At 31.8% G+C, this 72,089-nt stretch overlaps 3 protein-coding genes, 1 non-coding gene and 1 pseudogene across 16 annotated transcripts in view; 3 read left to right on the top strand and 2 right to left on the bottom strand.

Moving 5' to 3' along the window:
- LOC123194335 (cytochrome P450 81C13-like) overlaps positions 1-1,702 on the top strand; it is a 2,950-nt gene extending 1,248 nt beyond the window's left edge. The window contains exon 2 of the mRNA XM_044607515.1: positions 998-1,702. Coding sequence (XP_044463450.1) covers positions 998-1,588 — 591 coding nt within the window. The 3' untranslated portion in view covers positions 1,589-1,702. The remainder of the gene's footprint in view (positions 1-997) is intronic.
- Positions 1,703-27,421: 25,719 nt separating this feature from the next.
- LOC123195359 lies at positions 27,422-27,528 on the bottom strand. The gene has a single exon (XR_006497429.1). It is a non-coding gene; the product is annotated as a small nucleolar RNA R71 (small nucleolar RNA).
- Positions 27,529-31,940: 4,412 nt separating this feature from the next.
- LOC123194151 lies at positions 31,941-33,536 on the top strand (annotated as a pseudogene).
- A 3,325-nt stretch (positions 33,537-36,861) lies between these two features.
- Positions 36,862-49,608, top strand: LOC123194996 (uncharacterized CRM domain-containing protein At3g25440, chloroplastic). 13 transcript variants are annotated; one of them, XM_044608531.1, is made up of 7 exons: positions 36,862-37,106; positions 37,959-38,158; positions 38,237-38,323; positions 45,454-45,570; positions 45,826-46,162; positions 48,314-48,715; positions 49,112-49,608. In XM_044608531.1, the coding sequence occupies exons 4-7, from the start codon at positions 45,488-45,490 to the stop codon at positions 49,499-49,501; spliced, it is 1,212 nt and encodes a 403-aa protein (XP_044464466.1). In that variant the 5' UTR covers positions 36,862-37,106; positions 37,959-38,158; positions 38,237-38,323; positions 45,454-45,487; the 3' UTR covers positions 49,502-49,608. The 13 variants fall into 13 exon arrangements, with proteins under 13 accessions (XP_044464466.1, XP_044464465.1, XP_044464470.1 ...); XM_044608530.1 differs by lacking the exon at positions 37,959-38,158 and adding an exon at positions 37,437-37,500; XM_044608535.1 differs by lacking the exons at positions 37,959-38,158; positions 38,237-38,323 and adding exons at positions 37,243-37,307; positions 37,437-37,500.
- A 9,490-nt stretch (positions 49,609-59,098) lies between these two features.
- LOC123194367 (uncharacterized protein At4g08330, chloroplastic-like) lies at positions 59,099-61,583 on the bottom strand. The gene is made up of 2 exons (XM_044607553.1): positions 61,362-61,583; positions 59,099-60,725 (listed from the first exon to the last, which is right to left on the bottom strand). Exons 1-2 carry the CDS (start codon positions 61,385-61,387, stop codon positions 60,380-60,382), a joined length of 372 nt encoding a protein of 123 aa, XP_044463488.1. The 5' UTR covers positions 61,388-61,583; the 3' UTR covers positions 59,099-60,379.
- Positions 61,584-72,089: the final 10,506 nt, after the last annotated feature.

Raw genomic sequence — 72,089 nt, 5'->3', positions numbered from 1 at the left:
ACTTTTTAGCCTACCACAACGAACCTTTCATGTCCTAATTAATAGTTGGCCAAACGGCTATTTCCTACCCAAGGTTTGATGTTTTCTTAAATATCCTCCCTTTAATTATGAAAACATCAAACACCAACTCATGATCGATTAAATTTAACAGAACCCTAATGTATAAAAATTTTATCTCTTTTTGCTCTCTTAAACTTTAAAAACTAAAATTTTCCCTCAGTCTAAGTTTTAAAAAATGGCAGTTTCACTCTAGGGTTTCGTTTTGAAATCTCCGATGATATCTCTTGGTCCATTGCTGACGGTCTCTCCCTCCCGAAGTATCCTCTCCTTCCGGCGATCTCTTTTCTCCCATTTGGAGGCCCGATCAGCGTCAGAGACGTCTTAGGAGACGAAGAACTTCGTTGAGATAAAGACGACGACTGGCTTCGTCTTCCCCGATGAAGTTCTTTGTCTCCCAAGGTTTCTCCGACGTCGATCTAGCCTCCAAATGAGAGGAAAGAGATCGTCAGAAGGAGAGGGATCGCTGGAAGGAGAGTCGGCAATGGAGCCGGAGATGTCGTCAGAGATTTCAAAACGAATTCCTAGGGTAAAACTGTCATTTTTTAAAACTTAGGCTGGGGGAAAATTTTAGTTTTCAAAGTTTAAGGGGGCAAAATAGATTATATTTTAGTTTATTTTTTAATATTATAGAGAAAATGATGATTTTACCCTTATCACCGTTAATTTTAACTGTTCATGGTGGGTGTTTAGTGTTTCCATAGTTAAAGGAGTATATTTGAGAAAACATCAAACCTTAGTTGGGAAATAGTTGTTTGGCCTTAATAGTTTTCAATTACTTCCGAAGAAAGTGGGGTATGTAGAAAAGTACGCTAAAGTTCAAGTTACATGACATTAAAGAAGATCGGGAAATATCACTTCAAATTTAATTTAATTTTTAGGAATATGCATGAGAAAGATCTTCAACCATTCAATTAACTAATAAGCTACTTGTTTTTAGGCCATGCTAGTGGCAGGAACACACACCACGGTGATGACAATGACATCGGCCATTTCAGAGCTGATATCACATCCAGAGGTGCTAAAAAAAGCGAGGGAAGAGATAGATAACGTTGTGGGACAATCCAGGATTCTAAATGATGCTGATCTTCCTAAACTGGCATACCTTCATTGTATTCTGAATGAGACACTTCGACTGGGTTTTGTATCGGTTTTACCTCCTCGAGAATCGTCAGAGGATTGTAACATAGCAGGTTACCACATCCGACAAGGCACACAGCTACTAGTAAACATATCGGCAGTGCATATGGACCCGGATGTATATAGCGAGCCAAAAATGTTCAAACCTGAACGTTTCCAAGATATAACAGAAGAAAAGGGAGGCTGTAAATTCATGTCTTTTGGTGTAGGAAGAAGGATGTGTCCTGGGGCTAGCTTGGCCATGAGAGTGATGGAATTATCACTAGGGACTTTGATAGAATGCTTTGAATGGGAAAACGCTGAGGATGTTAGCGTTGGTGCTACGGAGAGGCCTGTGAAAATAATCTTTCGACCTCGTGAAGAACTTGTTAAAGTTCTTGATCAACTTTGAACTGTCACCAAACAGTTGGGAAACGTATGCAAAGTTTACGGTTTTTAGTTGGACAATGAGATGATGGGTAGATGGACATGTTTATATGAATGTCATAAAACCGATGTTAAACAATTACATGTGGTTGACTGTTATATATATACCTGTATATATAGTGCTATGTGGGTTTATAATTTGTGACGGTAAAACTTTAGTGAAGTAGGTAAAATTAAGAAGGTATAATTCTATGCAAGAAACATAGTTAAAGTTTTAAAGTGGTTTTCAATGAATTTTGCAGAGTAACAATATAATAATACAAATTGTCAATCTCCTTACCTTTTTACAATTATACTATTAATAGGACTAGAGAGTGATTAGTGAGTAACTACTTAAGTTGATACATCTAGTTTTTAGTACATTGAATTTAGATATTTAAGAAAACTTGTTAATTCTCTTATCCCGTAACAATTGCAAATAATTTTTAGCTCATAAAAGTAAGAGATAAAGAGGAAATGTTGTTAAGCAAATTGTATAATAGTTACTTATTCTTCTCTCAATTTTTTGATAAAAGGATTCCTATCTGTATTTAGCTACATTTTGAGTTGACTTAGGTGTAGGTAACATGTTTGCTTACAATATATTGCCCGCATGACTAATCACTATGTAACACTTAGACGCTTTGTTGGTGCAGTATTTGTGCTTTTTTTTCAAAGAAAAGTCTAACTGCACAACAAATTTCCCCATTTTGTGAAGTTCAAGTAGGGATTAAAAACTCTTTACTTTTCTACATAAATGATTGACAAATGGATGATCAAGATCTATGCTTAAACACTCACCTGAAAATGAAGTTCTAATTTTGTATTTAGTGCACTGCAATGTCTTAGAATGATTCAAAGTGTTTTATCGATTTACATAAAGCAACAACTCAAGTACCTGATTAGAAAGTTGCCACATATCATTGACTTAACTTAAATGGATAAGATCATTTCGAGTTCAGTCTTTACACATCTATAAATACTCCTCTTGAAATCATTTACCAGGTCACCAACTTCAGTTTTTCTTAACTCTCAAGATTTCAAAGGACTCTTAATCATGGTTAGTATCTTATGATACAATATAATACATATGAAAAACAATACGTATTCTAAGGTATATTAAATTAATATGATACAATGAATATATCTTATAACACGATATGATTTTAAGTTATGATATATATTATCAATATTTGTGATTTTTTTTAAATGATAACATGTCAAATATAATTTATATTATTTTATTAATATTTTGTTATATTGTTTTTTTAAAGGTATATCATATGATACCACATGAGACATGATATATAATATGAAAAATTTGGTTTTCAATATACGACACAATACATGATTTAATTACCATGCTCTTAGCTTCCAAACAAACACAATCAACATTTATATTTTTGTTTCTGTGTAATTTTTTATGTACTATTCATTTGATGAAATACAATCAAACTTCTAGGGTTTTGCATTGAGTTTTTGGTTAGGTTAAATGCTAGCAAAATCCGTAGGTACAACTAGCGCAACTTGAACTTATAGTTAATTGCTTGTTGAACTTTTAAGGTTGAAGGCAAGTAACAAGTAAACACTTTAATAAGCACACAATTGTAAGGAAAATTTTAACATAGTGTGTTTATTAATACTTAATGTTTTCTCTAAATGTTGTCTAAGAGTAGATTTGAATCAATTAATGATGAAATCCAACTCTAACCAATAGGCTTCAGAGGCCTCCTTAATGAGCTTGAAGGCCTCATCTTCAAGTAGCTAGATCCTCCTAGTTGGGAATGTAGATAGGCAAGATCAACTTACCAAAGTACTGGCTGGCCCTCAACCTAGCAAGAAGCAGTTTGAAAGAACCAAGTCTTTACAAAGAGTCGACTCCTCATCGTTTAGTTTATATGATAAGGATGAAAATGAGTGTCAAAGATGGTAGAGAATGATCCTCAATCAAGAATGTAGACTTGGAGTGTATAAAGACCTATTATTGCATCCATATCAATTTAAGGGAACTAAGAGATTACCTAAATTATACACCTCTTCCTAGATGATGAGAGTTGGAACAATGATAAAACTTCTTGTAGTCTCACTTGGTGCGATCTCTCTTTGTAGTTCCAAGCTATGAGAATATATCCGTATCTTCTAACATATCAATATGAGTGATTAGAGTGGTGTAGTCATTATAATAAGTAAACAGAGTATAATTATCTTCTTGGTTCTTTTGTTTATCATTTCTTGAAGTCTCTTTGTACCACCCTTTATTGTCCTTTTTTTTCCCCTTAAATTGTTCTCATTTATTCACAGAGGTGTTAGTCAAAGCTTTCAAGGTAGCATTCTTTAGTCTTGTTTTAGAGCTTTCTATTTGCAGGTGTTTTTCAAACATCTAATGCAAATGAGCCAAATACATGCATTCTTTAACCTATAATTATTCTTTGAAATTTTGTACATGGTTGGATTCCACTTACAATCAAAGCTCAAACTAATTTCCCTAAAACATAGGTCACTTTAATTGATGTACTTTGTATAGTACTTTAAGGTTTCTTCTTTCTCTTGATGCATATTTCCTAGATAGCTTAATTGGAATAGAAAAACCTTCTAATCACCTAAAATTGTCTAAAGAATTCTGTAAACAATTGCATCCAAGAGGTGATCAAACAATTAGATTGCTTATTGAACTACTTATTTGCACCTCCAGTGAGTGTAACAACTAAAAATTGACATCTAGCCATGTCAAAGAGTAAAGCATTATTGTGTCATTAAATAAGTCCAAGTGATCCTGTAAGTCAGCCATTCCATTGAATGCAACTATTGAAGGTGTCTTAAAACCAATAAATAAAGGAGTATGACACATCATTGGGGGGAAAAGAGATTTTCAATTTTAATATTTGTCGCACCCTCTTGGGTTGCTAAAATATCAATGACGTGTTTAAGGTCATTGTTGAATATGTCTCAAATAGTTAATGGGGTAGAAAGATCTTTTTAAAGTCTGTGGTTGTTTAAAATTTTGTGAATTAAGCAAAGATAGTATGGTCATTACACTAGAGGTTTAACCTAATTATAAAGTCTTGTTATTCTCTTTTGGATTAAGTTGGTGAAAAACCTAAAAGAGAGAAAACCTCTATTATTTTCCCTTGAGTCTAGTGTTATTCTCTTTCACAGTGGTGTTTGGGTTATCATTAGTGAAGTTCGGTCAGTCGAGTTTGGTTGTCCAATGAGAATATTCTAATTGCTTTTGTTAAGTGTATTCTCAAGCTAGGTTAATATTGCATTAATCTTATAATGTTAGATGATCTATTGTACACTAATTGTATTTGGACTTTAATATAGTGGATTAACTAGAGGAATACCTCTACTTGGATGTAAGATTTCATTTACTAAATTTGAACCAAGTAAAACTCATGTATTTTGTTCCTTTTGTTATGTATCTTGCTATTGTTTACAAAATCGGTAATCTTCTTGGGCGAAAATCATAACAAGTGGTATCAGAGCCACTTAACTTTATCGATCTACTTTGTTCTTGATGTTTTTTGTTGCTATTGTATTCCCCTATTTCTTTTGTTCACTATTGCTTCATTTATAAAAGAAAAGGGAAATAAAATCTTTAGTTTTTTACTATTGTTTTGTGTTAGTTTATACTATACTCAGTACTATTGCTAATTTTCTGGTTTTATTTTTTGTAGGAAAGAACATTTTAAATACCATAGGACAAACAAGAATCGATATAGAATAGTTTGATGGCAAGATTGACTTCAACATGTGGAGGAAAAAAATGAGAGTTGTTTTAGTTCATCAAAAATATGCAAAGGCTCTTAGTGGTCTAGAAGTTTTACCCTCTGAAATGTCTGATACTGATAAAGCTGAGGTATTAGAAACTGCTCACAATATTTTAATACTACATTTGTTTGATAATGCTCTTAGGCAAATTGATCAAGAAAACATTCCTGCAAAACTGTGGTTAAAACTTGAGTCTCTTTATATGACTAAATCCTTAACCAATAAAATTTACTTAAAAGAACAACTTTTTGGTTTTAAAATGGATCCTAGTGAGGGACTTGAGGAAAACTTGGATAAGTTTAATAAAATTGTTTTAAATTTGGCTAATATTGATGAAAAGATTTTAGATGAAAATTAAACTATAATCATATTAAACTCACTTCCTAAGATCTTTAAAGATGCAAAAGCTGCTATTAAGTATGGTAGGGATTCTTTGTCCTTGAGATGATATGTTAGGAGTCCTAAGATCAAAGGAATTAGAAATCAAGTTTGAAAAGGAAACCATAGGTGAGAGGTTAAAAGTTAGAGGAATAACTGAAAAAAGATTAAATCATAAAGATAAAAAAGAATGCCAAGTCTAAATCCAAAACAAAAAGAGTTTGTTGGCATTGCCTTAAGAAAAGGCACATGAAAAAACACTATGCTGATAGGAAGAAAATGAATTCTAACACTAACTTTAATAATCTAGACACTGTAAATTTATCTGATTGTTATGATAATACTGAAATGTTAGTGTTGACTAAGGGAATGTCTAGAGATGAGTGGGTAATGGACTGAAGATGTACCTTTCATATGACGCCTAAGAGAAACTGATTTTTAGAGCTGAAACAAGTAAATAGGGGAAAGGATTTAATGGCAATGATAAGTCATGTGATGTGATAGGTATATGATCTATAAAATTCATAATGTCTGATGGTACTGTTAAAATTTTAGGAGATGTTAGATAAGGGCCAAAACTTAGGAGAAATTTAATATTCCTAGGTTTATTAGATACCAGTGGTTATTCATACAAGTCTGAAAAGGGAACTTTGAAAATTTTGAAAGATGCTCTAGTAGTTATGAAAGCTAGGTTAGTTAATGGGCTGTATATTTTAGAAAAGCCTGTTATGGGGAATAATCTGGCTTCAAAATCTGAAAATCTTGATGAAACACTTCTATGGACTAGAAGATTGGGCCACATAAGTCAAATAGAATTGTTTCATCCTTGTGAACAAAATCTAATTAATTTTAAAAGAACTGACACGTTAAAGTTTTGTGAGAATTGTGTGTTTGGTATGTCAGAAAGGTTAAAGTTTGTTGTTGCCTCTCATAAATCAAAGCAAATCCTAGAATATATACATTTAGATTTATAGGGCTTTTCTCAAGTACCAAATTTCCTTTCTAATGCTCATTATTTTCTGACATTTGTTGATGATTTTTCTAGAAGGGTTTGGGTTTACATTTTGAAACAAAAAGATTATGCTTTTGAATCTTTTAAAGAATAGAAAACTGTAGTTAAAAATCAAACAAATTAAAAGATTAAAGTTTTAAGAATTGATAATGGACTTGAGTTCTGTAATAAAACATTTGTTGATTTTTGTAAACAAGCTGGTATTTTGAGGCATAAAACATGTACTAAACATAATGACCTTACTGAAAGAATGAATAGAACAATTTTGAATAAAGTTAGATGCATGTTAGTTGATTCTAGCCTTAATAAAAAAAATTTAGGCAGAAGTTGTCTCTACAGCTTATTATCTGATTAATATATCCCCTCTTCTGCTTTAAATTTTAAGACTCCCATGGAAATATGGTCAAAAAAGCCACCTAAGTTAAATCATTTGAGACCTCTTGGTTGTTTGGCATATATGCATATGAATCAAGATAAATTGAATCCCAGGGCTTTAGAAGCAGTATTGTTAGGCTATCTTATAGTTACAAAAGTGTATAAACTTTGGTTAATTGATGAGTTTAAGTGTGTAATAAGTAGAGATATGGTGTTTAATGAGTCTATTTTTTATAAAGTCCTGTTTAATACTAGTTCACAATCTAAATATGTCTATATTAAGATAGAGAATTTTGATTTGAGTGATAACAATATGTCTCAATCTGGTGATGAACCTAGTTTGGGCTTGAATCCAATTCATACTTCAAAGTATGAAGATGAGGTTTTGAACCAGCAATCATCACAAGGTCAGTCCTCTTTAGACAATGATAATGATAATGATCTCTTTAATTATCAGTTAGCAAGAGACAAGGCAAAGAGAGCTACTAAATTTCTTTCAAGATATACTCAAGTAGACCTGATTTCTTATGTTTTTCCAATTGGAGATTCTATTGAATTGAATAACCTATTAATTACAGACAAGCTTATATAAGTAGGCATAAAACTGAATGACTTAAGGCTATGGAAACTAAAATGAGTTTTCTACAAAAAAATAACATTTGGGTCCTTGTTAAGAGGTCTGTTCATCAAAAAGTGATAGAATGCAAGTGGGTTTTTAAAAGAAAGCTCAGTATTCTCAAGGTTGAAATTGGCAGATTCAAGGTTAGGGTTGTAGCTAAAGGTTTTTCACAAGTTAAGGGTGTAGACTATCATGAAATATTTTTCTCCTATGGTTAAACACTCTTCAATTAGACTAATATTAACAGATGTGGTTTTGTTTAATATGGAACTGGAGCAATTTGATGTAACCACTGCTTTTTTATATGGAAATCTAGAAGAATAGATCTATATGGAACAATTTGAGGGATTTATTGCACTAGGTAAAGAAGACATGGATTGTTTATTGAAAAAGTCCCTTTATGGTTTGAAACAGTCACCAATGGAATGGTATAAAAGGTTTGTTGATATGTGTTCTCTATTGGTTTCTCTAGATGCAGTTTTGACCATTGTGTTTACTATTATAAGAATGATAAAAACTGTTATGTCTGTTTGCTCATTTATGTTGATGATATATTGATTGCTTCAAAAGATATGAATAAGTTAACTAAATTGAAACAGTTGTTGAGAAATAAGTTTGAATAAAGGACTTAGGTCTTACCAAGAGAATTCTTGGTATGGATATAAAAAGGGATAAAGTTAAAGGGTTTTTGACTCTTTCCTAATCTTAATATATTAAGAAAATCTTGGACTTGTATGGTATGACTACTACCAAACCTGTTAACACCCCTATAGGTGCTTATTTCAAACTTAAATCTGTTATGCATGAGTTACTTGCTGATGAATTTGAATATATGAGATGTGTGCCTTATTCAAATGTTATAGGTAGTATCATGTATGCCATAACCAGATATTGCTTATGCTATTAGTCTTGTGAGTAGGTTTATGAGTAATCCTACCAAAGATCATTGGAATGTTGCCAAATAAGTAATGAAATACTTAAAAGAGTTTTGTAATGTAGGTTTGAATTAATGTTTTAATAAGAGTAACATGTTTCTTGTACAAGGTTACTGTGATTATAATTATGTTACAGGTTTGGATAAGAGAAGGTCATTGACCAGTTACATTTTCACTTTTAGTAGGAATGTAATAAGTTGGAAGAGTAGTCTGCAACACATTGTTGCTTTATCTATTGTAAAAATAAAGTATGTGACTTTAACTAAGGCTGTCAAAGAGGCTTTGTGGCCAAAAGGCATAACAAAGGAGCTTAGCTTTGTGGATTCTATACCTGTTATGTATTGTGATTCTCAAAGTGCCATTTATTTGTTTAAAATATTGCTTTTCATGAAAGAACAAAGCACATAGATGTTAGGTTGCACTTTATGAGAGAGATTATTGGTACAGATCAAGTTAATCTTGAAAAGATTGCATCTGAAATTAATCTTGCAGATGTTTTAACAAAGCTTGTACCAATTAACAAGTTTAAGTCAGCCTTAAACTTGTTAAATATTAGTGAAGTCTAGTGTAGTAGAATGCAGTAAGGTATTTCTTTGGTCTCAATGTTTATCTGTTTTTCGACAAAGTAGAGCTTTTCAACAAGGTGGAGTCTGTTGAATGTGTCTCAAACAAAAGGGTAGAAAGGTCTTTTTAGCATTTATGGTTGTTTAGGAATTCTATGAATTAAGCAGGGTTTGTATGGTCATTGTACTTGAGGTTTAACCTAATTATAAAGCCTTGTTGTTCTCTTTTGGCGTAAGTCAGTGAAAAACCTAAAAGAGAAAAAACCTCTCTTGTTTTCTCTTGAATCCAGCGTTATTCTTTTTCATAGTGGTACTTAAGTTTTCGTCGGCGAAGTTCAGTCAGTCAAGTTTGGTTATCCAGTGAGAATATTTTGATTGTTTTTGTTAAGTGTATTCTTGGGTTAGGTTAATTTGGATTAATCTTGTAATCTTGGATGATCTGTTGTATATTGATTGTATTTGGACTTTGATATAGTGGATTGACTGGAGGAATACCTTTGCCTTAGATGTAGGATTTCATTTACGAAATCCAAACCAAGTAAAACTCGTGTATTTTGTTCCTTTTGTTTTATATCTTGTTATTGTTTGCAAAATCGGTAATATTCTTGGATGGAAATCATAACACTTGTGTAATGGAATATCATTAGGCTATTCTTGGTCAGTTTCTCTAGAGATGCTAATTGAACATTAGAGTGGTCACATAAACTAGTCTTTGAGTTTGGAAACCATTGCATGTTAACACTGTGTTAATGATACATTGTTTTATGTGAGTTATCTTGTACATTATGAGAGTTTTCTAATCAATGTGACTTTTTCTCTATAGATCAAGAGTTGTCTAGTAGATGTTTTGAGTTCTCATCTAAATGTTAAGAGTTGTCTACATGAGTTATTATCCACACGTGGAGGATTTTTGTTCGATATGAGTTATTATCTAAATGTCAAGATTTTTTTTGCTTTAGGTGAATTATTTTCTACATATCTTAAGTTATTTGTTCGATGTGAGTTATTGTTTATACATTAAGAGTTTTTTGCTTAATATGAGTTATTATTTGCATTTTGAGAGTTGTCTACTCTACATGAGTTATCATATATACATTGAAGGCTGATACCTTTATGACGAGTTGTCATGTCCACAAGAACAAATAAATTTTCAAGAATTCAAGCATCAACACTAGGATTTCTTGTAAAACAAACCTGTGTTTTCTTTGTAACCAAAATGTTTATTATTAAATAAGATAGTTGTATCAAGACAAAGAGAATCCTTGTTGTGTTGCCAACACAAACTAGAAAACCACAATTGTATTACCTACTAAAAAAGTTGATCACTTGCTGAAAAAAACAAAACTACACTTCGTACTTATTTAACTAAACAAATGGCTAACTAATTGATAGCTTAAACATTGAAACATTGAAAAATGACCAAAACTCAAAATCATAGCCTCCCCTGAACTTTCCTTAAGAACATCATAACATCTTCATTACAACAAAAAATATCAACCTTTGAAGTCAAGCTACTGACTACAAATTCCTTCTTGAAATCATAAACTCACTGGACTCTTCTCTAGAAAATCTTAACATCTTGAACACAACAAAGAGTCTCAACATTTAAAGTCAAGCCATTGACTACAAATTACTCCATGAAAACATAAACTTCCATAAACACTTTTCAAGAACATTTCAATAGATCGATAGTTTTAGTATTATGCATTCTCAACCAAATAAAGCATCAATCAAGAATCAACTTAAAACAATATTATAATTACTTCACTCAGTACATTCTAGTATCACCATTTCCTCATATTATTGTACAAAACAAACTCACTACATTATTACTACAAGATTCATCAATTGCCTCAGTGTTCAATTCAACAATTGCATTTCTCTTACCATAGTATTAACTTTATTTCCACTTTCATCAACTCTATAATAGTTCAACTCTTGTATCAACTCTCTTTTTATGTGTAAGTAAGAACCATAAATGTTATTTTTATTAGTATCTTATATAAAAATATTACATCGAATATAAAAGACTAAAAAAAGGGAAAAATATATCCAACTATACGTACTCATTTTCCTAAAAATAAAAAAGTTAATTAGGTTATATTTAGAAACTTAATAAAGAAAAATTGACCAGCTAGTGATTCATTATCATTGATAATTGAATCTTTCTAATTTTCCTAAATCTTCTTGATTTACCACACTTTTTCTCAAGCTAGTTCGAAAATATCTTCCATGGCTAGCTCTTATATCGGCTTGTCAAATTGCCTTTTATGCAATCCCTTTGTGAGCATATCAACAATTTGATCGCTAGTCGGTATGTAAAACATATATATCAACTTTTTGTGAAGTTTTTATTTGATGAAGTGTTTGTCAACTTCCACATGTTTTGTTATATTGTGAAGCATTGGGTTGTGGGCGATGGATATAACAACTTTATTGTGACAATACACTTTCATAAAGTAATCACATACCCTTAATTCTTTCAATAACCTTTTGATTTATATCCCCTTAGATATTCCATGGGCAGTGGATCTAAACTTAGCTTCAACACTACTTCTTGCTCCACACTCTATTTTTTGCTTTGCCAAGTAACAAGGTTTCCTTCAATAAAAGCACAATAACCTAAAGTTGATCTTTTGTCTGTAATGTTGCCTATCCAATCATCATCTATATAGACTTCAATTTGTATGTAGATGTCCATGTTTTTTAAATAGCAACCCTCTTCTAGGAGTCCTTTTCAAGTACCTCAATATCTTATACATGGCTCCAAAGTATTCAAGACTTGGTGAATGCATGAACTAGCTCACCATACTCACAATGAAGGCAATGTCGAGATGCGTCTGTGATAAGTAAATTAGTCTTTCAACAAGATATTGACATTTTTCCTTATTAACTATTTATTCAGCTTTGGTTGGTTATAACTTGAGATTAGCTTCAATTGTTGTTTTAGCTTATTTACATCCTAGTAAACTTGTCTCACCAAGTAAATCAAGGATGTATTTTTGCTTACATACAAAAATAACTTCCTTAAATCTAGCAAACTCCATCCTAGGGAAATACTTTCACTTGCCCAAGTCCTTGATTTCAAAATCACTAGTAAGAATTTTCTTTAGTTTTTCCAATTCAACCTCATCACAACTAGTTAGGATTATATCATCCACATAAATAATCAAAGTAGTAATTTTTCCTTTGCTTGAATGTTTGTAGAACATTGTATGGTCTATTTGACTTTGTCAATAACAGTGACTTTTTACCCTTTTTTCAAAAAGTTTGAACCATGCTTTCGGAGATTACTTGAGACCATATAAAGACTTAATTAATCTACAAACCTTACCATCTTAAAATATAGGAGGTAAACCGAAAAAACTTCCTACTTTAAGTCTCATTCAGGAATGCATTTTTAATGTCTAACTAAGGTAGACGCCAATTGAAATTTGTTGCTAAGGATAGTAGGATTTGGGTTCAATTTAACTTCATAATGGGGCAAAAGTCTTGATAGTGCAAATGGCAAATTTCAAGATCCTTCACATCAAAGTTGTAACACCCATAGTTATTCCCAAGGGTATTTATATTTTTTTTATTATTTTGACTAGTATTTGTGATTGTCTGGTTGTAGCTAAAATTGTTGTTTATCTACATTTTTAAAAAATCCAACAACCTTCTATTACAAATTGTTTGTAGAGACCTTATCTGATTTTGTACCATTATGGAGTAATGACGTAAAGGAAAAATAAAGGACTATCCAATTTTTAAGGTGAGAATTAAATTAGTAGGTATTTTCAATAGGGGTCACTCTTTAAGTAACTTCCCTAATGAGATGGTTAAGAAAATGACCATAAAAAAACTCATGAATATATTAAAAGAGTTATTTTGCAGCTTATAATAGCAAGTAAAAAGCTATCAAATTAGGAGCAGATGAAAATGTCATTATAGATTTATCTTCACAGTGTAGAATGTTTTTATTCATAAAAAAATATTGACTGTTTTTGTTCTAGTTATATTTGTAATGTTCAATGCAATCATATTTAGAAAATCTGTATTGACGGAGCTACTTTGTTGCCTTAAATGTTGCCATTTTGAATGGCTATATATGCAACAAAATTTGTTATGTCAATATCTTGTCCTCTGTAAGAGTTTCAATGGTTATGTAAAGATTTATAAATAGGTTCAATTATGTATATTGACATGCTTAAGCATGCAACCTAAATACAAAATTTTTTTAACTTCAAAGGTTGAAACTACTGTTATAACTTGTACAATAACTTGTCCAATCAAATTTTTTGAACTTTTTCTGTATGGTAAAATTGTGTAGAATGTTTTTGATCATATGTTTTTATGGTCGGCAGCGTACATGAATCGACATAATAGAAGTCAATCTTACCATAAGTTAGATAACTAAAAACCTTTTTTCCTGTTTCTAACTCTAATACATGGTGTGATTATTTTAAATTTTAACAATTTTTCATATGGATAGATACAATCAGATCTATAGCCTTGTGTTATCTTTCATCAAACAATACAATAACGGAATACAAAAAGCACAACTACTATATTAATAGAACAAAACTAAAAACTCAATACTATTGAAAATAAAATTACAAATCAACAAATAGGGTGTTTTATCCAACTTTGATGTTCAAAATCTAACGAATTCGGAGAAATTGTTCTTTCTTCATGACAATAAGCTTACCTTTAAGAGATTTTTGCATCTTGTGTCTTATCCACTAGTTTGAAAGTTTTTGATCAAAGGCAATGGTTTTATATATCTTGAGGACCCAATCCACATAATTAGGAGTTGTGCTTTGAAAATATAACTCCTCAAGCCAATATGAACAAAAAATTATCAATAATTCCTCCCCCCAAAAAAATTACAAATCAAATCCATATAATATGACTTTAAATATCATCATATAATAAAATTCACCACATCATTAACTAAAAAATCAACAAATTGATATATATTGGCCATAAATAATGTTAACAAAGTCAAAATATGCAAAAATCCTTTAAATGATATATTTTTATTTTTGCAACATAATCCACATATTGTCCCTATTTTCCTTATCAAGTCTACAAAAGTTTTTTAGCTGATGTTACACCTATCATAAAGTTATCTTCCTTTATTTACATGTCTATATGAAATTAAATTATTCACACTTAAGTACATATGCACTTGGCATATGATACTTCGAAAGAGCTCTGCTGCAATTTAATGAAATACAAATAATTTGTTATTTATAAAGGAATAAATTAAAAAAAAAAACTCAGTTATATTAAAATGTTCCATATGCAATTTGTTCTCTTTCATTTTACAAACAATTTGCTATGAACAGTTCGTAGAGTAAGAATTTTGTTGTCACCTTCATTGGAAGTACCATCAACAATTTCACAATTCATCATACTATTATTTGACATGTTTGTATTTTTATAAATCTTGTCAACATGTTGACTGTTATTCATAACATTTATCATTTCTAACACCATATTATAATCATCATCATTGTTTGATCCCAAATCTACAATAGTGTTGAATAAATTAGACAATTTATAAAACCTTTACCCTTCAAGATTAGTGCTCTAACTATTATAACTTTTTTTGACCTTGGTATGACACATGTTTATGTTTTTCCTCTGTTGCCTTACAATAAATGTTTCTAGTTCATGAGAAATTTGCTTATGAATAAACACTGTAATTGCATATCATCACAAAATTACTTTAAACTCAAACATTCAATAATTGTAATAAATATCATAGCTTCATCAAAACAAAGTACAAAATGAACATGATGACAAGTCTCTCCAACCACAACATCATTTTGTATTATAAATTCCGTATAAGAATCAACCTTTTTTGAAGAAGACAATCCACAATAGACCTTAGTAGTAAGCTCTTGTTGAAATTATTCGAATTTCACAATGGTATATGCATCTTGAAATTATTTCTCAATTGGATAAGTACTTTTGCAAGGGGTCCATGATTTGAAAAATCTAAAATTAGTCTCCCTTTCTTTTTCCACTTTATCATGTAATAAATTTTCATATTGTTTAACAAATTGTTTTAAAGAGATTTTTGAATTGATATAACCATTGAAAAATGAATATGTAATTTCACTATGTTGTGTAGAGAAACCTTCCTAGAAAGTATCATTTATAAATGTTGACACCTAACATTGTCTTCCATTATATAATCCAAGTAGCCATGCACTGTTATGAAGGTTTTATTTGTTAATAAACTTGCTCCAACATTCTTTAAATTCATCACATGTTAAAGAATCGTACACAACATTTTGCAAAGAAAACTTAATATATTCATAAATATTCAGAATATCCCCTAAATTTTTTAGGCAATTTCTTCATTATATGCCACAAACACCATTTAAGTCATGTATTAGGGAACATAATCTTGATTGCATTTTGCATTGTCTTATCTTAATCAGTAATTATTGCTTTAGGAGTAAAATTTTGCATACATGTAAGCAAAGATTGAAAAAGTCATACAAATGTCTTTGTGTCTTCATTAGAGATTAACCCACAACCTTAAAGTGTTGAATGACTATGATGATTAACACCAACAAAAGCACCAGATGACATATCATATTTGTTATTAGCAACTCCTAGCAATGTCAACTTCTACTTTGCTCAAAAGCACCAAACAACATAAAATACCTAATATTCTTGTCAAGGAGTTTTAGATGAGTAATAATGTAAATTAAGAATATTTTGATGGTAGTGAAAAACCTTTGGGGTAAAATGAGAATGAGCAAATGTATGGGGTTAAGGGTAATTTTCCATAGAAGCATTAAAAAAACAAGCCTTTTAGGCTTACTTTCGTCCATGAAAAGGAAAAAAAAAAAAAACAAAAGCAGACGTGAGAAAGAGAGAAAGAGAAGGAGAGAAAGGGAGAGGAGAAGAGCGAAGAAAAAAACTTGAGAAGAAGAAAGAATGAGAATGAAAAGTTGATAAGAAAAAGAATATGATGCCTATCTTCTTGCAATTTAACTTTTGGGTTTAGTTTTCATTATTCAATTTGAAGATTTTCAAAATTCTAACTATATTGCTTCGAATTGGTGTAAATAGGTGAGGAAAGGGGAATATTCATAGGGAATTTTAGCGTCGACTTTCGGTATATTCAAATCTATGAATGGGAAACAACTTATGAACTATAATTTATTTTATGCAAATTTTATATTGTATTTTAAATCCCTAGCAAATGATATTATGAATTTTATGAGATCTCTTATGAATCAATAAAAATTCTATAGATGTTGTTGATTTTGGTTGTGGGTAATTGTAGAGTTGAATACCATTTAAATTCAACATTGCATATTATCATAGATTTTGAATATTAATTAATTGATGCATGCGCAGCTGGGAAGCTGAAGTTGTTTAATTTAGTTATGGTTTAACTAAAATTTCTAAGTATATAAGTTATTGATGTTTTGTATAGCTATAAAACTGAAGGATATTTAATTCAGTCCTACAATTACCAAAAATTGTTACAAGTTAATTGATTTGATGTTGTGTGTAACTGTAGAACTTAAAGATATTTAGTTCAGTTCTATGAGGAAACTAAAATGATTGAATGTTATTTGAATTAATGTTTTGCAAGGCTATAAAGTTGAAGGTGATTCACATTTAGTTTTTATGGATGACTGAAATGGTTGAATAATTTATTTATTGATGTGTGTATAGCTATAGAGCTGAAGAAAGTTTAATTCAATGATGAGTATGATCATATTGTAGGCTATTGGTGACTATAGAGTTAAATGTTGTTAATTTAATATGGTGTGGCTGTAGTGGTTGTCGATAATGATTATTCTAAATTCTATTATTGAATTATTGTATTATGAATATGGTATTAAGAGATGGTATCATTCAGATATTTTTGTTTAATGCATATCATATGATAAGTGTTCTACTTATATAGTGTTTTATGTCAAGTATGGTAGATTTAAGATGTTTTACCTATGCAATATTTTATGTCAAATATGATAGATTTCAATTACTCTGTCTGCATAATGTTTTCTATTAGGCAAAATAGATTTTAGTTGCTCTACCAATGCAATTTTGTATACTAGATATGTTAAATTTCAATTACTCTATCCAAGCAAGATTATAACATACCGAGTATGAAAGTTCTTCCTTGCTCTATTTGTGTAAGGACCTTACCAGGTGGATAGATTTCTCTTTAAGAATAGTGGTGTACAACTCAAGTTATTGTTTTGGTGAAAGGTTTAGAATAAATAAGAAAATAAATGCATAAGTCATTGATAATCAAATTCTTTATTTAAATATGATTATTCCCAAACATATTTTATCACTTGTGTGACGCTTGCTTCCTTTAAATTCTAATTATGGATATTGAATATGTATAGAACTGTTGATAATTTTGTGTTGTGAGTATGTTACCAAAATTAAAAATCTAGAAGTGGTTATAACTTGGTTCAATTGAAATTGCAACTTCAAAAATTTTATTTAGGAATGTTATGGCCATTTTTTCAATAAGTATTTCAGTGTAGTTCAAGTATAATGTTTCCTAATAAAACTTAATTATTAACAATAAATTATTAATTTTAGTGGTGAAGATTCAAATTTTTATTAGAAAATTGTTATATATTTCCTTTATATATGCATTTAGTTATTCTAGAATTCTTTTATAACTACCCACTCATTGAGCTTTTAGCTCACCCTTATAGATTTTTTCCCTTCCAGGGCATCTCTAGAATTATGTCGAGCAGTGGCTCTGCTTAAGTTTATGCTATAATATAGCCTTTTCAACAGGTGTCTCATCTTGCTTATATTATGTAGATATCTTTAAAAACTTATGTAAATATTGAAAGGTCAGAGGCCTAACTAAAAACTTACTCTCATGTTTTGAAATGAAAATCAAGATGTTTTGTGTGTAATTATAGTAAGGCTAAGATATATATGTGTGTATAAGTGTGTGTGTGTGTGTGTGTGTGTGTGTGTGTGTGTGTGTGTATGTTTATTGTTGTTGTTGTTATCGTTGTTGTTATTGTTGTTATTATTATTGTTGTTGTTGTAAAATATTTTAAATAGTTTTACAGGATGTGTCTCGGTCTTCTAAGTCCCATAAAAGTGTTAGAATATTATAGGTTTAGCTTGTTAGGATGAGTCCTCTCAACTTGGTACTAGAGCCTAGGGTTTAGATTTTATAGGCATTTTTTAAGCATACACATAAGTTGTTTTAAAGTAATTTAATTGCATTTTATAGACATCATCATAAGATGTCATGGCCAACCTCACATTAGAGCTATTAGAGATTTGTCAACTCCTCAAGTAGTAAAAAAAAGGTGATAAACCTAGAGATAAAGTAATAAGAGAATCGATTGCCTATACATTAGATTGTCAAATACCACATGTAGACTCAGTTATAGATGGTCCTTATGTAGAGGTTAAACCAATAATTTAGCCTAATATGGATCCTCAAACCAATGGGATTAATGTGAAGCAATCTATTGAAAGATTGGCTCAGTTAGTCACTAGAGTGGCCTAAAATTAGGTTACAATACGTCAAAAGAGCGTCAACACCACTAAACAGGTAAGAAAATTTAGGGCAAAAACTTTTGATGGGACTAGATATCTTATAGTTGCAAAGTTATGAATGATTAGAACTAAGCATATATTTAAGGTAATAGAGTGCTTGGACACTCAAAAATTATGGTTTGTTATTTTTCTCTTGTAAGGTAAAGTGTATCACTAGTGAAAGATGGTACAACAAAAATATAGGGATCTTACAACAATAGTTTAGGCAAATTTTTGCTAAAAGTTCTCAAATCATCAATATTCAACGTTATACCAAGATGCTAAAAGAAGTGAACTTATTAGATTGACCCAAGGAAGTATGTCTTTAGAGGAATCTATAAATAAATTCATTAAACTCTCTTGGTTTGCATTACTGATTGCAAGTGATAACACAAACAAATGTAGAAAATTTGAAGAAGGCCTTCGAGATCAAATTAGAATGACAGTGACTACAAGTTCCTAGTCAAAGTTTGGGAAATTGGTAGAGACAACTATGAGAGTTGAAAGAAGTCTTGTAAAGGTAAAAAGAAAAGAATCCCAAAGGTAAAATGCAAAGAAAAGAAAACAAATTGTTTAGGCACTCAAGTGAATATGTTCAAAGTATGAGATCCAAAACTCAAAAGGGTCAAAGATAATTTCAAGGACAACAATCAATAGATAGTAACACTTGAAGTCCAGGGTTCTCAAGAAGCACACTATAAGATTGAAAAGCTCAACACTCATAATGTAATAGTTATGGTAGATTCCATTCAAGACAATACTACAGAGGGATATCAAGTTGTTATCATTATGAATAGTTTGGCCATTTTAAAAAAGATTGCTCTTTGTTAGCTCAAGGTGGAAGTGTCACTCAAAGATCATTTAAACAAAATTTTCAAGAGAATAGTAGTCAGTATCAGAAACAATAAGGGTCTTAAATTAGAGAGAGGTCTAGTATGGGTACTCAACAGCAAGCTAGTGGTGCTCAAAATAACAGTAGTTGACATAAGAGAATAAGATGACCTCAAGCTCAAGCATGTGTTTTTTCTCTAACACAACAAGAAGCAAATGCCTCTTCATATGCAGTTATAGCTATCTTGTTTATTTTTTACCAAGAAACTTACATCTTAATTGATCCTTGTTCTACTCATTCTTTTGTTTCATAAGCATTTGTTAAGCATGCCAACGGAGAGTTAGAACCCTTAGATTGTGAATTAGAGCTACCTACTCCTATAGGAGAATCAATTTTAGTGCAAGATGTTTTCAAGGGTTATAAAGTAAAAATGAATACCTATGAGTTAGATGTAGATATGATTCCTATGAACATCTAGGATTTTGAAATGATTAGTTAACTTGTGACCATGCTATAGTAGATTGTTTTCACAGATAACCTTTAGAAAGTCAAAGAGACCAAAAATTGTTTTTTATAGAAAGCATCACATCATTCCTCTTTATGTTATTTATGTTGTTGTCAATAGACAATTTCTTCAAAAGGGATATTAAGCTTATCTAGCACATATTATGGACACTAGAGTTGGTGAATCAAGGATAGAAAATATTCCAATGGTCAGAGATTTCCCAAATGTATTTCCTAATGATCTACCTGAATTGCTGCTTGATAGAAAAATTGAGTTCATAATAGATTTGATTCTTGGTACACCTCTTTTATCATTGGTCCCTTATAGAATGGCTCCTCTCAAGCTAAGAGAATTAAAGGTACAATTGCAGGAGTGGTGGAGAAAGGATTTACCAAGTCTAGTGTATCTCCATAAGGAATGATAGTATTATTTATTAAGAATAATGATAGGACTTGCAGATTATGCATTAATTATAGCAATTGAACAAAATGATAGTGTGTAACAAGTATCCACTATGTCAAATTTTGGATTTGTTCGATCAATTAAAAGGTGCTAAAGTTTTCTCTAAGATAAACTTACACTTAGGGTATGATCAACTAAAGATTAAAGAGTCAGATGTTCTAAAGACTGTTTTCAAAACTCGTTATGAACATTGTGAGTTCTTAGTGATACCTTTTGGATTAACTAATGCACTAGCAACATTCATGGATTTGATTAACAAGGTGTTTTACTTTTTCTTGGGGCCAAACGACTATTTCCCACCCAAGGTTTAGCGTTTTCTCAAAAGTCCCCCCTTTAACTATGGAAACACCAAACACCCACCCATGGCCGGTTAGATTTAACCAAACCCTAACGGTGGTAGGGGTAAAATCGTCATTTTTGCTATAATATTAAAAATAAACTAAAATAGAATCTAATTTTCCCCCCCTAAACTTTAAAAACTGAAATTTTCCCCCCGCCTAAGTTTTAAAAAATTGCAGTTTCACCCTAGGGTTTGGTTTTGAAATCTCCGGCGACCTCTCCGACTCCGTTGCCGACGGTCGCTCCCTCCCGAAGCAACCTCTCCTTCCGGCGATCTCTTTCCTCCCATTTGGAGGTCCGATCGACGCCCGGAGACGCCTTGAGAGATGAAGAACTTCGTCGGGAAGATGAAGTTCTTCGTCTTCCCAGAACGACCGTTTTCCCATACGAAGACGACAGCGTCGTCTTCGTCTGGGAAGACGAAGAACTTCGTCTTCCTGACGATCTTCGTCTTCCCGACGAAGTTCTTCATCTCCCACGACTTCTCCAGGCACCGATCGGACCTCCAAATGGGAGGAAAGAGATCGTCGGAAGGAGAGGTTGCTTCGGGAGGGAGCGGTCGTCGACAACGGAGCCGGAGAGGTCGTCGGAGATTTCAAAACCAAACCCTAGGGTGAAACTGTAATTTTTTAAAATTTAGGCGATGGGAAATTTTCAGTTTTTAAAGTTTAGGGGGGCAAAAAGAGATAAAATTTTCAGGCGTTAGGGTTTAGTTAAATCTAACCGGCCATGGGTAGGTATTTGGTGTTTCCATAGTTAAAGGGGGGACTTTTGAGAATACATCAAACCTTGGGTGGGAAATAGTCGTTTGGCCTTTTCTTGGACTGATTAATAGTGGCATTTAGTAATGACATTTTGGTTTATTCCAAAGTAAGATAGAGCAGGAAGATTATCTTAGAATGGTCCTACAAACTTTATGAGACAAACAACTCTATGCTAAATTCAATAAGTGTCAATTTTGGCAAAACAAAGTTACATTTCTGGGATATGTCATTTCAATGGGTGGTGTAGATGTTGACCCACTTAAAGTAGAAATAGCTTCAAAATGGGAGAGACTTGTTAATGTCATAGATATTAGAAGTTTTTTCTGCCTTGTTAGGTACTATCAAAGATTTGTTAAAAGATTTTTAAAATAACAACACTAACATAGTTAACTCAATATAATGGAAAGCTTGAATAAGATGATAAATGTGAGCAAAGTTTTCAAGAGTTAAAATAAGATTAACTTTAGCCCTTGTACTTACCTTACCCTTGGGTACAGATGGGTTTGTGGTATTTAATAATGCATCCAAACAAGGTTTGGAGTTGTGTACTAATGCAACACAGGAAAATGATAGCTTATGCCTTTAGACAATTCAAGAAGCATAAGATGAACTAACCAACTCATGATTTAGAACTTGTAGTGGTTGTCATGACATTAAAAATCTGGAGACATTATTTATATAGGACAACTTGTCAAATCTATAAAGATCATAAGAGTTTGAAATATATTCACACAGAAGGAGTTGAACCTTTGATAGAAGAGATAGATTGAGTTTATTAAAGATTATGATTGTTTGATCGATAGGTAAGGCCAATGCTATCTCTGATGCATATAGTAGGAAATCTCAAGGTGTTTTAGCACATATGAAAGTGAAACCCTGTTCCTTATTGGTTGAATTGAAAATCTTAAGGACTGAGCTGAGTATGAGTGATTTAGGAGTATTGTTAGCTAACCTTCAAATTTAACCTTTCTTAATTGATCGAATTCACAAAATGTAACATTTAGACCTTCGTTTGATGAAGCTAAAGAATGAGGTAATGGATTTCGAATTGATTTCATAGTAAAGGATGATGGGATGCTAATGATAGGAAACATAATTTGTGTACTAGATCATAAGGAATTAAAAAGAGAAATTTTTAAGAAGGTCTATGCTTCAACGTATGTCTTACATCCAGGCAGTATTAAGATGTATCGTACCTTGAGGGAATAATACTAGTGGTAAGAAATGAAAAGATAGATTGCAAAATTTGTTTCTACATGTCTAGTGTGCTAACAAGTCAAAGTTGAACATCAAAGACCAATTGGACTCTTACAATCACTTCCTATTTCTTAATGGTAATTGGAGCATATTACCATAGATTTTGTGTCAAGCCTCCTTTGTACCAAGAATGACCATGATAACATTTAGGTCATTGTGGATCGTCTAACAAAGTTAGCTCACTTTTTGTTAATCAAAGCCATACACTCACTTGATAACTTAGCAAGTATTTACATTGCAAAAATTGTTCATCTCCATGGTGCTCCAGTATCCATAGTATCAAACAAAGATCATAGATTCACTTCTTAATTTTAGTCAAGTTTACAAAATGATTTCGGTATGAAGTGGAAATTTAGCACAACTTTTTACCTTCAAACGAATAAGCAATAAGAAAGAACCATTCAAACATTAGAAGATATGTTTTTGGCTTGTGTGATGGAGTTCAAGGGAAGTTGGGATAATTACTTGGCCTTAGAAGAATTTGCCTACAACAATAGTTATCAAGCTAGTACTGGAATGCCTCCATATAAAGCCTTGTATGGTTGAAAATGTAGAACTCTAATTTGTTGGAATAAGGTAAGTGAGAAGGTATTGCTAAGCCCTGAGATTAATCTTATCAGAGAAAGGCTAAGAATAGCTCAAGATAGATATAAAAGTTATGTTGATAAGCGTAGGAGAGAATTGGAGTTCTTAGTGAGAAGGTCTTTCTGTGAGTTTCACCAAGGAAAGGTATATTAAGATTTGGAAAATAAGATAAATTAAGCCCAAGATATATTGGCTCATATAAGATTCTTAAAAAGGGTAAGTGTCGCATATTGATTAGCTTGGCCACCTGAATTATCTAAGATCCCTATAATGTTTTTCATTTTTCCATGCTTCACAAGTATGTGTTTAATTGAAACAACTTATTCAATTAAAAGAGGATCTAAGTTGCCAAGAAAAACCGATAAAGATTATTGAAGAGAAATCGCAAGTGTTTCGCACTAGAACCATTCCTTGGGTTAAGGTACAATGGGAACATCACACAGTAAAGAAAACAACTTGGGAACATGAAAAGGACATATGAACTTAATATCCAGAGTTGTTTCGAATAGGTATATAATTTCGAGGACGAATTTTTTTTTAAATGGGGAAGATTGAGATACCCAATATTCTTGCTAAGGAGTTTTAAATAAGTAATAATGTAAATTAAGAATATTTTGATGATAGTGAAAAACCTTCAAGGTAAAATGAGAATCAACGAATTTATGGGGTTTAAGAGTAATTTGTCATGGGATCATTAAAAAACCAAAAAAAGCCTTTTAGGCTTTTGTCCACTAGAAAGAAAGAAAACAAAAGTAGAAGAGAGAAAGAAAGAAAGAGAAAGAGAGAAAGGGAGAGAAGGGAAGAAAGGAGAAAGAAAAAATAAGAGAAGAAAAAGGAAAAAGAATAAAGAATTGATAGGAAAGAGAACACAATACCCATTTTCCTCCAATTTAACTTTAGGGTTTAGTTTTCATTGTTCAATTTGGGGATTTCCAAAATTTTAACTATGTTATTTCAAATTGGGGTGAATAGGTAAGGATGGAGGAAGATTCATAAGGAATTTCGATGCTGGATTTTGGTCTACTTAAATTTGTGAGTAAGAAAAAACTTATAAACTATAATTTATTTTATGCAAATTTTATATTTTATTTTAAATCCCTCACATATGGTATTATAGATTTATGGGATCTCTTCTAAATCAATAAAAATTTTATGCATGTTGTTAATTTTGGTTGTAGGTAACTGTGGAGTTGAATGACACTTAAATTCAATATTACTTGTTATTGTAGAATTTGAATGTTAATTAATTGATATTGTATATATGGCTAGAAAGCCGAAATTGTTTAATTTAGCTATCGTCTAATTGAAATTTATGAATATTTAAGTTATTAATGTTTTGCGTAGTTGTAAAGCTAAAGGATATTAAATTCAATCCTAAGGGTAACTGAAATTGTTACAAGTTAATTAATTTGATGTTGTGTGTAACTATAAAGCTAAAAGATATTTAGTTAAGTTCTATGAGGAAACTAAAATAACTTAATATTATATGAATTAATGTTTTGCGAGACTATAAGGTTGAAGGTGATTCACATTTAGTTTTTATGGATGACCGAAATGGTTGAATAATTTATTTATTGTTGTGTGTGTAGTTGTAGAGCTAAAGGAAAGCCTAATTCAGTGATGAGTATGACCATATTGTTTACTATCACCTAGTTGGGTGTTGTAGGTAACTGTAAAGTTGAATGTTATTAATTTATGTGGTATAGTTGTGGTGGTTACCAATAATTATTATTCTAAATTCTATTATTAAATTATTGTATTATACATATGGTATTAAGAGATGATGTCATTCGAATATTCTTCACAAATATATATCATATGATAAGTTGCTCTACCTATACAATGTTTTATGTCGAATATGACAGATTTCAATTGCTTAACTTATGCAGTATTTTATGTCAGGTATGATAGATTTTAATTGTTTTACCTGCACAAAGTTGTATGTCCAGTATGATGGATTTTAGTTGCTCTATCTAACAAGATTACGACATGACAAGAATAACAGTTCTTCCTCGTTCTACTTGTGTAGGGTGATGTAATCAATTTTTATGTATAATTTTAATATTTTTTTACTAAAATTATGACTTTGTTTTTAATAAATTACTTTGTTTGACTTAATTTTATTGCAATTATATTAAGTGAATCAAGGAAAGCAAATAATTTACAAATAATGTGAAACTTGGGAAATTATAGTTGTGAAGAGGAGAAATATAAGGATTGAACGATAAAGTTTATCTCCAATTAACTGGTAGTCAACTATAATAGTTTGGTGAAGAGAAAAATTAGGATTAAATTGCTACATTTAAGCATTGTGTTATGCACTTGAATGGGAGAAATTTCATCATTTCACATGAATATCATAATTGCCTCTCATTTTAAGGCCAACTCTTGCCAAGTATACATAGAGGAATATTGATGAGAGAGTGAGCCAAGAAAATTTGAACATAACTTTTGGGAGAAGGGACAAGGCTACAGTGAAGATTTATTCAAGAGTTTTTCTTCTTTCCTCTTTTTACTTATGAACTTTTCTATTTATCATTCAATTATTTTTAAATTTGGTATGAACTAAATTTATTTTTCTACAGTTATTTTGATGTAGTTTGATACTTTGAATATTTGAAATTATTTCAATTGGTTTTCTTTATTCATATTAAGAGTTTGATATTGATGTTAGTGCTTTGAATACTTAATCACTATTTAATTGATTTGTGACTATAAAAAAGTACTAGAAGAAAAACTTTTATAATTAGATGTAGATATTAAACTTCATAAGAAAATAGTTTGAAGTGAAAGTCATATAACTTTTGTATGGATCGAATTGAACAACTATAAAATTTAATGAATTAATCAAAGTTCAATATTTTTATTGGAAAATAAAATAATATATTTTAATTAATATATTTGATATGACTTGGAAAATAATATTAATGAAATTAGAAATGTTCAACCATAATATGAATAATTAAAATGAGATTGTCAATGAAATAATCTGAATAGCAAAATTGAATAATTTTGCTAATATCCACACTAATTAACTCTATTGTTAATGTAAACATTATTTTTGTTGCCACAGTTTTCTATTATTCTTCTTATTTTTATCCTATGTTATTTTTTTGAAATTTTTTCTTATGTTCTCAATTTGTGTTTAGTGGATATTTTATTTTATTTGTTTTGCATTTTTCAATTATTATAGTATTTTATTTAGTTCAAATATAAAAGAAAAATACAATATTTCATTTTGTCTTTTAACTTCACTTTTTCTTACCTATACACACATTATTTCGCTCGGTGATTTTATTATCACTATTTTTTTTCACATTAAGATATGTTCTATATATCTATATAAAAACTTGGAGCCATTGTCTTTTAATTCATAAATTGAGCATACTTATAGGAGATTGAATAAAGAAAGAAGGGAAAGAATAGAAGCTGAAAGAAGGATTAGACAAGCAAATATGGATGAATATGAACAAAGACAATAGTATGAAAGGGTAGAGGAAAAAAGAGTTAAGAGCTGAAAATGCTAGAGTTGCTAATGCCAATGCTATGGGGCCACCTCGAGCATCATACAACTAGTAATTGAAGCAAACAATTTTAAAATAAAGCCACAAATTATCCAAATGATTCAAATCACAATTCATTCTGATGGTTTACCGAATAAGGATCCGAATGTTCGCATTGCCAATTTTCTAAAAATTTGTGACACTTAAACACAATGCGGTGTCAAATGATGCAATCGGGTTAAGATTATTTCATTTTTCACTTAGAGATAAAAGTAAGAGTTGGTTACATTCTCTCACTATAGGTACCATAACAACTTGAGATGATTTAGCTGAAAAATTCTTAGCTAAATATTTTCCATATGCAAAAACAACGAAATTAAGGAATGACATCAACACTTTTAAACAATATGAGATGGAAACATTGTATGAGGCATGAAAGCACTTCAAGGACCTTTTAAGGAAGTGCCCTCATCATGGAATTTCTCAATGGTTGGTGGTGCAGATATTTTATAATGGGCTAAATCATTCTACATGGATTACTATTGGTGTAGTTACTAGTGCGAATTGTATGCACAAGTCAGTAGAGTAGATGTTGGCAAAAAAAAAAAAAAAAAATACAGAGAAGAAAGAAAAGAATTTTCCTGTATCTTTATTCATCAACTAAAAGCCTTTAAATAAGTTGTACAATAATAAGCACTAAAATGTGGACAAGAATTTAAAAACCATTAACCCATTACCTTAAATAACTTTAAATAGCTACTAACCCACTACTTTAAATATAGAGAGGTGGTTACCAAAAATTTTGGAACTATTAAAACACATAAAAATAACTTCTTAAAAGCTAGGACATACTACCCACTTTATTAGCACCTGCTACACACCTATTAAATATTAAATTATTATCCAACAATCCCTCTCTTAAACTAATTTTTATAATATCAGTTTAATTCAATATAACAAACCCTCCCTTTTCAATATAACTAAAAATGTCAAGTTGTAGCTTCTTACTTTTCAATATAGTTTCTACAATCTATTTGTAGGAATGACAAATTTTTCAACACCACTTACCTCAACTATTAAGACATTGAAATTTTTATTTGGTCTAATCTCAGCCTTGTCATTCACTTCAAGCTTCCTTTTCACCGATAGATGTATTATTTGATTTCTCTTAAAGTGTCTAGTATTGGTAGGAGTACTGAGTTTATGGTTATGATCTAATACAACTGAATATATTGTTCATTTACCATCAAAATGTATACTTGGACGAATTCAAATCTTACAATCAGTTTTTGTCACTAGATGCATTTTAAAAGAATTTTTGCAGGTACTTCTAGGCTTTTCGAGACAAAAACAAGCCAAAGTAACTTATTTCAAATCTTCATCATCTCCTTTTATTGTAGATTGTATAATAGCTTCAAAATCTTTCTTATTCACATAGCTTTTGTAGTATTGGACAAGATTATCTATTGAATCAAAACCATTATGGACTTAGGTTCCATTCTTCCTACAAACTTCTTGTATCATTTATTTCTTCAAAACGATTAACCTACGTCATTGACTTAGAATTTGAATAAAATAAAACTATAAAAAGAATAAAGACAAACCTTGAAAAAAAATTAAAATCATATTGATAAATAAAAAGATAATTATAAAGAAATAAAAATACCTCTACAACATTGAAATGAGAAGAAACGTCCTCAAAATGTGTTTGATTGCACTCTTCCATCTTTGAAACTCTAATGCAACACCAACACCAATTCAAAGTTAATGAATGATGAGACATATCCAAACAATTACACAACATGCTACATAATCCTTCAATCAATACAATGTATATATGTAAATGACAAAGAAATCAGAACTTTTGTTATTTTAAAACAAATGCAAACAACCATACAAACTTGTACTAATGTTGAATATTGATTTTTTTTTTTTCAAATTTGATATTATGTAAATTATTGTATGAAGAATAATTAAACAAAACTTAAAGACAAAATATACAAGCTTAAAGATAATAGGAATTGTCATTACTCTTGGCAATTTTTTCATTTCACGAATTTAGCTCATAACAGGAAAATTTGCTAGATGCTAGATCTAAAATATTCGTATATGATTTTGACATCATCTTAACCACTTCTTGTTATTAATCTCAACACCAACAACATACCACAGGTTCTTCAAATTTTAAACCAAACCCAAGATTGGTTTCTTCGTAAAATAACTATAATTTCACAAGATCATTAAAGCGCTTAGAAAATAAAAATCACATCATTAAATACTCACCAATCACATATAAATACTATTTATAGCAAAATTGAAACATTAACAATCATATATTCCACTAAAAAAGTCTTGATTACAATAGAATACATAGTCTTTAACAAAAATACTAATCGATGTACAATCAACAAACCTTATAGAAGTTTTTAAAAAAAAATAGAAAAGAAAAATTGACCTTGACCCATCATTGAAGAACAAAACTGAATATTTATTCGGTACAAGATTTGATCAAAAATCAAAACAAAATATACCCAAAAAATATTTTCCTTAGTAGCAAGAGAAGAAAATTTGAGGATGGGTTTTGAGTTCAAGAAAGTTTATAATATCGAAAAAAAAATTAATTATTAGTGCAAATACAAGGGAGATCATAATTCACATATAACTAATTAAAATACCCACTGAAAATGGTGCAACCAAAACCAGGCATAACTACTCTGACAAAAGGTCTGGCGAAATTTTATTTTATAACAAATCCAACTTTGGAGAATAAGTTAATAAGTCCTATAACATCTCTAGCAAATGAAGCTTCGATAGAGGTTTCAGAAAACAATGACCAACGGTAGTTCTGGCAAATGACGGTCAATGGTGGTGGAGGTAGAGAATGCATTGATGGTGGTGGAGATAAATGTTTGGTTTTTGTTTTAGAAAGTTTGAGTACTTTACATTTTCTAAACCTAAGATTATGCGTATTAAAAGGGGGTGTTTATTAAAAAAAATTAATTTTTTTTGTCTTAGATGTCAATAAGATGATCTGGCTGAGGAGGTGGCATATGCCACATTGGTTGCTATGGTAGTGGGTATATGTTTGTGTATTGAGACTTAGTACATCTAGCATTTCTCTAAATTAAAACAGCTAATGTAGACTTATAATACCAGCGTTACCTGATATAAGAAAAAATTGGAGATAATCGGTATAGGAAAAAGGGTAGTGGACGGTTTCAAGTTACAAGACATAAGCTAATTTGAAATAATTAAAACTGAATGCCCCTTGGAGTACTACAATGCCAACTAGCAGAAGGCAATTAGTATGAGAAAGATGCTAGGCACTCGTGTCCTAGGTATGCTAAAATTTGAACTTTAAAGTGAATATGTCTATATTTTTATTAATAATATTGTGTATATAATTTTTGTGTATAACTTAATATATAAACAATTATGTGTTATTTTATTATTAATTTTTAACTGTCTAATCATATAATAATACAATTATTTTTACGTATAACACTATTTTATTTTTATTTTTATTGTGGTTATATATAACCAAAAGAGAACAAAAATATGATTAATTAATTTAATGCTACTGATGGCAACATAATCAACAATGATCATAAGAAAGAACCAAATTATGTATGAATTCTTATAAACTATCACAATATGTTACATCGTTAAAATGTGATAATGCTAGCCCAAATTGTCACTTCAATCAATAATTCAGAAATACATTTAAACTAAAGGTTTTGCACATGTCATGCATACAAATTAATTAAGCCATTTGGTCCATCATCAATGTATGATCAATAATCATAAACTTTTCTGATGTCACAATATTCTCTGTGAGAACAAATCCACGAACACAATGACACCAAGTTTGGTCCCAATTATCATCTTAAAACCAACTTCCTATTGAACAAATTAAGAAAGGATTCTAACCTAATTTTTATTATGCAAACCCATGTATTATTTGCCTGCAATCAGTATAATTGAACACATACTATGACAACAGTCGTAAGGGATGATGATCAATGAAAGAAAAAGTTAGAATATGAAACCAAACTAATTATTTTAAATAGAATAAAATTATATGTATAAATAAATTATACAAATTGAGATAACAACTTATGATTAAGTAATACAATTACTTATTTTTTTTCTTACTTTAAAAATGATTTAATAAGATGTTGCCATTTCATTTTATACTAAAAAGTTTGTACAATTGTTTTTTTACTCTTTTAAATGTCATGTATGACGTTGATTCAAACACTGTATGAAAAGAACTTTATATAAACCCTATTAATGAAGCAAAGAAAATAAGCAAGAAAGAGTAAAATATCACCATGGATATTGATCTTCTCTACCATGTTCTGTTAGTGTCTCTTCTTCTCATTTTCTTCAAACTCACCGCGGAGAAGAAAAAATTTAAAGACAAAAATCAAATACCGAGCCCTGCTAGTCTTCCTATAATCGGCCATTTTCACCTTTTAAAGCAGCCCTTAGCCCCACCATTGACCAATCTCTCAACCAAGTATGGTCCTATTTTCTTTCTGCGTTTAGGTTCACGCCCAACACTTGTACTGACTGAACATTCAGTCATTGAAGAATGCTTCTCAAAGAATGATATCATCTTCTCCAACCGTCCACTCTTGCCTTCTAGGAAGATTCAAACTTACAATTATTCTACAATTATAGCTCCTTATGGCAACCATTGGCGCAACCTTCGCCGTTTCTTTGCTCTTGGGATATTCTCAGCAAAGCGTCTACAGAAGTCTGCAAACATACGACATGAAGAACTCAGAATCATGATCAAACACTTGTATAAAAGCTCACTCATAGGAGCTAAGAAAGTGAATGTAAAAACGTTTCTTTATACTTTGGATTTTAATATAATGATGAGAATGGTTGCAGGCAACAGGTGCATTGAAGAAGCGGAACTTGACACTGATGAAGCTAGAGGTAAAATGGATGAGCTTGCGCAGACGTTTAGACCTGACTTGACAATGGCTCTGGGAGATTATTTTCCATTTCTGCGATGGTTGACTTACTTTGGATTGGAAAAGCAGATTGTAAATTTACATATAAAGAAGGATGCTATCACGCAGGCTCTTCTCGATGCACATCGTAATTCTAAAAAATTTGCTGATGCTGAGACTAATGAAACAATTGTAGATATGATGCTGAAACTGCAGGAATCTGAACCTGAATTCTACACAGATAATGTCATCAAAGGAATTATGCAGGTAATTCCCACAAGTAATTTTGCGTGCTTATCAATCTAATCTACACAGGAAAATATAATATTCTCAGTCTTGTTAAAACGACAAGAATTCTAATTTGTCAACACAATAGATTGATCCCCAAGAATATACATTGTATACTTGTCAAAAATCAATAAAAATATGTATACAAATGATAAGAAAAGTTAAAAGTTTGATTGTACGTATTGTCAAATGAGATTTGTACCTGTATTATCTTATACATAAAATCTCATATTTTACTATTAAAGTTACCTTTGGGGGTGTGTATATATAAGATTGCTTGTAAAAAATTGAGCAATACTATATGTATCTATTTTTAATACATAAATTAATATATATTTATATGTATCATCATTTAATTATGTTATTTTATCATTAATTTAAAATATTATAATCATATAATAACATCCAGTTATATAAATTGAGTAAACATAGTTTTATTGAAAAAAAATCATCTAAATTTTTAATTTATGCCTTAGCTTGGTAAAGATCCTAGCTAGTTTCTAACTTGTAAGAAATATATAATTTCTTTAATTATCTTACTAATAAGCTTTTGGTTTATTAGACAATGCTAACAGCAGGAACACACTCCACGGTGATGACAATGGCATTAGTTATTTCACATCTGTTATCGTATCCAGAGGTGGTAAAAAAAGCAAGGGAAGAGATCGATAACCACGTTGGAAAATCCAGGCTACTAAATGATGCTGATCTTCCTAAACTTTCATACCTTCGTGGTATTATAACTGAAACACTTAGAGTAACTACAAAAGCAGTTTTACCTCCTCGAGAGTCGTCAGAGGGATGTAAAATAGCAGGTTACAACATCCCACAAGGCACACAGTTATTTGTAAATGTATCAGCAGTGCATAGAGACCCCAATTTGTGGAGAGACCCAGATGTGTTCAAACCTGAACGATTCCAAGATACTGCAGAAAAAAAAGAAGGGTGAAAGTTCTTGTCTTTTGGTGTAGGAAGAAGGATTTGTCCTGGGGCTAGTTTGGCCATGAGAGTGATGGAATTATCACTAGGAACTTTGATACAATGCTTTGAATGGGAAAATGGTGAGGATGAGAGCGATAGTGGTGTCAAAACTAAATGGAACATGCCAATGGAAAGGCCAGTTAAAATAATTTTTCGACCTCGTGAAGCACTTGTTGAAGTTCTTGCTCAACTTTGAACAGTGAACACGGGGCTTCAAAATAGATGCCAAGTTATGGTTTCTGTTTGAACTGTAAGCTGAATAAGTAGATATTGCTGTTGGGGACTTTAATGGCTTCAAAACTGCAGAGTTGAGAAGGCTTTCAGCGTAAATTAATGAAAATGTTTGCTCTCAATTTCTTCTCTTAAAGATTTAAATGATTGATAGCTTTTTCCTTAAGCAGGTACTGGTACTTTTGTGAATGGTAATCTGATGGGTAGGCATTATATTTTACTGTTAAAATATGTTTTATAAATAATAAATCTATGCATATTTATTTTAAATACATAAATAAATATAATATAACACTTAATTATATAATTATATACATAAATATATATTTATTTAAATTTTTAAAATAAATATATATAATATTGTGCTGTTTGAAAACTGATATCATTAAGTTGGCTATTAGCACTTAAAAGCCATGAGCAGGATAATTCTTCGCTGGAGAGAGCCTGCCAGCTGAAGCTGTCAAATAAAAATATTTTCAGAAATGTCAATTTGGAATGTGGAGGTTGCGAATGAGATGGCACAAGAAGCTTCGAGTTATGCCGCCGGTCTTTATAAGTTAGCAAACCGATTCGACCTGTTAGGTTCACTAAGTACGGCCCAACTCACCATCAAGACAGGCTGTGCCAAAGCCGATACAGAACAGCCTTATACGGCCGGTTAACACGTGAAGTCTTCCCAGTATAGCGTTAGCTAATTGATAAAAATAAGAATTTTATTCAATATTAATCATAAATATTAGGCCAAAGGACCTGTTTCCACTCAAGGTGGTATTGTGAAAATTCAAACTCTTATTATTTATCTTTTAAAAACTTAAATATTTAGTTATAAACAAATTTTTATTAAAATTTCAGTGAGAATTATTTATTAAAAATTTAAAAAATTAAAATTTATTATATTTTCTTTATTAGATTTAAAAATTTTATAATTTTCTCCTAATTCAACGTTTTAAAAGTAACAAATACATTTAAGGTTTGTTTTTCTTCTTTTCGGTAATGATTCACCATCTCCAAGTAACAATTCACCCTCTTTGTGCGATGATTCATCGTCTTTAGCCATCGACCATCCTCTCTCTCAATCTCGCCCTTCCCTTTCTAGTCATCTTTGATCGAATCATCTCATCTCTCAAATGAAGATCATTCGTCTTCATTTGAGTGTCTTCGTCTAGATTGAAGACAATGAGAAAAGGGTGAGAGAGATAAGACGAAAAAGAGGACGACCAACTATCAGAAACAACGAATTGACACTGGAGAGAAGAGAAAAAAAAATCTTAGAGTATATTTATTACTTTTCAAACTTTGTGTTAAAGGAAATTGTAAAATTTTTAAACTTATAAAGTAAAATGTGATAAAACTTTAATTTTTTAAATTTTTTAATAAATAACAATTTTACCTTAACTAAAATTTTTAACAAAAATTTACTTATAAATAGATGTTTAGATTTTTAAAAATTAGAACATAAAAATTTGGATTTTCACTACACTTTAGGGGGGGAGTATGTCTTCTGGCCAAAATATTATCCCAAAGTGCTGAAACCAAAACCAAACGGCTAGTGGTTCACCTCCTCCCACTGTAACTCTCCAAACATATTGGTATATCTAGGATGAATTGCAGGATTCAAATTACATTATTTTTTACTAAAATTTTATGAGACTTCATTTGTAAGAGTTAAGTCGTGAAGGGGTTAGTTTGATAATTTTGAAAAATGTAACGGCAACCGTAAATTATAACAGTCACCGCTACTCCCTATTGCATATAAAAGAAGTCAAACATGTTAGTCGTTACTCATAATTTATGGAAAACCACCATTATATAACACATTTTATCTTTATACAATATATATTCTTTCTTTCTAATTCATATTTAATTAATTTTGAAAAACGTAAATCTCTAACAATAAGGTTGTTCTAAAACTTTTAAATAAATCTTAACCTTTTTTATTAACTATTAATATAAGTGTTGCATAATTTTTTAATCAATTTAAAAATAAAGGTGAACGGATTTAAGTATTAAGTAAAAATTTGAAAAAACAGAACTAGAATCGATCGATTCTTAAAAATAAGAATCAGAACTTAAAACCTATTCTAACAGGTTTTGAAGAGGTTTCGATTCTTATTTGAAAACTATTTTTTAAAATAAAATCATTTTTATGTTAAAATGTAAGATGTGTCTAAATAAAATTTGTTGAAACTATGTTTCAACATTAGGGGATCTAAAAGAGTAAATTTTAGTTTTAATTAAACTTGTAGCATATAAATAAAAGATTAAACTTGAACTTTGAGACTTCTTTTACCTTATTATCAAAGTAGTTTTAAACCAAATTATTAGAGCTCTTCTAATGTACTATTTTTAAGCCCAATTTTTTTTTTTTTTTAAAAAGGTTTCTTAGTCAATAAAGTTGTAGGGAAAAAAGACCATCAAAGTATCATGTTATAAAGTATAAATATTATAGCGTTAGTTAATCGATGAAAGAGTAATATTATATGTATCTATTTTATATATATAATTATATATATTTATATGTATTATCATATAATTGAATATGTATATATATATGTATCCAAAATAAGTACATAATTTTATTGTTGATGAAAAGACCAACAATATCCATTAATAAGTATAAGAGTAAATAACATTTTTCAACCTATGGTTTGATTTAAAAATACATTTTCGCCCGCATAATATTTTTTCACAAAAAAATAAAACTTTGTTTAAAGAAACTAATGGTGTAAAGATAAAATAATAATTTATTACGGTTAATTTTGAAAAGAAAAAGGAAATAATTTAATACTTTAAAGTTTTAAAAATTCATAAATTAATTTTTTAAATCTTTTCAAACTTTTATATTTTTTAAAACTATTATATAACCCTAATAATTAAAATATAATATTTACACTTATAATTTGTTATATTATATTCAATTTCAGGGTGTAATTATCCTGTTTGAAACCATTGAAGGACATATTGATATTTCAAAATTTTCAAAAGACTCCCAAACTTTCTTTATGATCCCTTGAAATTAAAAAAAAAAGACGTTGAATATTTTCAAATATTATTGTTTATTTCCTATAATATATGATTTTATAACAAAAATACTTTCATCTATAAGAAAATAGGAAGAATAAGTGAGAGTAAGAGAAAAGAGAAATAAAAGACTTTTCATATAAATTGTATATTTACAATATTATTTTTAATTTTTATTAATTTTAGTTATATGATATTTAAAAAAATAAAAAAATAGAAATAAAATGATAATTCCACATTCTAATAGTTTTTTTTTTTGGTTGTGAGAGTGTTATTTATGTTTGATTTTGGATACAAATTTATTTACATAAACTGGCGGGGGAAATGTTTCGGTTAAACCTTTAGGGATACCGTGTGATTTACTCAAGAATTAGGGTTCAGATAAAAGAGAGGAGGCTGGGTCAACTCTACCACCAAAAACCCACTCGTCAAGTTTGGAAAATTCATATATTTACCCATCATCTGAGAGTGCCGTGAGCAAGTTCATCTCTTTCATTGTAGAATGCGAAGAGCTTGCCCGCAAAGTCGTCTCTCACTCTAACAAAATAACCTTCAGTCCATCAACTGGAGGTGCCAATACTAGCTATGTCTCTCTTTTCGCAACGTTGTATTATTTTTTATGTTGCTTCACTTCCATGAATATGAGGTTTTTTAATTTTTCTTTGTTTTAATGTTTTGTTCGTGCGTTTACTTGAATGGTGAAAAGAACCCAGGGAAGGAAAAAGGCATTTTGAATTGTGCTGACTTTGAGGAAGTGAATATGATTATGAGGTGCCAGTATGTATAAAATGTGTAATTCAAAAGAAAATATACGTGTCCTTGTAGAAAAGTTTAAAATATGCTTTCTCCAACTTATGGGATGGAGGTTTATTATGCGGTGGCTAACTGTATTTTTTGCAGCTTGTCTTCTTCCAATTTTGGTGGGCTGAAAGACACCTGCATTCGCTAATTTTTAGTTCTATGGGTATAAAATTTTTTGAAACTTTAGTTATTGGTATCTTGCCTTAATTTTTAGTGCACATTCCATTGATTTGTGCCCTTTTTTTTTTATTTTCGTTTGGTGTAGCTTTCTGAATATTGTTTTTGGAAAGTTTACGTTTTGAACAGAAGGTGATTGATAAAATGTTTCTGTGTCGTAGTGGGTGGGTTGGTTTTACAGATTTGGCATCATTATGTTTAGAGGTTTAATGTTTTATATTAGTTATGGCTGCACTTCTCAATCATTCAAGATTATAGATATGTTATTTTTAAATCTAATGGACAACTATTCATGAAAATAGCTTGACCTTTCAGCATATTTATCTGAAATCTGGTATTCGATGGGCTTATTTGTTGTCTGAGTCGTTGAGAAATAGAACAGATTGGCTAAATTTTGATGTGGCGTGGACTACATTTAATTATTTTATTTCCATTTATTGATAGGAACGTTTTAAACTTAGAAATGGGATTGCTTGGACGGAGATGGGTAGCCGTAGGAAAAAAATAAAACCCTAGCGAGGGGGTCCAAACTGTAGTTTACCAACACAACTCTCCACTCTCTGCTCTCAACTCTTCATACTCTCTTGCCTTTCCCACTTTCTTTGATCTATTAATTTCACCCAATTTCCTCTCCCAAACACTAGGTCGTGCTGTCCCAATCTTTCAATTTTAAGATTTTCCTCTCAATTCTTTTTTTATTTCTGTTTCTGTTTCCTGGACAGAATTTTCGACCACCGAACGAGAGAGGAGCGCAAATTTTACTGTTTTGGGATTGCGATCAGAAGAGGAATCTCGGTTGTTTGTGTCAGGTTAGCTTTTATTTTGACGGAATTTGTGAAAATTTGTTAATATGAGTTTGGAGTATGGAGTATTGTGTAATTTATGGGGTAAAGTTCAGTTTTTATGAATGAGAATGAGTGATTGGAGGTTAGTAAATCTGTGAGTTTTATTTTGATTTTTTTCATATATCTTGTGGTGGGCATTTTTAGGGGAATGCGTTGAATTTTGTTAATTTGGCTGGTGTCACTGATTTTGAATTTGAATTGATTTTGAGTTTGGTTTATGCATGAAATGAGGTTTATTGTTTGTTTTAGTAAATGAAGTGATTAAACAAGTTAGTTGTGTCAAGAACTTCAGTGTGATTCTATGCTTGACACTTCCACCCTCTACCCCGTTAGTGTGCCTGCTAGGTGTTGTTGAATTTGCAAATGAAGGGAATAATTGATGTGAACTTTTTGCAAGATGAAATGGGCATGAGAATGATTGGAGATGGTTAGTCCTGAGGGTAGGGTTGGGTGATCTTACTAGTTTCTTGACCAGTAAGGTTTGTGGTCATTTCTTTCACTTTGTAGACCTGGGTATTAAAAATCAGATTTTGTAGACCATAGTCCTTTATGTGGTGCTGAGTTTTTTTGTTGATTTTATATTTAAAATACTTATTTACACTGAATATACTGGCCCTTCTTGTGGTGCTAGTACTAAATGCTTATGTATACCCTTCTTTTAAAATAGTAGTGGAAAATCAAATTTTGTACCCCTGACAAAATGAGGGGAAAAAAATAATAATAAAGACAAGGAAGAAGTAGTAGATTTGATTGAAATGAATCATCTTTGGTAGCAATGTAGTGACACCAATGATGCTCATGTCTGCGTTTAGAGAATCCTAAATATCTGGACTGAGAGAGTCTAATAAAACTTGAGGTGATTAGTGATTAGATGAACATACATATTTCATGGGTCCTCGTTTGTTCAGCTTGGCTCCTTTTTTTTTTAAATTTTTTGTGTTTGCTCAACTTATGTTGTTACTTTGAGACTTTCTTTATGGTTCAAATGATTGATATACTTTCTATTGATTAGTTGTTTATTCATCTTTGAGGGTATTTTGGATCTGTTTGTTGCATTTGTAATGAGTGATCGATCTGCAAAGCATTGAGCTAATAACATTAAAAGCATGAGAGAGTATGCACAAGATTAGAAAAAAAGATTGCTAAAATAGAATAGAGAGAGCCACAAGCCACTAAATTTATTATAGGATGAACCTTTTGAGAGATAACCATGAACTATATCTCATTGATTAACAAGGTTTAGCCCTGCTATGAGCCATTTTTAGAACCAATTGATAAACAATTCACTGAAAATAACTCAATGCATTCTGCTGATATAAAGAACATAATTTTATAGTGCAATTAGGGGTGGATTCAAGGTTAGCTAACTTAAGCTTGAATGCTAGCTCAACTTGTTCGAGCTCAAAACGAGCAACCTTGGGGTGAGCTTGAGCCATGGTTATAGAAAGCTATCAAGCTTCAGCATGAGCCATAGGGGCCTTAGCTCAATAGGCTAGTGAGCGGTTTGTGAACGTAGAAAACGATTTCAGTTTAGCCAATTATGAGGGACTACTAAAGCGATATATATGTTTTAGACTTATAAATTAGATTTTTTTTTTTTTAAATTTTTGTTCTCTAATAAAAAAAATATGGAGGGAGGTTGAATTATAATGAGAAAGGAAGAAAGTTATCTATAATGGGTGAAGTGATTTGTTTAAGTGTCTTTCCAATGTGGGATTTTTGTAATCGGGTTAAGTTTATTTATGATGAGTAAAGTTAAAGTATCTCTTTCCAATGTGGGTTTACCAAAATAACACATTGGAAGAAGACATTTTAAGAACTCACACCACCCATTATAAATAAACTCGTTATTTCCATTTCTCAATACAATTCAACTTTCCTCATAGGTTTCTTTTTTTTAAATTAGAGAACATATATTTTTAAAAACTATAATTTATAAATTCAAAACATATACGATGTTGTTTTGGAGTCTAAATGACATCTTTTCTAATGTATTGAATTGAGTTCAAGCATCACCCACCATCTCACCATCTCAATCTTGATCTCATGGTTTTTAAAACTCATCAAACTTAAGCCTAGGCTCAAAGTCAACTCCCTTATGTTGAGTTAATCTTAAGCTTTAACTTGACTTGTCTTGTCTCATCTCAAAACCACCCTTAAGTGCAATTGGTCAAAAGGGAAAATTCAACATAATTCTGTGAAAGTAACATAGTGTTAAATTATGTTACAGACCTGCCTAGTACTTCTCTGATTGCTGTTGTTTGGAAGTGCTTAGGAGTGAAGAAAGAGCACACAAGTATATTGTTTTCTGAATTTGTGATGAATGAACAGAACTCAGTGTAACCGTAAATAACTTGTTTGTATAAATGAGCAATTTTTTCAGAATAACAAAGGAAATGTTTATTGGAAATAGTTTTCTCACAATCAACACAACTTAACAAAATAAACAACTAAAAGATCATTTCAAACTCTAACATTCGAGAGGTTGGTCTGTCCTCCTTCATTCCATGACTGAATTCTTTTCTTTCTTCTTCTGCTTTTCCTCTTCTCCTTTATCTCCCGTTCCATAACTGAATCCTTTGTCTTCTGTTGCCACCTCAACTAATGGAATTTCTGTGGTCCCCTCCATTGATGGTCGGGGCATTACCTCCTCATGGTTGTCTATTGCATGCTTCATGTTCAAATGCTTACCACTTGTCCCCTCTAGATGCTTGCCATTTGTTGGTTCATTTGCTTTGCTATTTGCTCGTTCAGCTCTAGCATTCTTCTTCCCTTTTCTTCTTGTATAAACCTTCTCCCTAACATTTTGGAAAGGGTGTCTACCATCTTGTTTTCACAGCCTGTTTTATAAGCAATCTCAAAATCAAAACCTAATATTTTTACTAACCATTTTTGTTGTTCATGCCCTATTATTCATTGTTCATTGAAAATCTTAAGTTTTTCTGATCTATTTGCACTTTGAAGTGTCTTCCTAGGAGATAATGTCTCCATTTCTAAAATGCTAAGACTATGGCCATCAACTCCTTTTTGTAAACAGATTTTCCTTGGTTTCGAAGCAACAATGCTTTACTCATAAATGCAATTGGCCTCCCCTCTTGCATCAACATAGCACCCACCTCCGCTCTGGAGGCATCAGTTTTTACTCTGAACTCTTTGGTTATATCGGGCATTGTCAGCATTGGAATGGTCATCATTGCTGACTTCAAATTCTCAAAAGCTCTCTACACGCCTTCATCCCATTTAAATGAATTCTTCTTTAATAGGATAGTGAGTGGCTTCGCTATTCTCCTGTGCCCCTTGACAAATCTATGATAATATCCTATCAATCTTAAAAACCCTTAAGTTCCCGAAGATCCCTTGGTACAAGCCAATCTTTCATATCTTTAATTTTCTTTATATCAGCTTCCACCCCATTCTTGACACCACATGTCCCAAATACTCAATATGATCTATATCGAAAGAGCACTTCTTTCTATTCACCACTAACCCATGCATGCGCAGGAGATTCATCACTTCTCGTAATTGCCACAAATGCTCTCATAGTTACCTACTCTAAACAAGTATGTCATCAAGGAATACTAACACAAATTTGCGTAGGTATGGCCCGAATATTTCCTTCATTACCCTCTGAAAGGTGACTGAGGGGTTTGAAGGCCCGAAGGGCATAACAAAGAATTCAGAATGCCCTTCGTACGTTTGAAAAGCTATCTTCTCGACGTCCTCTTGTCTAACTCGAATTTGGTGATATCCTGATTTCAGGTCCAATTTACTAGAGATGTCAGCCCCCACAAGTTCATCCAAAAGTTCGTTGATTACCAAAGTAGAAAATTTGTTGGGAATAGTGACTTTATTCAAAGCTCTGTAGTCGACATAGAAGCATCATCTACCATCCTTCTTCCTCAGTAGAATCACCGGGTTCGAAAACGAACTTACGCTAGGCCTTATGACTCCTGCCATTAGCATTTCTTGGACGATCTTCTTTATCTCATTTTCCTGATAATGCAGATACCTATACGAGCGCACATTAGGTGGTTAGGCTCCTTCCACTAAACGAATGACATGGTCTCATGATCTTCTCGGAGGGAGGCCATATGGCTTAGAAAATAATTATTCAAATTCTTTCAATAGCTTAGTTATCTCTAGTGCCATAAGAGTATCATCAGTTAGGTCGCTTTTTATCTCCTTCCCCAGCTTAATCCAATAGCCATCACCTCCTTCACATATTGATTTCAACAGTATTTTGAGAGAAGTTTCTAATCGTGTTATTGACATATCCTCTTTTACCTCTACCTTCTTGCCTTCCCACAAGAATTTCATCATTTCATTACCCCAATTAATCCTCACCTCTCCGAGTTGGCTTAGCCAATCCACCCCAAGGATGATGTCTACCCCACCCAATTTCAATGGAAGAAAGTTTTGGACAATGGTGATGCCTTGGAAAGTCACCACTACAGCCTTACACTTACCTAATCCCTTGACCTTTCTATTATCCCCCAAGACAACAAAGAAATTTGCTAGTCATATTGGAATCCCTAACTCTCAAACCAGTTTCTTAGAAATGAAATTATGAGTTGTCCCACTGTCTGTCGAGCAGAACTATTGCTTTTTTGCCTTTCACCATCCTTAACACCTTCATTGTCTTAGGCGTATTAATTCCCACCACAAAGCTTGTATTCAAAATTGCTTCCATCTCTCTTTCCTCTACTAGTATCTTTTTTTCGCTCCTAATCATCTCTTCCTCCACCTCATCTTCACTGGTGATTAAGATCCTCAACTGTTGAAATTTGCAACTGTGGCTGACACATTCTTCTCATCACAGCGAAAGCATAATCCCTTTTTTGCCTTTGCTCTATATTCCTCGTCAAAAAGTCTTTGTGAATTGCGATCTCTCCAAAAGGTAACTGATGATGCGCCAGGGCTAACTGGTGCCCTAATTGAAGTAGATGTGTTTGGGTGAATGAACTGCTAAGTTGGGTGAACAAAGAAGGTTTGTTGTGTTTCATTAAGTTGTCAGGTTGGGCTAGGTTAGGCAATGTGTGTTGGGTTGGTGGTTCTAGCTGGGTTTGGATGGCTTGCTAGGCTAGAGGCCTTTTGGCTATGGGTGCGGTTTGGGTTTTGGTTACCTGGGTTACTAAGAATCATAGGATTGGTGTACCAGATTGATCTAGTTGTGCTTCTCGGGTTGGTCTTGGCAGGTCATGGCCCAAATTTCCCATCGATGATGTTATTCTTCTCTCCCACTTCTCTCACTCTCTACGTTGCCTCTTCCAGATTTTGTGGGTGAAAAAGTTTGGTCTCTACTCAAATCTCATTGATTGGGTTGTTCATGAATACATTGGTCAGTGTCGCTTCTGACATATCATCTATCTCTGAAGACAACAGTTCAGACCAATACTAAAATTCATGAATTGAGTCTATTTGTCAGAGAGCCAAGAGCTCCTCTTGTTGTGTCAAGTCTTGCATCGATCGAAACCGCTTTAGGACTACATTACAAAACTCCTCGCAGCTAGTGAACGCCCTCCGTTTCTCCCCCCATTTCAACCACCCATGACCAATTCCTTCCATACAAACGCTTGCCGTTGTTAGTCATTCTTTCTCGCTCAGTTCGTCAACGTTAAAGTACCTTTTGCATCTAAATATCCATTTGAGGGTGTCGTCGTCGTTAAACACCAAAAGTTCTAACCGACAATATGGTGTATCTCGACGTCCCCTTATAACTTTTGCTTCATGCCTTTCCCCAAAGTTCACCTTCTCTCCCCCCACATCTCCAATTGGCAGAAGGTCGACCTTCTCTTGTGGCGGAGGGGAATACGAGGGCAACAACTTGGGGGCCATCGGCGCCTTTCCCTTATCCCCACTTTCTTTTGCTATGATGGCATCCTGGAGTTCTCAGAAATAGCCATTAAGTGATTTTATCGTATTCTCCATCTTCCCCATCCGATTATTCATTTCCTGGCTCATCTCTACCATTTGCTTACTCATTTCTTCCATTTTGTCCTTCACTTCTCCTACCTTTTCTTCAATTCCATCCACCCTCAACTCCATTCTCGTCATGTTTTGATACTACTAGGTTACAAACCTGATGTGGTGCCAAAGCTCCTGCCTACTACCTCTCTGATTGCTGCTGTTCGGAAGTGTTTAGGAGTGAAGAAAGAGCACACAAGTATATTGTTTTCTAAATTTGTGATGAATGAACAGAACTCAATGTAACTGTAAATAACTTGTTTGTATTAATGAGTAATTTTTTCAGAATAACAAGGGAAACGTTTATTGATATAGTTTTCTCACAATCAACACAACTTGACAAAATAAACAACTAAAAGATCATTTCAAACTCCAACATTCGAGAGGTTGGTCTGTCCGCCTTCATTCCATGAATGAATTCTTCTCTGTCTTCTTCTGCTCTCTCCTTTCTCCTTTATCTCCCATTCCATAACTGGATCCTTTGTGTTCTGCTGCCACCTCAACTGATGGAATTTCTGTGGTCCCCTCCACTGATGGCCTGGGCACTGCCTCCTTATGGTTGTCTATTGCATGCTTCACATTCAGATGCTTGCCACTTGTCCCGTTTAGATGCTTGCCATTTGTTGGTTAATTTGCTTTGCTATTTGCACCTTCAGCTCCAGGATTCTTCTTCCCTTTCTTTGTGTATAAACCTTCTCCCTGACAAATTAGTTTGTAGTTCCAAAATAAATGTCCAAAAATTATGGTGACCACTATGCCTTACTCAAATAACTTGGGGTTATAGTTTTTAATTTATGATAGAAACTTGAGATGGTGGTTAGAAGAAGGAAAATGGAACAAAGTTCACATGATTTTAAAACAATGAGTTTGCCTATATAGGATACAGAGAAAAACAAATCCAAATCACAAGAAAGCTAAAACACAATGGATATATACAATAAAATTAAGAAATTCTTTTGTTTATAATCTTCATTTTCTTTTGAGTTGGTAGCAAATTTTTCTGAAACTATTGTAATAACAAAATTTTTTTTATGATTTTATATTAAGATATATAATAATGAAATTATTTTATCAATATTTATTTAAAAAGTGATATAAATTCTAACATATTAATATCACACCATTTTCAGGCTACATTTAAATTCTCTATTATTATCTTTTGCTATGATGGCAAAAACATTATTTCTCAACTTTCGAAGAGCTTCTTCACTCCTCAGACCCTTGTTATCGGACCCTTTCTCCCTTAGGTACGCACTCATGCACTCTTATCTCCACAAATTTGTGTGAAATTTGTTTCTATGCTTATACATATTACTTTTTTACCTTTTTTGTTAGCTTCAGCTCAGTTTCTGAAAGTTAGATTTCCTTTAGTTTCATCACTCATCTTCCTTTCAATTGCACCGCATTTTATCAAAACATTTGTGGGTTTTAATTATTATATAACTTTTTTTTTTCAAATATTGGTTTTTAATTCTAATAATGTAATTTTATGCATTTGCCAGGTCTGTTTTTTCAGCTAAAGAGTCAATTTTGTGTTCAAATGCTCACTTAATTCCACTAAAACAAACAAACCCCTCATGGGTTATGAGAAATTTGAGTCATGGAACAGTGAGTCTTGTGATTTCAGAAGGGAAACCTCGATTTGATACTCATGAAATTGACCCTCCTAAGAAGGAGAAGTGGATGACTAAAAAGAGATTGAAGTTGAAGAGAAAGAGAGAGAAAGAGAAGCGAAAAGCAGCCAACAAGAAGGATCCACGTCGGCTTACTATTAAAGGGAAGAAGCAGAAGCAGAAGTTTGCAAATGCTGAGGAGAGAATCAAGTACAAGCTTGAGAAGGTCAGTCTTGTTGTTAATGTTCCTGTTAGTATACTCAGTACAAAGTATTGTTTAGTGTTTCAAATTAACTCTTTTTTCGATCATTCACACTGTTACTAAGGCCATTTGTTGAAAGGTAATGCAACTTCACTTCCAAGTTTTGATACAGAAAATAAATGTGAAACTGGTAAATTGGACTTTATAACTTGTAATTTGTAATGTCAAAGTTGTAATGAGTTGAATCCTAATATTGAAAGAAAACATTCATATGAGAATCTGAGAATTGTAAAATGCAATCACTTCAATATTTGCTTTAAATATCTATTGGTATTTTAGAGAGCATTTACTCAAATTAAAAGCGTGATATGACATATTTCACTCTAGATGGCTATGTTGTGGAATGTTAAGAATTATCTGGAATTTGAAATACTAGAACCTTTTAGTTCCTCAGTAGAAAGTCAAATTATTCTATTCAACTTCAAATGTTGCTTGGTATTGAACATTGTAGATTTCCTGAAGTAGAATTAAATTTTCTTTAACTAGACTATAAAAAGCCTGTCATGCATCAGAGGATGGTGTCTTGCCTGTATTGGCTTTGAACTATTAGCTAAGAAAAGGAGTGGCTGCATTAATTCAAAAAGGTCCACAATCCCTTAAGGATATTCATCCATACGTTTTGGAGCAAAGAGTTTCCATGCATAACTTGATATTCTTTTGAAGATCATAATTTTGGTGGTTATCTACATCTTCTACTTGTATCTCATAGTTGCTTTTTCTTTATTCTTATTTTGCATGTATTTTGAATAGCTTTACTTCAAGGAGTATTTCCAACACAGTAGGATTCCTATTTTCTTTCCTCCCTTTGCTCTCCAAACAAATTTTGTGCTACTTAAGGCTAAAGTTAAAAGTCAAATAGGACTTTAATAATAAATGAATAGCTTGGTAAGAGTTAATCTGGTGGCCACTTTATCATTTGTGATTCAATCTTAGAGAAGTATATAAGGTAATCTCACAAAACCTTTTTCTCTTGGTTCAATGAACTTGATTGTGGTTTTGTTAACATAGTGGTTACCATAATTTTAGGGCATTTAAAACTCTGGAAATATAAATTGATCCAACACTATGCTACTTTCACAAAATCAGGTTGCATTTTCCCTTTTGGCCAATTGCACTATAAGGTTATGTTCTCTATATCAACGAAAAATATTAAGTTGTTTTCAGTGAATTGTTTATCAATTAGTTCTAAAGATGACTCATGGCAGGGTTGAACCTTGCTAATCAGTGAGCTCTAGTTCATGGTTTTCTCTCCGAAAGTTTGTCCTATGATAAATTTAGTGGCTCTCTCTATTCTTTTTCAAGTAATCTTTTCAGTTTTTTCCTTCTAGTGCAGTTTATGGAGATCTCTTTCTAATCCTTTGTGCATAATCCCTCGTGCTTTTGATGTTATTAGCCCAATGTAGGGCTGTGGATTTGAGAATATTTTGCTTGGGAAGATGTCCTATGACATATGGGTCACAATAAGACACTAAAAGAGACTATGATATGTGTTTATAGAAATGTCAGGATGTGATTTGGGTAGAATTGATGAGGTTGTGGAGTGTTTTACTTTCACAAAATTCTAAAAATTAATATAATTGAAAAAAAAAATACTAAATTGTTGGTTAAATTGTTTGGTTTTGAGTTTATAATAATTTTGGCAAGCTAGCCTACTTGAAAATGCTTGTTATGAAATTGTTGCATGAAACAAAGAAAGTGTTTTTATTAATAACTGATGCTCTGTTAACTATCCTATGCACAATAAATTTGTTGTTTGTGCTATCAAAGTTCAGTTGGCCATGTTATGGGATGTTATCTCTTGAGCTCTAATTTATTTTAGGGGGAGAGAGGAGAATACCCAAATTGTATATGTCCTGGACCCTCTATCTCCTCTTTCTCTCATCCAAATTGGAATAGTCACTTCTTTCAAAAATTTATACTATTAATCAAAACGAAAAAACTCCCCTTTCCTTGCACATGTGGACACTTCTCAAAATTTTCATAAATGACATACTTTTTAAACATTTCATTTGTTTCTGATTGGACTTACAAACTTGTTTTGTATCTTCATAATATGTTGAAGCCTTATACTTGTGGTGTGTTTGTTCATTTTTATAATATATTTTCTTATCACAGGCAAAAGTTAAGGAAGCCTTACTGATTGAAAGACTTAAGCGATATGAAGTTCCAAAGCTTCAGGGACCTATGGTTAAACCACATGAATTAACTGGTGAGGAACGCTTCTATTTCAAGAAGATGGCACAGAAAAGATCTAACTATGTGCCAGTTGGTAGAAGAGGAATATTTGGTGGAGTTATTCTTAATATGCATATGCATTGGAAAAAGCATGAAACTGTTGAGGTCATTTGCAAGCCTTGTAAACCTGGCCAAGTACATGAGTATGCCCAGGAGATTGCCAGACTTAGCGGTGGAATCCCGATTCAGGTAATTGGCGATGATACCATAATTTTTTACCGAGGGAAGAACTATGTGCAGCCAGAAATTATGTCACCAATAGACACATTGTCCAAGAAAAAGGTGAGTTCTTCAACTTCAATGTTCACAAATTCCTCGATCTAAAATGCATGACGCCCTTTTTGAGGCTTGATGGAATTCCTTCTTCATCTTCTTTAGTTTGCAAGCTAATCCTTGTATTTTTTTTAAACGTTGAATGCCTAGTCACATATCTTCTGGATTTATTTGTTATGATATTTTAGCAAGTATATTGGTTTATAATATGGTTTTGGAAACCTCACAGTATTTGTTTACTGAAATTTTTTGTGCTTGTTTCATTCTATGATTATGTTGGGATCCTGGAGATCTTTAATATTGAATGTTCAATTAGTCAAAGGGATATGATCTGTTTTGTGTAGTGAACAACGGGAATCACATAAAATATTCTTGACACTAATTAAGTTTGGCTTATTTTTTCAGGCTCTAGAAAAATCAAAATATGAGCAATCACTGGAATCTGTTAGGCGCTTTATTTCCATTGCAGAGAAGGAATTGGAGCTATATCATAGACACATGGCACTATATGGTGATCCGAATGATCGTAATCCCATTACGATCTTGGATGGCCCATCTAAAGTTGCCCGGGAAACACAAAATAAAATTCCGGAAAGGAAAGGCCATGCCTCCACAGCTTGTAATGTCTTTTCTGCAGGTATTTCAGGGACTGATGGAGAGCTATCAGAATTTGAAGACGAAGACTTATTATCTATAGTTGAATCGGGCTCTGAAGATGACATATTGTCTGATTATGACAATGGGGAAAGCCAAGTAAGCTTTTCTAGGACACCAGAGTTCATCAACAATCTTTGAAACTGTATATGATTTTAAGAATAAAAAATTTTCTATTGACAAATTATTGATGTGAACCCATAAGTTTTAGTGCTTAAAAATAACTATTATCACAAAGATTAAAATTACTTGGGTATGTAATAAAAATGTACTAAGATATTATATTACTAAAAATATTTCCATTCAAGTTGGATATAATTATTTTAAAATTTTTTTATATTATTTGTTATATTAATTAAAAATAAATATATTTTTGTTCTAAAAATAAAATTATAATAAAATTACGATTATTTTAATAATCTTTTTAATTTTTAACGTAAAGATAATAATCAGATTATTTTTTATATTAATTGTTATATCACTATTAATAATAAATTATTACTTGAATTTTTTATTATTGAACAATTAAATAAAGTAATGTTCATAATTTAAAAAAAAGTCAAAGGATTTATTTTTACCCAAGTTTTGATGCGTTTTAAAACTCTCATTTATAGGGTTTCAAAAATTCAAACGGCCACTTATGGGTTATTGACCTTACCCAAAATCATTAGTTATAAGGGGTAAAATCGTTATTTTATTATTAAACCGAAAAACTTTAAAAATTTATATCATTTTTCTTCCATAATTTGAAAAACTAACAGTTCTTTCTCATTTAAAAGTTTGAAAATTTTTTTTTCCCCTTAAAAGTTTTTTCTTCATTCTCTGACAACGAGAATTTGCTACTGTTGTTGGTCAATCACCCTAGTATCTTCTTCTTAGACCATTAACCTTCCCACCAGAGTAGATTCATCGAACGAAGACCAATTGTCTTCGTTCGATGAAGAGATGAAGACAAATTATCTTCGACCGATAAAGAGATGAAGAGTCTTTTTGTCTCTTTAACTGAACGAAAACGATTTGTCTTCTTCCAACCAACAGATCGACATTAGATGATTCTTCTGATGTTGATTTGTCAGTTAAAAGAAGGCAAATCGTCTTCATCCAACCAAAGTGAATCTACTCTGTTGGGAAGGTCAAAAGCTGGAGAAGAAGATGTTGGAGTGGTCGACCAACGACAGCAGTTGATTCCCATTGTCGGAGAATGAAGAAAAAACTTTAGAGGGAAAAGTGAATTTTTCAAATTTTTGTGTAAGAAAAAATTGTTAGTTTTCCAAACTATAGAAGAAAATGATATAAACTCTTAAGTTTTAGAGTTTAGTAATAAAATGATGATTTTACCCTCTGTTTTAATTAAAGTTAACAACTCATAAATAAGTATTTAGATTTTTGAAACTTTGTGAGTGAAATTTTGAAAACATATCAAGACTTAGGTGGGAGTAATATCTTACTATCATGAGCCAATCGTCTTCTTAGAGTATTTTTTGAAAATTTCTCTTTGTTATAAAAATAATACACACATATAATATGATAAATAGATTAAAGAAGAATTGAGAAGAAAGGAGAGGAAGAGAGAGTCAAAGCAAATGTAATTTCCGGAGAAGAGACGAAAATGTATGTACATCATGAAGTGAGGAGGGGGGCTATTTATACAAATCTTGGCCGCTCTTCCAGTCAAACAAATTGCCAATTTTCAAACCAAATTTCCAAGGCCATCAATGCATTCACACCCCTTTTAGCCAAACTTTCTTCTCACGTGGTGGAAAATCCACTTTCTGCAACACTCCCCCTTGGATTTCCACCACTTACAGATAATTACATTAACTTTGTTAAAGAAAAACCCAGTAGGATAAAAACTAAAGCAAAGGAATATAATTACTAAATGTCTTGTAAGTTGGTGTTGAACGTGTTTAAACTGCCTCATTAAAAACCTTACTAGGAAAACCCAATGGGACAAAACCTAGTAAAGGAAAAAAGAGTACAGTGTACATTTTGTCCAATACTTCAAAATTTTGTCTGATGAATGTTCCCCCTGATGAACGATCCCCCTCTTTGTAGTAGGATTAACTTGGTTGCTTATTGAGTCGCCGTATACCGATGTTATACATTAACTTCTCAAATGTTGATGTCGGTAGTGTCTTAGTGAACAAATCTGCAAGATTCTCACTGGATCTTATTTGTTTGACATCAATCTTTTTACTCTACTGGAGCCCATGAGTGTAAAAAAACTTCAGTGAAATATGTTTGATTTTGTCTCATTTGATGTATCCACCTTTAATTTGGGCAATACATGTTACATTGTCTTCATATAATATGGAAGGAATGTCTGTTATAGAGGGAAGACTACATGCATTCTGGATATAATGGATGATAGATCGTAACCATACGCATTCTCGGTTGGCTTCATGGAGAGCTAAAATCTCTGAATGATTTGAAAAAGTTACAACCAAGGTCTGCTTGGTGGAGCGTCATGATATAGCGGTGTCATTATAAGTAAAAACATATCCCGTCTGTGAACGAGGCCTTATGAGGGTCAGAAAGATAACCAGCATTTGCATATCTAACTAAACTAGGATTTTTAGGAGATTTGATAGAATAGAATAATCTTAAATCTCTAGTTCCACATAGGTAATGGAGTATATGTTTGATTCCGTTCCAGTAGCGACGGGTTGGTGCAGAACTAAATCAGGCCAATAAATTAACTGCGAAGGATATATCCGGTCTCGTGCATTGGGTCAAATATAATAAGGCTTCAATGACATTAAGATATGGTACTTCATGATCAAGTATCTTTTCATCTTCTTTTTTAGGACGAAATTAGTTCTTTTTTGGATCAAGAGACCAAACAACCATTGGGGTGCTCAAAGGATAAGTCTTATCCATATTAAAGTGTTTTAATAATTTTTCAATATACGCTGATTGATAGATAAGTATTCTATTTGAATTGTGTTCGATCTGCAGGCTGAGACAATATTTTGTTTTCCCCAAATCCTTCATTTCAAATTCTTTTTTCAGATATTCAGCAGTTTTTGAGAGTTTTTCAATAGTCTCAATTAAATTCATATCATCAATATAAACTGTACAATGGTAAATCCTGATTCTGACCTTTTGATAAAGACACATGGGCATATATGGTCATTCACATAGCCCTTTTTTTTTCAAATATTTATTGAGGCGATTGTACCACATACGTCCAGATTGTTTTAATCCGTACAATGATCGTTATAATTTAATTGAATACATACCTCTTAAATTGACCTTTTTTGTTTCAGGCAATTTGTATCCTTCAGGGAACTTCATGTAAATTTCAGTGTCCAAATTTTTATACAAATAAGCAGTAACTACGTCCATTAGACGCATATCCAGTCCTTCAGAGACTGTTAAACTGATTAAATATCTGAATGTGATTATATCCATCACAGGTGCATATGTTTCATCAAAGTCTATACCGGGCCTTTGGGAAAAGCCTTGGGCTACAAGTCTGGCTTTATATCTAGCAATTTCATTTTTCTCATTTCTTTTTCTCACAAATACCTATTTATATCCAACGGGTTGTACGTCTTGAGGTGTTGGAACTATAGGCCTAAACACTTGATGTTTTGCTAAAGAAGCTAATTCTGTTTGAATTGCTTCTTCCCATTTAGGTCAATCATGTATTTGTTTGCACTCAGCCATAGTACGTGGTTCAAAATCATCATCATTCAGAATTTCAATAGTTACTGCAAATGAGAATATATCATCAATTATAATTGTTTCACTACTCCATATCTCTTGTATGAACATAATTTAAAGATATTTCAATATTCTCATTTTTCTATTCTTCATGATTTTGTACCACTTCAGAGGTTTGTGTCACTTCAGGGACTTATGCCACTTTAGGGGCTTGAGTCTCTTTAGGGACTATAACCTCTTCTGGAGGAATATTAGAGAGTGTGGATTTTTCAATTATCTTAGGATCATCATGATTGATATTTGTTTGATTATTTGCCTTTCTTTTTTGAGGAACAGTTTCTTTCGATCCAACAGGTCTACCACGATTCTGGCATATAGTAGATTGATCAATCACGACTCGAATGAATTGTTTAGCAGTCACATTGATTTTTGCTAGTGCATTAGCAGCTGGAACATGTGATCTTGTCACTTTTACCGTATCTACAAATGCATCAGACATTTGGTTGATAATAATTTGTAATCGCACTATTCTCTGTACTTCAGTTTCACTTTGGGATGTGTGAGGATCTAAATGAGATATGGTAAGTAAATACCAAGTAAGTTAATGCCTAACTTCAGGAGGCATTTTCTTTTTCCTTAAAGACGGAAAAGTTGTCTTATCAAAGTGACAATCTGTAAATCGTGCAGTAAAAAGATCACCTGTTAATGGTTCCAGGTATCTGATAATGGATGGTGAATTATATCCAACATATATTCTCAAATGATGTTGGGGTCTCATTTTTGTGTGTTGAGGAGACGCAATAGGGACATATACAACACAATCAAATATTCTCAAATGAAATATATCAGGTTGGTGACCAAGGACTAATTGTAGGGGAGAATATTGATTATAAGAAGAAGGTCGCAAGCGAATTAACACTGCAACATGTAATATAGCATGTCCCCACATAGAAGTAGGTAATTGACTTTTTAGTAATAAAGAACATGCAATTACCTGAAGTCGTTTGATAAGAGACTCAGTTAATCCATTCTGTGTGTGGACATGCGGGACTAGATGTTCAACCTCAATCCCCATAGATATGCAATAATCATCAAATATTTTGGATGTAAATTCACCAACATTATCTAGTCGTATTGACTTGATCGAATAATCTGCGAAATGTGCTTTTAATTTGATAATTTGTGCTAACAGTTTAGCATATGCAACATTTCAAATAGGAAATAAACAAACATGAGACCATCGTGTAAATGCATCAATTAAGAGCATAAAATAACGAAATGGCCCATTTGGTGGATGAATGAGTCCACATATATCCCCTTGAATCCTTTACAGAAATGATGGGGATTCACCTCTAATTTTAGAGGGAGATGGTCTTATTACTAATTTGCCTTGAGAACAGGCAGTGCAGAATTGTTCTCTAGACAATAAAATTTTATGATTCTGTAATGTATGTCTATGTGAATTTTTAATAATCCTACACATCATTGTAGATCCTGGGTGGCCTAAACGATCATGTCAAAACATAAATGCTTTTGGATCAACAAACTTCTGATTCGATACTGCGTAGGTTTCAATTGTCTTTATGATTGTATAATACAATCCAGATGATAAAGCAGACAACTTTTCTAGTATAAACCTTCTTCCTGAGACATTACTAGTTATACAGATGAATTATGTATCATTCTCACTCATGGTTTCAAAATGATAACTATTTTTTCTTATATCTTTAAAACTCAGTAGATTTCTTCTGGATCTACTTGAATATAATGTATCATCGATGCTTAATTTGGTCTCATTGTTTAACATAATTGTGGCTCTTTTGAAGCTTTCTATCAGATTAATTGATCATGATGTAGTATTTACTTTAGCTTCAATTAATGCTAAAGTTAAGAAAATTTGCTTTTCTTTGAGAATTGTGTGCGTTGTTGCACTGTCCACCAAACACATGTCTCCCACATCAACTTTTGAAGTCAACGCTTCAATTTTGGAGTCCATTTCCTAAGTTGTTGATGTTGATAACGTGTTATAAAAATAATACACACATATAATATGATAAATAGATTGAAGAAGAATTGAGAAGAAAGGAGGAAGAGAGAGCCAAAGCAAATGTAATTTCCAGAGAAAAGAAGAAAATGTATGTACATCATGAAGTGAGGAGGGGGGCTATTTATACAAATCTTGGTCGCCCCTCCAGTCAAACAAATTGTCAATTTTCAAACCAAATTTCCAAAGCCATCAATGCATTCACACCCCTTTTAGCCAAACTTTCTTCTCACTTGGTGGAAAATCCACCTTCTGCAACACTCTTGAATATATATAAGAAATTTATTAAGTTAGTGTAAAAATCTTATATTTATTATCATATATTCATATATATATATATAACAAATTTTAAGGGAGAACGGGATATAAGACTAGGCCCTAAACTAGCAGGTCTTGGCTATTAGGGCCCAAACCTAGTATATGACCCTGACCGAACTACACCTCTGGGCCTAATGGGTTGATTTCGACATTAAATAGAATGCTTAAGCCTTAAAACATAGTTTTCTAAAGTGAAATGTGTCGTAACACACTTATAATTTAAGTAGATCTCTAAAATTCTAATAGATATTTGAGTAAATAGTGAAATGAATGCATTTCACAAGTCTTAGACTCTCATATTAATGTTTTCTTTCAATATTAAGATTCAACTTGATACAACTTTGACAATACAAGTCTTAGAAGTGTAGTTGCATTACCTTTCAACAAACAGCGTTAGTAACAAGAGTTAATGATTGAAAAAAAAGCACTGAACAATACTTTGTACAAAGTATGGTAACGGTAATAATAAGACTAACATTTAACCAAAAAAAAAAAGGCCAAAAGACTAGGGATATTAATTAAAATCGATAAAAATTTTTCCGCGTAAACGTTTTTAGGCAAACGTACAATAGTTTTACTTTTATAAGTAATTTTTTTTGTAACTTCAAAAATACTCTCTGGCTTATTACATCATTTTCAACCATTCCGTGTGTGGAATGTCAAGGGTCGTACAGGGTACGTGAATGCATGCACAGTGTGTGGGTGCGTGCGGGTGCGTACAGAGTGCGTGGGTGCGCACATGGTGCGTGGGTGCGTGCGGAGTGTGTACAGAGTGTGTGGATCCGTGCGGGTGAGTGTGGGTGCGTGAAGAGTGCGTACGGGGTGCGTGAGTGCGTGCGAAGAGCGTGAGTGTGTGCAAGGCGCATACGCACCCTCATATATATATATATATATATATATATATATATATATATATATATATATATAATATAATATATATTTAAAATTTATTATTATTATTTATATATATTATATTAAATAATGATGCCTATAATTTTACTTCGCACGCACCCTACGCACTTTGCAAGCACTCAAGATTCATTCCCGCGCCTACGCACCCTGTATAACACCTACAAGGCCGAGAGGGTATTTTGGAATTACAAATAAAATTGCTTATAAAGGTAAAATGACTGTATATTTGCCTAAAAAGGTTTAAGCAGATAAAATTTTGCTTATTTTAATTAATATTTACAAAAGACTATTTTCCACCCAAAATATCATCTTATCTTAAATTTCTACTCTTTAACTATAAAATATCAAATACCCACTCATAGAGGATTAATTTTGTTAGTTTCAACGGTAAAATCGTTTTTTTATCTATAATATTATAAATAAATTAAAATTTAATCTCTTTTTCCCCTCTAAAACCCAAAAAACTAAAAGTTTATCCCTTGAGTCAAGTTTAAAAAAATGATTTCCCCTTTAGGGTTTAGTTTTCAATTTTTGGTGTCATCGTCGATGACGAAGATTTGTCAACGCATAACCATGCTTTGACAGTCTCTCTCTCCCTCTTCTGAAACGTTGGTTGATGAAGATTTTATTTGGAAAGACTATCCTAACGTCTTCTTCTAGGAAGACAATTCGTCCTCGTCTCCCTATCTTTATTCGACGTCGATTAGATGTTTAACTGAGAGGAGAGAGATCGTTAGAGGGAAAGGCCACCGAAAATAACGTCAAAGTTTGAAAACTAAATCTTAGGGGTAAAAATGTTATTTTTTAAAACTTGATCTATAGAAGAAATTGTTAGTTTTTAGAGTTTAGGGGAAAAAAGAAATAAAATTTTAAGAGGTTAGAGTTTTGTTAATTTTAATAGTTTATAGGTGAATAAATAAAATTTTTAAAATTAAGAAATGAGAACTTCAAATAAGGCGATACTTCAGGTAAAAAATAGCCCTTTTGGCCAAGAAAAAAAAGGCTGACCTTCTCAACCTTGCACTTGATTCTCTCCTCGGCATTTGCAAACTTCTGCTTCTTCCCTTTAACAGTGAACCGACGTGGATCCTTCTTGTTGGCTGCTTTTCACTTTTATTTCTCTCTCTTTCTCTTCAACTTCATTCTGTTTTCAGTCATCCACTTCTCTTCTTAGGAGGGTCAATTTCATGAGTATCAAACTGAGGTTTTCCTTCTGAAATCACAAGACTCATTGTTCCCATGAGGGGTTTGTTTGTTTTAGTGGAATTAAGTGAGTATATGAGCACAAAAAATTGTGTCTTTATCTGAAAAAACAGACTTGGTAAACACATAAAATTACATCATAAGAATTAAATAACCAATATTTGAAAAAAAAAAGTTATATAATAATTAAAACCCACAAATGTATTGATAAAATGAGGAGCAATTGAAAGGAAGTTGAGCAACGAAATTAAAAGAAATTGGACTTCCAGAAACTGAGCTGAAGCTAATAGAAAAGTTAACAAAATGTTAAAATATGCATAAGCATAGAAACAAATTTCACATAAATTTTTGGAGATAATAGTGTGTGAGTACATACCTAAGGGATAAAAGGTCTGAAGAGTGAAGAAGCTCTTCGAAAGTTGAGAAATATTGTTTTCGCCATCATAGCAAAAGATAGTAATAGAGAATTTAGATGTGCAGAGAAATGTGTGATATTAATGTATTTGAACTTATTTTTTTCAGTTTGGGGGTGTGGTTTTGGTTTCAGTAATTCTATTTTTTAGTGTAATAAAAATTTATTAAAATAATATATTATTAAATATTATATATATAATTAATTTAAAATATTTTTATATTATTTGTTATATTAATTAAAAATTAATATATATTTTTAAAATTAATATATAAAAATAAATATTAATGGAGATAGTAATTAGATTATTTTTTATATTAATTGTGACATCATTATTATTAATAAATGATTATTTGAACTTTTTATTATTAAAAAATTAATAAAATAATGTTAATAATAAAAAATATTATTTATTTATAAAATTAGTGTTAAAATTCTTATATTTATTCCCATATATGTAAAAACAATTTTTAGGGGAGAACGGGGTCTAGGACTAGCCCCTGGGCTAGCGGGCCATAGCTATCAGAGCCCAAACCCACTGGTTCCTAGTGTCTGACTCTGACCGAACTAAACCCTTAACCCCAATGGGTTGATTTGGGCATTAAGTAGGTTGTTGAGCCCTGAAACGGGCCCTAGAGCCTGGCCTGTTTTCCCATCTTTTGGTGTGCGTTAAAATTTTTAAGAAGATTTATTATGTTAAGCATGTTTTGTTCAATTTGTTTGAGTTCACAAAGTTCTGACAAGAACAGTGACAATAAGGCACAAGTTGGTGAGCGTGATTAATCAGAAGATTGCAAGAAAAGGAGAGAAGATTATCCTCTTCCTTTACTCAGCAGTCAGCACTTCTCTCTGATTTCCCTTCCCCCATCTAACCTAATACAAGGAGGAACAATAAGGCAAAGGTGGCCTTATTCAAAATATACAGATTAGAGCTTTATTTTACTGGTTCTTCAAGAAAATTAAGCTTATTAATCACACAGCTCAAAATGTCTTATCTAATAAATGTCATGCTTAGGACCCCAGAATGCAGGAAGCAAGATTTTGTGACCTGACCTCATCTAGGTATTAGCAATCTCCATGTGTTTTTTGTTGAAAAGGCATATATAAGCAGAATACAAAGATTCCTAATTTCCTACCCAGATTGTTAAATGTAAAGAATCTGTGCACATTATAGGATGTCTATTGGAAGGTTATTATCATATTGATCCAATTAGTATTCATAGAAGCAATGATAATCCACCTTACACAAGGTCAATCTTAACATTCATCAGAGAAATTGCTGCTTCACTAATGCCATATAACCAAGTTCTGTCATTTGAAAAGAATGTACCTACAAATGTAATCTAATGATCCTTCCAAACAGGCCCTACACATTATTTCTTCCTCCTTTATCTTCCTGTCACCTCCCATAAGTTTAAACAGCTCTATTGAAAATAAAAATATTTGAGGATTCTGATTCATGTACAACATCTCTAGTCCACGAGGGAATAGATTCTCACAGCGGATTCACGTCAAGTTCACCAAATTAGTGCAGTTTAAGCCAATAGATTCCCATCATGAAAACCCGGCCACACCTTATTACACTCTTGAAATTATGGACAACCCTTTGAAATAGTCATAACAGCTGCATCATCAACACTTCTGTGACATACGAAAGTTCAGGATTTTAAGCCTTGAGGCATTTCCTGACCCGACGGCTGCCAATCAAACCTTAACCAAGCCAGTTTACAGGAGAAACATTTAAAATCTCTAGCCCACCTACACTAACAAACCCCATTATCCTCTCCAGTCTAAGGTTACAAGATTCAGCATCAATAAAAGTTAATGTTGCTGAGCATCCTCTGAAGCCAATGCCATTTATATCACCACAACAAGATATCTTTACTGCTCCAAGTTGACAGCACCTTTGTGAAAGAGCTTTTAAACCACAGTCAGAAATATGTGAGAACATGAAAGATTCACATGCACCAAAGTTGAGCAAACACTAGCCAAAATTTCTAATCCTGCATCAGTAACATTGCACCTATAAAGATTAATACTTGTTATAGTGAGACACCAAGCACCAATCTGGGAATGTCCCCTTATTAGTGATAAGGAAACAATAATCCAGAATAAAAGTTTGCAACTTTGAACCATAATATTGCAACTGGTTTAGGCCCAAATCAGGTAGCTCAGTGCAACCACAAAGCAACAATAACTCTAAATACTGAAACCGAGTGAGCAGTCTGTAGAGATGGTAGGAATTAATGTTGAGAGTAGTCTGGGAAGGTTGGGAGAGTGAGCATCGAATTCCAAGGTTCTACAACTTAAATTTTGAATATTAAGCCAGCTATGGCAAGTAAAACCAAAAGATTCACGATTGAATCAACCACAAAGCCATTGGAAAATATGACAGAGGCAATCATCAGGCAAGTGCATGATATAGGTGTGTCCATCACCAGATGGATCTTCCATATCAACCTTATTGGCAATCTTCTGAAGGCTGTAGTGCTCGGATCTTTATAGTGAACTTTTTATAAGCTGAGCTAGTTGTGTTAGGGGAGTCAAAACCACAAAGAGCAGGTGAGTAGCCATGTCCATAGCCTATAAGAACCCCGCATTTTCGACATAAGAGTTTAGTTTTTGAACCATAACGTCCCCAAGTGACAGGAAAGCAATTCACCTCATCAACCTGTGTGTATCGACTTAGATCAACAGAAAGGAAAGTGATAAAACCTTTCTTTATGGATTTCTGATACTCGGATCCAATGCCAGCGGTGATGCAATTCGAAGATGATAAGTTTAGAGGGTATCCACAAGACCCACAGCTGATAAGCAAAAGGGAAAAAACATATCAGTTTCTATATTGCTACAATTGCAATCACAGCTGCAGATAATGTCAAACTCACACCATGCTGGTACTAGTAAGGCGGGTTTTATACATCAGAATCCCAGCTCATGATGTCATTGTGTAATGAAATTTAACTCGGATCAACATAAATCATTTTCTTTATAGAAGAAGATTAAAAAATTGTCTAAGCAATCAACCAAAACTTACAAATCCTATCCAAATATCGGTTTTTAAATGTTAATCTAGTTTTTAGGCTTGTATCTAAGAAAAACATTTTCAGTAAATCTCAATTAAGCACATTACTTAAAATCCTTTACATCCCTTCTTTTCAAAAAAAAAAAAAATCAGATAACAAATCAAACAAGCCATAATTTACAGTGAACAATACCACCTCGACATAAAAAAAAAAACAATTAAGGCCTATTTCCTTAATTAATTTAAAAGCTAAAAACAAAGCAGAATTAGACAACTTATAATAAAAAAATTAAATAAATAAAGATGAGATTTTTACAACATATAAAATAAAATTACACCAGACCCACATAAAAAAATGTGAACTTGAGAAATAAAAACACAAACATTTAAAGGTAGAAATAAAAGAAATTATATGAACCTGTAAGAGACATCAGCTTCGGACATTATATTGCTGATTAAAAGATAAAAGTTTACAATTCGATCTCATTAAAACGAGTCAAAGCCAGACAGATCTAGAGATTTTATTACTTCTTGTTTTCCTCGTGTGTTTGTCACTCTGGAGTCTGGAGGAACAACAGTTGTTTGTATTGTAGTTGACACTCGACGTTTTTTAAATCTTTCAAACCAGCTTATTGGTTTTTTTTTTGTCAAGGTCAAGGGAATTTAATTCGTTCAGCCAAAAATAAAGGGATTTAGGAAGTTGACCCACACTCTCATTGACCAAATCCATACCCAAATAACCACCAAATATTATTTTTCCAAAGATGCCCTAATATAAAAGTAAATCATTCTTCCATTTCGGATTTTATAAATTCAATTACTTCTTGATCATTATGTTGGTTGAGGGTTATTTGGTTAATCATGTAAATGTGTTTAGTATTACAGAAGTTGTTTTTATGAATGTTGCTGGTGTTGGTTGTAATTATCGACTTGAAATGTCTCCCGAATAGAGTTGTCAATGGGTCGGGTCAGGTTAGCTCCGACATGGCCCATTGGGTTAATAGGTCGAGTCGGGCCCGAGCCCAAACAGTAACTGGCCTTCTGGTCAGGCCGGCCAATTAAAATATAAAGCCTAACCTATATAATAACGGGCCTTAATTAGGCCCACCCGAGCTTTAGTTAGGCTGCCACAATCCATTTAATCAATATTTTAAAAAAACATTTTAATTAAAATTTTTAAACACAAATTATTTTTCAATTATTAAAACCGAGGACAGTATCCTGAATATTTTATTTATAATCTCTCACTTGTGACGGAAGAATATTGTGGTTACATGATGAAAAATATTATAAATTGATAATATAGTACAAATAAATTAATTTACATATTGTATAAATTACAAAACATAAATAAAATATATCTACCATATAACATTTATCTACTCATCTTCTACATCTAAATTTATGAATTCTTCAAAGATATCTTCTGTCACACGATTCTGTAATTTAAAATCAGTTTTGACCCAATTTTTCATGCACATTATCGCTTTGACCATATTTGGATGTAAATTGGATTGTCTATCATCCAACACGCATCCACCTACATTAAAAGCGGATTCCGATGCTACAGTTGACACTGGAGGTATTAGTAGATCTCAGGCCATGGCTACAAGCACAGGAAAAGTTTCTGCCTTGTCTTTCCACCATGCCAAAATATCTAGTTTTTCAGCATTATATCTTTGAACAATTTCAGGATAATGATCAATATTGATATAATTATAAAATTGACTATAATTTGTACTTTGACTAGCAGTTTGTTTACCTTTGCGCAACAAAAACCATATACGTGACTTTTTTTTACCTAAACTACCAGAACTTACCTCTAGTACAGAACTTTGTCCAGTTTTTCTATATTTTTGTTCATAAATACTATACATATCAAGTAAAAAATCTTGAACATATTCAACAGAATTTACATTGCTATTAATTGACAAATTTTCATTAACAACATCAAATAAATTTTATAATCCATTAGTTTTTGCCCTAGGATTTAAAATAGTAGCTGTAGAATAAAGTAAAGGAATTTTACTCCAATATTTTTTAAATTTTTGTTCCATTTGCATACATATATTTTGAAAAGTATGATGAGAGTGATGATACCTATGTTCTTTAAAAATATCACTTATTTCTACTATACTATATATTATAAAACAAGTTGTTGGATAATACACACTTGAGCAGTGATATGTGACTGTCTTCAATGGCTCTAACAAGTTCATTAAAGCTATAGCTATTTCTCAATCTTGATCTGTTAAAAAAATAGGATTTTGCGAATCTTTTGGTTAGGTATTTAAGTATCGTATTATAAGAACTTCATACCCTTCGCATGCTTTCAACATGAGATATGTTGAATTTCATCTAGTTCTAATATCTATTTTTAATTTTTTTCCTTCTTAACCTCATTGATCTACATAATTGATGATATGTTTGTACCCGTGATGGGGATGATGAAATGTATGCAATGGCATGTCTAATTACTTCTAAATGTTTTTTTGTCAAGCTCAAGTCTTCTTGAGCGATTAAATTAACAATATGACATGCACATCTAACATGAAATAATATTCAAATGGATTGAATTCATTTGACATTGGATCCATTTGTAATATTTTGTAATAATAAAATTAAAATAAAATGAGATTAAAAATATAATAAAATAGTTGAGATTGAGAGTTTGAGAGATTAAGAGCTTGAGAGGTTGAGAAATTTGTTATTGTAATTGAAAGTGAAAATGAAAAATTGAATAGATTTTTATAGAAAAAAATAAATTAATTTAAAAAATTTAAAAAAAAAAGTTAAGCAGCGACTACTTGCCACCGGTTAGTAGCCATTGTGGCCAATAGTCGTTGCCAACAACTTCTGCCTATGCAGAAGCTAGACTAGAGGCTTCTGCCAGGCAGTAGAATTTTGTTGCCTTGCGGAAAAATCTGCTTGTGCTAGGAAAAAAAAAAATAAAAACTTTTATTTTTATATTATAAACAGTGTCATATCAAGTCGGGTCAGGCCATGGGTCTAATATTAAAGCCCTAAGCCCAGCCCGATAGACCAATGGGCCCGACCTGACACTTTACAGTATCAGGCCAGGTTTTATTGTGTCTAAGCTTTTTTTTCGTGCTTCGGGTTGGGCTCCCATTTGGCCGGGCCCAATTGACGTGTCTACTCCCAGACTTAAAAAATCTCATGTCAAGTTCCTTAACTAGCATGAAGGCATAAAAATCACATTAGGAGAGAGAACTTTTTACGCAAAACATTTTGTATCTATTAGGTCTAACAATTTGTGTTATCAAATTATATTCATATTGTATTTAGTTGGGTTTTAGGTCAAAAAATCTCAATTTCAACTTGACCTAAATTATAATTATATCAAAAGCTTTCAACTCTAATTCAATCTAAATTACATTTGGGTTGACTAATACAACTTGAAATCGTATATTATTTTCACTCTCTAAAGTATTTTTAATATTTTAATTTCTTATCTAAATTACTCAAATCTACTATTAACAAAACACAAGACATGGATTTTCGTCTTGTTTTCAAATAACCTGAAAATTACATATCAATACTCTTTAAAATACATCAATAATTTTAATAACCAAATTTCCTCCTCATAGCCCAAAAATATAAAAAAAATTTAAATAAAATTCAAGAATAATTAAAGTAAATACAACTATATGAGTGTGTGTGTGTATATATATATATATATGAGTAGTGTTATGTGCACAATTTTATACACGAATAATAACACATTATCATGTGATTTGATAGTTAAAAATTAAAGATAAAACAATATTCAATTACATGATAACACATCATTTTTTAGGCATAAATGTTGTGTACTTAGTATTTGTGTGTGTGTGTGTGTGTATGTATATATGCAAGGATTTTACTTGCCACTAGTACTTGTCTTATAACATTTCTTCAATTGCTCCTGAAAAAATTTTAGTATGGTAACATTTCTCTAAGCATCTGTGTTAGTTTAGGTTACTTCGAATTGATCTCATGTCAATGTGAACACAACTTAATTTAGTTTTGACTTGTATCGGATTGATTCGAATTAAATTTTGTATTATAGAAACTTAACCCTAATCCAATTTTTTTATGTCATATTATTTCGATTTAACAAATCGTGTTTAAAATTGCCAACTGTAACTTCTAGTATAAAATTTTAGTCATATTATGAAACAGAGTCAATTACATTTTCCTATCCAAGGTTTAAACCCAAAACTTTTCATTCCTTACTAACATAAATCACAATTTTTCACCCAAAAATAAACTTCATTAATTAAAATTTTATGCTATAAGGGTAACATAGTGATTTTACCATATACAAATTTTAATTAAAAAAAAAGAATAACCCTTTTCAGATCTCATCTTAACATTTTAAACATAATAATTTGACCATTTTTAGGTTTGAAAACTCGTATTCAGTCTTTGAAATGTCACCATTGCCACCACTACAATTAGGCAAATGGTTTTTTCACACTATTCAAAAAGTCGAAGAGTGACATTATTAATTCTTTCTAAATTTAGTTTTTCACATTATTTTTAGATCTAGTTGCCACCACTACAACTGAGTGAATGGATTTTTTTTCTATAACTTGCATTGTTATTTTTTCACGTCATTGATCCTCTCACCATCGAGATTAACAAGGTCAAAGAGGTTATGAAAGTGAAGCAAAAGAAGTAGAAGATTACTATGATGGAAGTTGTGACTAAATCGTGAGTAACAAAAACAGTAACAAAAAGGACTAATAAGTTCATCTAGGTGTATGAAAAAGGTGATAGTGGCCAACCAAACATACAATAGAAAGGTGATATTCAACATAGAGGTGTGACAAAGAGTAAAGAAGGTGGCTTATGGGATTGATGGTATGGGGTAGCTTGTAGAGTTAAGATTGTGGGGTGGCTTGCTAGGGTAATAGGTGTGGCAACTCGTGTAAGTGTTTTGTGATCCCTATTCTAACAAATATGACAATAGAAATAGTGTATAAAAACAAAAATTTGATTACAAAACATCCCACATAGGATCTAAGGGACATTATACATATAATAAAAGAGATATATGAACCAAACCTACATTTTGAAGGATTTTTCATGTAGAGTTTCATCCCCAATTTATCTCAAACTCTTCCACAACACTAAGGCAATCAAACTTGTACTCACATAAATAGAGGTGGTCATAAACATAAAAAGGTATCAAAGTTAGTTTAGGCCTCAGGTGATTGCAAGATCACCATGAATTTGGTGAATGGATCAAAGGAAGATAAGACAAAATTTTCTCTCTTGATTTTTTTTGGTGGACGGCTAGGGTTCTCAATCTCATAAGGTTAATGATAAATGTTTCAATTTATATGAGACAAATCATAACTCTAATCCCTTCTTTATTAGTCCACCCTTTAATTTAGGTTAATCACATATTTGGCCCAATCTCTTATCATATATTAATTAGGCCTAGAGGTGGTAAAAGGGTCCGACCAACTTGAACTCTCTTTTTTTAGCCTAGCTTGGGCCCTTTTTTTTAACTTAGCATATGAAAGCATGACCCACTATAAGCCCATGAGCTATTTGGTTTGTATCATGAACCTAAACTTTTGGCCCACTAACTAACTTGACATTACCCGCAATTGTGTGAGAGCACTAAAAGAAATTTTTTAATTTGGTTCTATGGGAGTAGAATAGCTTGTACACTCACGAAAGTTGTTGGTCAAGGTAGTAGTCGTTGGCCTTTCAAATTTTTTTTATATAAAACCCCTCCCCCACTCTATAAACCACATCCAAAACTTAATTTTTCGATCTCTCTTTACATATTCTTCATTCAATCTTTCACTCTATATTTTCTTCATTGAATTTCAATCTTAAACTCTTCTAAATCTTGACCAAATTTTAATTTAGTCTAGCAACTTAATTTTCGTTTGTTTAAAAATTTTGTATTTTTTAATCATTTTTTTGTTTGGTTTTTTATTAACAAAATAATTTTATTTTAAAAAATAATCAATAAACTTTACTAATCTATATTTCCTTTCAAATTAATACAAACATGGATTGCAAATAGCAAGTTAATTCTCCAAATCACATTTTGTATATATTTTCAAATTATGTAAAATCATTTTCTATTACTTATTGTCATATTCTAATTAAAGAAAATTGTTCATTTTATCGGTGATGTTGTGTTAGAACTTATTTTCTGTAACTACGTCTTTTTGACTTTCTTTACTATGATAAATGCCTTAGAGCTAATCATATTTGACATTTATAACTATAATTTTATATTTATCATTAGCAAATGATTTATTGTTATTTAATTCATATGTCAATTTATTATATGATCATACAAATAATATGTCTTTAGAATGGTAGTACTATGATGAAGGGATCAAACGACTGATCATAAGAACTTTATACACACATTAAGTGGCATTCTACAAACGTTTATAATCTTGATATTACAATGAACAAGAGTACATGTAATGATGAAGAAATTATCATAGTGTTGATTGTCCTTATCGAAAGGTGATGATAATTCACATATGTCAAAATTGTTTATAGACGGCTTGGTGCAACACACTAGTGCACGTTGTAGACATTTTCACTGGAAAGACTCGACCAGAGGAATCCATATAGATGGTTACTCAAATGTCTATAGAATAAATCCTCTTAACATCATGGGTGCATGTAATCCTTTGACTTGAGGTCATATCAAACCGTTTCGTATAAGGATTAGTGTGATTTGACGTTATCCAATATGTCACCATAAGTGAGGTAACTATAAAGGTAGTGATTGTCCATATCATGAGATATATGAGATTATGGTTGATCAAAAAAGGATTCGTTACTCTTGAACACAAGAGAATATATTTCACATGAGAATGTTGAATGACATTCATGACCATTTGAATTTGTGGTCATAGTGTGATTAGGTTGTAGCTTAATATGTGTTGGTTTTGATGTATATCAATTCATATCGAGGAACCACATAAAGCATCTTATGAAAAAGTGATATGACGACTGTGTAAGCCTAATAAGCCAATTGACACATGGTGTTTTAGAGGAGTCATGCATATTTAGTCTTTCAAATATGCATTGACTTTAAACACACACACACATATAAGGCATGCATTTGTGATATAATGCGATTGCGTTTTATTTCATAGCCCTAGCCATCACATTTTCTATTTTCCTCTCCCGAAAACATAACGCTTCTAGTCCAAGAGCCCTAACAACTCTTAATTGGATTAGCCTTTACCTTTGTTTATGTTTCATATGGATACCAAGACATCACCTCCCAAAGATTGGATAGTGTTTTTGTGTCAAGCCACGTGAAGATTGAGAGAGTCATCAATGCAAGTTTAATCTTAAAACACCCTGTGTGTGATTTGTATGTTTATGAATTGGGACAATTGTTGTTCATATGCTTTGCCAACAAAAAAAACCAAAAAACTCAGACACATGGCCTGTAGTGTCACTCATTTTTTCGCTTTACTTGTTATTTCCATCATTTCCTTAACGTCTAACAACTTAGTTTCTATTTTTTTTTTCAATTTTGTTAATTATTATTTTTCTTTAAAATATTTTGATAATTAACAAATTTAATATGTTATAAATGGAAAAGGTGTGTAAGTGATTGGAACAACTTTATTTTTGCAGGTTCAAATGACAAGGAATAGATTCAGTGTAAATATTGTACAAAAGACCTCATAGGAATGAATAAGAGGTCTTATTTGTTTTCTAAGGTCTCTCTTAGGGAGCGTTTGGTTTGGGTAATGTTTTATTATCAAAATAGAAAAATTACCTTGAATATCAAAATAGAAAGATTACCTTGAAGATAGATTACTTGGAAGATTATTTGGTATAAATGATTACTATATTTGATAAAATTTGGTAGGTAAAAATAATTATTGTATTTGGTTAAAGGTAATAAAAGATTACTGGTAAATTATTTTACTTAAATATAATTATTTTTAAATATTTTTTATATTATTTGTCATATTAATTAAAAATACATTTATTTTTATCTCAAAAAATTAATAAATAATAATATTATTATAATAAATATAAGATTACCTCAGTAATCTTTAAATACCTAAGGTGAATGTGGTAATCAGATTACCACCTATATTACCTGCCACGTCAGCATTGGTAATAGAATATTACTGTAATATTTTATTATTGATAAACCAAACAAGAGAATAAAAGATAGATTACCAAAGTAATCTTAAAAGACGCCAACCAAACGCCCCCTTAGAGTGTTTACATTGCACCAATTCAAAGTAAATTAAGTCTACAAAACTGAAGTTGTTTCAATCATTTGAACACCTTTTTCGTTTAATATATATTCCAAATTTTTCATTACTAGAGTATTTTAAAGAAAAATAATAATTAACAAAATTGAAAAATAAGATGGAAACTAAGTTATTAGACATTAAAGAAATGGTGGAAGTAGTAAATCAAACAAAAATACAAGAAGTCACACTATTTGATGCCCATGCATGCGAGTTACTCAATTCTTCTTGTTAGCAAAGTGTATGAATAACAACTTTCTCATCTTAAGCATCAGGTAAGCCAAAAACATGTAGTTAGAGAAAATGAGTCATAATACAACGTCACCAATAAAATAAAGAGTTTCATTTAATTAAAATACAATAATAAGTAATAGAAAATAATTTTACATTATTTAAAAATATACATGAAATATGTTTTGGAAGATCAACTTGTCATTTATGATCCTCAATCATATTATTTTGAAAGGAAATATATATTAATAAAGTTTAATAATTATTTTTTAAAATTATTTTATTAATATAAATTACCGAGCCAACTCATTAAGGCCTCGACACAAGCCTATATAGATAAGGTCATGTCAAATGTCATGTTGTGGGTTTTCACTTGTATGCAAATTAGCCTAGCATGAAAGACTCATTATAGTATGGGCCAAGGCCCAACACAACCCACAAGTTGGGCAACGCCAAAGCTAGTCGACATTGCTCACTACTATGTCTAATTAGGCCCCATTAATGTCTTTAAAGACATTAATTCCATCGAATTTTTGAAAACATTTAAATTATCTCAAAGATATATAATTCCATTGAATAGATTAAGGAGTGCCTTCTTAAATCCACTTGGAAAGGATGTATGATGTGCTTATAAAAAGAATAAAGATTCTCCCACTTTGATTGTTGACTTAGTTTTTTGAGTGGCCAGGTTTTATAGAGCCCATGTAATATAGGACGATGGGATGTTCATCTATAAATGGTGTTCCACTTGCTAGTGACAAACATGACTAGTATTTAGTTTGTCTTGTATATTAAGTGTTTAGGCTTATAAGACAGACAAGAAAGCATATCAAAGATAAGTTTTGACTCATCTCTCATAGAGTGAGTTTCCTTTTACACATCAAAGGTTGACTCCTCAATGGTAAGACTTATGGTTGTCTCATCTTTAGATGATGTCATCAAGGTGTGGATCAAGGTCCACTTGTTGTTGATTAGTTCCATTGTTGTGTAAGCTTGTACCTCTACTTGTTGATATTGCCTTAATGTATTATTTCAAACACATTGAGGGTTATTATTACCCAGATGTTTGACATGCTATACATGCCAAATATTAACCTCACCATGATATAATTTAGGAGTTACATGTCATGGGGCAATATCATCACTTAATGAGTTTAAGTCTACTCCTAGGGCAATAATATTAAGATGAGGTACAAGACCTTCACCTTAGAGGCTACATGTTTTCTTCCCTTAGGGATTTGGAAAATTTTTTTTAGAGGCATAAGACCTCATGTTAATTGCTTATAAGGGGAACTAGTGACCCTACTGTTAGAGTAATTGCTTGTAACACCTCCTTCCAAAAGTATTAACCTTAAGAGGAAAGTATTACTAACACTGATTATGAGAACATGCATTTGAATGGAAAATTTAAAACAAAATACACTTAAAGAAAATGACTAATATACCCATTTTTATCAAAAATCCATATACAAAAATGAATTAAAGCATGTCATATTTAATACTAGTATTTAAGCACTAAATACAAAGGAAACAAAATCCTTGTTCATAATAAAACTTAAATACATAAAATAAAGAAATGACAAAATGCCCTTCTACTACTCACACTCATTAAACTCTTGCACTCCAGTCATCACTTGATCTTATTCCAACAAAACCAAAAAAAAAAAAAAGGAAACATAAATGATAAACACTTAGTATGTAGGAAAATAACTTAATCTTTTCATAATTTTTATTTTGCCCTTTTTCTTAATCTGTCCTAAATTGGTCATCTAAAGTATATTATTTACTCTAATTCGATGTCATGAACCTATACATAACTACTCATTCTTTAAAGAACTATCCGGTTCTTAAACCTGCCTTGTAACTTTTTTATTTCTTCATGGTTATATATTGATCCCTCAAGATCATAACTGAATTGACATACTACAGGTGAAAACTTATTTAACTTAAACTGAATTATAATTGTATCTGGATCTATCTTGCCGATTAGACTAAGCTGATACAAGGATTTGACACCTTGATTATGTGAGTATATTAACTATGCAATACTTCTTACACCACTATCAGACTTTAGCTTACCACACCCTACTATACGCGATTAGGTTCTACTATGAACCAATTGTCCTACTACAGACAGAGTCTTACAACAAGTGGTGTAAAGAATATCTCATAGGTGCCCCTTAGTAATGACCTTATAGACTCATACTGTTAAATATGGTATGGTCATACCATCTATGCATCCTAATTCAAGCAACCTGTCTATGAGTTCGTATTTGTTTTTTCTTTACTTAGTCTGAAACTTAAACTCTTATATATAGACTATCAAGGCAATATGTTATTATTATAGGTCTATACTATACAACTAGAGTTTTAAGGATTCATAACTTAACTTTTTTACTTGTCTTCATATTCTTATTTTTCCATTATGCATAATCATTCACTATCGGGTACACGATCATTCATTCTTAAAGCACAATGCATGAGTGTGCTTAATTTGATGCATGAGTGTACGCTACCTTTGGATGCATGACGATCTTTATTCTTCATGGTCGTCCCTAAACTCTGAGGGAAGTTTCGTCATTTTATCTTATATACAATCGTGCATCTTAGTGCACAAGTGTGTGAAACATCTTCTTTGA

The sequence above is a fragment of the Mangifera indica genome, chromosome 13, assembly GCF_011075055.1.
Source record: "Mangifera indica cultivar Alphonso chromosome 13, CATAS_Mindica_2.1, whole genome shotgun sequence".
NCBI lineage: Eukaryota > Viridiplantae > Streptophyta > Magnoliopsida > Sapindales > Anacardiaceae > Mangifera > Mangifera indica.
This window is presented reverse-complemented; position numbering and strand designations above follow the sequence as displayed.

What these genes read in the sequence shown, in the direction of transcription:
- LOC123194367 (XM_044607553.1), bottom strand. Translation starts at nt 61,387, where the DNA reads ATGTCCGAAGCTGATGTCTCTTACAG. An exon ending in GAAGCTGATGTCTCTTACAG is followed by an intron (nt 60,726 to 61,361) that starts GTTCATATAATT and finishes TTTGCTTATCAG; the next exon opens with CTGTGGGTCTTGTGGATACC.
- LOC123194996 (XM_044608533.1), top strand. Translation starts at nt 45,488, where the DNA reads ATGATGGCAAAAACATTATTTCTCAACTTTCGAAGAGCTTCTTCACTC. An exon ending in TCGGACCCTTTCTCCCTTAG is followed by an intron (nt 45,571 to 45,825) that starts GTACGCACTCAT and finishes TGCATTTGCCAG; the next exon opens with GTCTGTTTTTTCAGCTAAAG. An exon ending in ACACATTGTCCAAGAAAAAG is followed by an intron (nt 48,716 to 49,111) that starts GTGAGTTCTTCA and finishes TTATTTTTTCAG; the next exon opens with GCTCTAGAAAAATCAAAATA.